At 34.5% G+C, this 56475-nt stretch overlaps 1 protein-coding gene across 3 annotated transcripts; it reads right to left on the bottom strand.

Moving 5' to 3' along the window:
* Nucleotides 1-7508: 7508 nt before the first annotated feature.
* On the bottom strand, nucleotides 7509-51686 carry LOC110113623 (probable inactive protein kinase At3g63330). 3 transcript variants are annotated; one of them, XR_003700634.1, is made up of 12 exons: nucleotides 51177-51686; nucleotides 47215-47272; nucleotides 40516-40606; nucleotides 35019-35090; nucleotides 33029-33112; nucleotides 32661-32804; nucleotides 26866-26947; nucleotides 21500-21582; nucleotides 21354-21408; nucleotides 20434-20490; nucleotides 19948-20051; nucleotides 7509-7654 (listed from the first exon to the last, which is right to left on the bottom strand). XR_003700634.1 is itself a non-coding variant. In XM_020846277.2 (11 exons), exons 1-10 carry the CDS (start codon nucleotides 51585-51587, stop codon nucleotides 19992-19994), a joined length of 1140 nt encoding a protein of 379 aa, XP_020701936.1. In that variant the 5' UTR covers nucleotides 51588-51686; the 3' UTR covers nucleotides 7619-7654; nucleotides 19948-19991. The 3 variants fall into 3 exon arrangements, 1 of the variants encoding a protein (XP_020701936.1); XR_003700633.1 differs by lacking the exon at nucleotides 20434-20490 and adding an exon at nucleotides 12354-12478; XM_020846277.2 differs by lacking the exon at nucleotides 20434-20490 and having other exon boundaries at nucleotides 7619-7654.
* Between the last annotated feature and the right edge of the window lie 4789 nt (nucleotides 51687-56475).

The following is a 56475-nucleotide window of genomic DNA, read 5'->3' as shown; positions in this document are numbered from 1 at the left end:
GAATATTTAAAGGTTAAATAATATAAATAACATATATTATACTATAAATAAAATTAATTTTAAATTAATATTTAAAATAACTATTTTAAAATATTAATGAAAAATATTTTTTTTATAAAATATTAATTTAAATATTAATTAAATACTTAAACTAGGTTTAATTAAATAATTTAAAATATATATGATATTTAAGAATAATTTTAATTTTAAAATAAAGAGGGTAAAATCATGAAGGAAATAATATATTTTATGTATTTTTTTTATAGATTTGAAAATAATTTTAAATTTATTTTTAATCCTTAAAAAAAACAAAAAACAAAAGAAGAAGATATATTCTCTTGATCGAGACAACAAAACATGTTGAAATTTTAAACACAAGTAAAATGAATGAAGAGAGTTCGTAGGGAAGCGATTTCGCATTCTAAAATAAGGTCCATGAAAAATTATTTAGATCTATGTGTTGTGACCTAGATCTAAATTTTTTTTTTTGAGAAATTCTTACAGTTAGATCTTCAAGGTCTTCAAACGATTGAGCTTGTAGATTGTCCTCGTATATTTCTCTAGTTGAAATTATGAACAAACAAACTCTAGATCAACCAAATCGAGGCCTTGGATGGATCTAGCCTTGATCTCGCTAGAGGATCACTGCCGGCGGAGTTTGACAGGTGGATTTGAGCGGAAGAAGGTGGGGAGAAGTTGGAAGAGCTCTCATACCAAGAAGTTAGGGTTGAGAGCGACTAGGGAGAGAATCAAAGCAAGCCCCTTTCATGAAGCCTTAAAAGAGTATTTAAATGATCAAGGCTTTAGATCTAAGGCTAAGATTCATCATAATGATAATTAGGAGGGAATTGAGGTGATTTAGCCGCGAATTTGTTTGCTTGATTTAGGAATAAATTTAAGCTCATAAAAAAAATAAATTAAGCATATTTAATTAAAATCAAGCTCAAAATTAGATCCGATTCAATTTGGAATTTAATTTAATTTTCTCATATTAACCCAATTAAATTTAAATAAATGATGAGTCAAATCATAACAAACTCGATGTGACTAAGGCGGACTAATCAGGCTTAATCGAACCCGATCGAGGCTAATTCGACTCAATTCAAGCTGATTCGAGCTCGAATTGGATTTGACGGAGCTTAATTAAATCGATCAAAGGCTCTCAAGGGCACTCGAATGAAAATCGAGGTCAACACTTGGTTAGCTTTATGAAAAATATAATTAATGTCATAATTATGGTTAGCAAATTCCTAACTAAAATTACAATTTCTATTTAAAAAATAAAAGATAAAATTAAAAACACTTTATAAGATACCAAAGAGATTAATAAAAAAGTATGGTACCAAATAGATCCTTTTAAAGATGGAATAATTTGATAAATGCTTGTTTTCTTCTCTTAGAAACTCCATAACAACAACAACATGGAGCATTTATCCCACTCCTCCTAGAAACTCCATAAAGATAATAAAAAATATTTTCAATTCATTCAACCAATAGTTTTTCTCTTCAATTTAATATGATGTTTACCACCTTAATTTTCATTTCAAAAAATTTATCATAAAATAATCATAAAGTTCTCCCAAAATACTCATAAATATAAATATTAAATATCAAATATTACATCTAAAATATATGAAAAGAACTAATGTAATTAAAATTAAAATTGAATTCATTAAGTGTCACATAATTACATATTTAGTCATAACTAAAACCTAATTAATCCAATTAGACAAATTTGATGAATATACCAAACATATGAAATTAATGAATTTGCCAATATAAAAAGATTTAATTAAGGGATATCCATGATGCTATAACTAAGCTCATTTTTTAATCAAGATAATAAAAATATAATTAACATATAAGACCTTAATTAGCAAATTAATTGAAGACAATAGACAAAAATTTAGGATTACATCCTTTTGTTAACATAAAGTCATTAATATCATGATGATGAAATTGAAATTTTTATCACTAAATTAAATAATATTTAAAATGATTTGCATACATTAGCAAATGAAAAATCAATTAAATAATTTCAAAAAAAAAAAAAAAAAAAAAAAACTCTAACAGATTCCCATTCATTATTAAATAAGTTTTATTACCTAAAATAATTTTTAAACAAACCTATGTACAATCCAATCAAGTTTAATTATGAGTTCTTTATTCTTGAGATATTTGTTAAATCCACCCAATCAATTTACATTTGAATTACACTAAGACACAAATAATGCTAAATAAATCTAGATCTTAATTCTAATCGACTTAGCTTATCCTCCATGAGATTCAATTTCATGTTTACTAAAAAATGATTACTTGAAAGAAAATATTTAACAAATTATTAGATGATATTATATATGATTTGTAATCATAAAATCAATTGACAGTCACTAATTAATCACATGGGCTTATTGCGGTGGTGGAAGAAATGACGTAAGGAAGAATTGCGGGTGAAATTGTGGAGAAGAGGGCGGAAAGGAGGTTGTTGTCGACGAGGCACCTACGTTGTGATTCGGTGGTGGTTGCGTCGGTGGGGCAAGAAGCCGTGCCATTGAGGTGGCCGGCATACCCGTTGGTGGTGAACTGCTGAAGAAGTTGAATGCGCCAGATGGCGTAATTGTCGACGGTGAGAGCGTGGGGGACAAGGTTCTTGATACTGGAAATGATAAATTTGAGCGTCGCTAGGATGTGAAGGTCGGTGTTTTTGTCGCCGAAGAAGGCAGCGGATGAGGGAGGGTGGGAATTCGCAGATTCTTGATATGCCATGGTCTCGTTCTGGCTCAAGATACCATGAAAGAAACCGAACAGGGAGAGAGAGGAGAGGAACATAGAACTCAGAGGATAGAAAAAATGTAAAATCTATTATTGGAAAAGATAACATTACAGGATTGTTGCACAGTTTATATAGAACTATTAACGGTAAAGCTGTAAATACAAAGCTCTGTGTGTACTCGTTCACACTTATAAGGTCAACAATCTTCTTCAATTTAATGGCAAATTGATGTTAATATAAAGAGAACAAAATAATAAATAATTAAAATTAATCTCCTTATTAAATGCATAAAAGAAATTTTTAAAATTTTAAATCTCCCCAAACTTCAAGTATCATCCATTTTTAACATTCTCTAAAGGGTTCACTATTAATTTTAAATTGGAGCAACAACTAAAGAATCTCCTCCTAAATGCAATATTTCTAATATATAAATTGCATGTAAAATAATATAAATTTAATAAAGACATGCAAAACAAGGGAATCTTAAATTCAATACTTAAATCATCAATTACCATTTGTAAATTAAATGCATTTAGAACTTAATTTTAATTGACTAAAGGAAAAAAGCATGCATTGCATGATACATAAAAATAAATTATTTAATACTACATGCCAAAATAGACATGATGTGTAATTACCACTTCTATAGAAAACAAGTTACTGTAATAACCTAAACTAATATGGTAAAACTAACACATTTAAATTTTACATCTTTTGAAATTCTATGAATGTTTATGAAATTACTTTTTGCTTAAATTAATCTCAGGACCTAAATATTTAATATTGAAATAGAAAATTTGTGTGTAGGAAATCCTTTAGGAGCATTATGATATTGTAATATGGAGGCTACAGTAGTGAGTTCTTTATATTCATGTAGAATAAAATGTTTATTGGGAGTGATGCAACGCATGATTTTAGATGTTGTGATGTTTACCATTCATTTATTTGTAAAAATATGGGTTTATGAAAATTTTGGCTTATTAATTGAACAGATGACAAAAAAAATTGGATAAATTGATATATAATTTTTTTTAACTGTATAACTTTTGGTATATTGTTCTCATTATTTTACATATTTTGAAATATTTATTTTAAATTTTCACCTGTTATTTCTGACTGCATGATATTTTAAATATTTTGATGGGCTATGATATTGATAAAAGTTGTTATAGAAGGATAAAAGCTCTGAAATATTGGCATTAATATTATATATGGATAGTTTTAAGATTAATAACTATTGAAGTGTGTATAAATTTACCTTAAAATTCCGACAACTCTCCCATAAATGTTAAAGTATATTTATATAATGTGTTCGATACTATTTATACATTTTGAAAGTATTGATATTTCTATATTCTTGAGAATGAAATTTTGTGAAGAAGGAAATGGTGGTGGCTAGTTATTGATGCTCATATACATCCTAGTGGCCGGAGGTGATACTAAATGAATGAATGGTGTAACACATTGTGGATCATAAGAGCCTAATATTATTGTGCTATGCACTGGGAGTCATAAGGGCTAATTCTATATTTGTGAAATGTTTGGGAGGTATAAGGTCTTAAGCGAAGACTGATGTGAAGTGTTACAAGAGAATGATGCAATATGTTTACTTTTGTTATCTATAAATGTATGTTAATTCAACTATATGATTGAATTGTTATGTTGGCACATAACATAAAATAACTAAACATCTGATGTGTGAGACATTGTAGTTAGTAACACTATCTTCTATTAAAAAAATTTTATAGGGACAATATGTTTTACTATTTCTGTGATGATAGAATAATTTCTTTATTACTATGTTGTTTATCATGTTCCATGTAGCCTACTGAGTTCTTATTTGCTGATATATGCTCTTTTTACATGTGTTAATTTTAGGTTGGGAAAAGGGAAATCAATAGGTTGAATAAATAAAGATAATATATTTTAGGTTTTAGATATGTGTTTATGTTAGTAGTTTATTTTTGCAATCATGGTGTATTTCTTAAGATTATACAATAATTCTATATCATGATTATTATACATGAATATTTTGACTGTATAACTTTTTTTGAGACGAATGAAAAATATTAATGAGTTTATTTTTTATACTTTAATCTGATGTCTAGTAGCTCTAGATTTTTGTTAATAATTGAAGTGAAAAGAAATTATTTCCAAATATCACAAATCAATAGACAAGACTTGTGTTCAAGCCAAATTACATAAACTTGACTACACTGAATATATATCTCTCTTGGAACCAAAAAATAAATTAAACCTTGTGTCCTATGATTGAATTAAAAAATCTAAGCATCATGAGAACTAAACATGAAATAAAAAATTAGTAGACATGCTTGAATTAACAAATCTATAAATAGCTATTTGCATGCAAGTAAAATCCAAAATCATATTTATCATTGTCATGTCATATTTGTATTGTAAGTTTCCATTTTCACACTTGAAGTGTTTTGCTTGCAATAGGAGTAAGTTAGAAGCACACCGATTGAGTTCATTTTGCTCAATAGTTCACTAAATGCTTCCCAAGCCACTAGTTTGCCATGCTTTAGTTTGAATGCCATCAAGGGGCTCATAGTAACTCAACAAGTTATTATTCATTCTACCTTGTAGTGAGATACCATTTTCCTTCTATATGTTTAGTTTATGCTATTTGTCATTATGAGAGTTAGGAAAAAGTTTTTACCCTTTTTAACCGCATAATAATTAGTGACATGCTAACAAAAAATTGATGTTATTTCTTTTTAGAGAACTCCACACTCTCTCAAAATTTTGGCATGACCTTGCCATAGCCCTCAATTAAGGGGGCAACAAAAATTAATAACATGCTATCTTCAATGCACCTAAACAATGAGGCAAGTGGCATGCAACATTGAACTACTAGTAGATCCATACCAATCACATAAATAATAATAGTTCGAGGTGACGACATCCTTCCTCTCTAACAAGAGTTCATCATTCTCAAATTGTAGAGAACTCATCGAGTAGTTAGAAATTAAAAAAAAAAAACTTTAGATCAAGATCTCATCTCTAAATTTTGGGGTCATATATCAACATATATAACCACTCATTTGTTGGCCAAGTTGGATCTTAAGCTCATTTACATTTAGATCCACTATAGAAGCCCTTCACATAAACATTAGACATACTAGATGCTTGAGAGAGAGAAGGAATAATGGTAATAGTATATTTTAAAGAACCCCATTCACCTTCTCTTTGCACAAGCTTCCTCCAAAGACCGCGATGCATCGATATTTTAATCGAGCTTCACATATGTCCAGGTGAGTAATATCCAGTTGACGACTGAGATAAGATTCCAAATTAAGGCTTCATTTGGAAAGACTTTCTTACTGCTTCTTAAAACAACTTTTTGTACAAAAATTTTTGTATTAAAAGATTATTTTAAATAATAATAATAAAATCATCCCAAATAAAACCATAGTTAACTTATTTTACAACTTTATTTAAGTAAAAGAGTACAATGACTCCATATTAGAGAAGTAAGAAAAAGTAACCACCTTTTGTTTGAAGCATTTAGTGAAGATGACATTGATCGTACACCAACTTCTTCGCTTGCATGGCTTTCAACTAGAAGAGTTAAAGATGTAAGCTCGAATATAGAGATGAATAGGAGAATACTCATTATTTGTATATTACAATAATCCTGCAAGATGAATTTGATGGGCAACTTGTTGATGAGAAAACTATAATTTTATATACTCTCTCTCATTCATGAATGTGGTACATCTTTTATGACAATAACAAATGAAATAAAACTTATTTGTATAATTTTTTTTTTAATATATTCAAAATCATCCCAAGTCTTAAGAATTAATTTGATATAATTTTCTCCTTGCTTTCTAAAACAACTTTTTAATATAATTTTTTTAAACAACAAAAAATAGTAGCTAAAAAGACGACCTTCTAACGACCAAATTAGGATAGTAGGAATATTAGATTTGACTTTTATTAAGGTGGAGAGAGACCTAAAAAAACTTGACTAGAAAATATTAGAAATGAACTTTTTTTTATTAGATTTAAACGAAAATTTGACATTTAACTAAACACAATGAAAAAAAAAAAAGATTCATGTAGCTGATCTCACCTAGTGGGACAAATGATTGATATTATTGTTATAGCGAAAAAAATAATAGTTAAAAACTATCCCAAACGAAGCCTTACTAATATTACTTTTCAAGACATGTCATTGCCTTCAGGATGGGCTGAGCCTTGACTTCCCAACACAAGATTTCATGAGTAAGCTTCATTCACAAATATTTGCATCAAATATTTGAAGAGATATATTGGGATTAGAATATATCAAAAAGCACATAATTGCCCTTTTATAAAAAGGAAAAAGTAATAAAAATCAGAGATAATACAAAGAAATTAAAGAATGGCTCCCTTTCCTCATTTCCTTCTTGCTCTATTGAGTTTCCATCATAGCAAGCTAGACAATTAGATCTGCTTGGATGGAGCTTCAGTTGGGGGACTGGGTTTTTGAGAAATTATTACGTGCGAAGTCCGGATATGTCCGGACTCCAATAAAAATACGACACGTGTCCTTGTACAGAGTGTATACAACTGTACACACTATGCACAAATTACAAAATTATGTAAATAGTATGTACAAACTTATATACATAATTGTACACAATCTATACAAATTTATACAAACTGTGTATAAGGACACGTATCACATTTTTATTGGAGTCTGGACGTAACTCAAAAATGTGAGTCTGGACGTAACTCTACGTCCGGACTCCGCACATAATAATTTCTCGGGTTTTTTGGGGTGTAGGACTTGAACCAGCAACCACTTTGCATGCTCCTAATTCAACTTTGATCTTATACATTCTTGGTAGTGTAATTAGCATATTGTTTCACCTGCAGATAAATGACTCATGTGTTAGCCAAAACAGATACACAAATCATCAATCAATTGTTCATTTAAAATTTTACATCATGAACTAGTTCTCTACATGAAAGTTATACTCTTCAAACATGATTATTCAATATATGAATTATTGGCTATTGCATTGGTAATGCTTACCAAAAAACTATTCCACCCTCTCTCAAACTTCTCAAGACCAGCGTCAAAGCCATTGCCAATACTCCACTCTTCACCAAAAACTATCCCATGTGGTGGTCTCAGCTCATCAGATTATTCAAAGAAAATGGCCTCTACTGCTTTCTCAACGGCACAACACTATGTTGGCATTGGAAGGGATGGCAAAACACTCCACAGATAGCGCTAGATAAATCAGTCCCAATCCCAACTACTACACTTGGCAGCTACTCTATTCTCTTATATTCCCTTCTACTCTTCCTAGTGTCCTAAACCATGAATCTACACATTTTACTTAGGCCTCGTTTGTTTTAGCATTATTTTTCCTTCTTCGTTTAGAAACGGAGAAATTATTTTTTAATTGTTGTTTGGATGTGATGCTTCTATAGAAATACTTTTTAGGAAACTTTATTTTTCTACTGTTTTGAAAAGTTTTTTGATATTTGTTTCTCCGTTAGAAAACTCTATTTCCTTGACTATTGTTTCTAAAACTACCTTTTACAAAAGAAGAGGAAAAACCAAACGAAGCCTTACTCTTGCCAAAATACTTCAATCCACAAACCGTTCCCGTGTCATATAACTAAAAAGTGAATAGCATCACATCTAAAAAAAAAACCAAAATATTTCAAGATATCTCTTGGAGATCAAAGTGCTCCAATATCATCAGCCATCAGCTCAGACATGGATAACAAATACATTATTCTCAACACTCTAAATGGCCTATCACCTGCCTACCAAGTTTTCAAAACCGCCATTCGCACAAATCTAGAACCAATTAGCCTAGAGAACCTCTACTACGTGATATGCAAAAAAAAAAAAAAAAAAAAAAAAAAAAAAAAAAAAAAATGCAGCTAAAAACATCAAAGAAAAATCTGTCTCATAGGTTGCCCTTCACATTTACCACAACAGAGGCATGCACAATGTTGACTTCCACATATCCGCCAAATTAGTGCGAACGAATGCGACGTGTGCGATAACCAAGCAGTGTGATGCATTACTAAAGTGCTCAAACGATCTCTGATCACCAAACGGACTAGGCCGTTGCGATCAGAACGTCAACTTTACTTAAGCGGGAGCCCTCGCAGTCAAATTGAGCGAGAACGATCAAAATCGACGACTAACAAGCGAAAATGATGTGCAACGCTACCTAAACGATATCTGATTGCAGAACAGACTTTGCCATTACGTTCAGAACGACTGCATCGTCTAAGAATGACTATAATTTTGCTTAACTAAACTCACACGAGAAAATCAGGATGGATTCCGAGGCGATGATGACATGTATTTCGAGGCGACAATGATACGAATTATGAGAAATCACCTAGAGGATTGATCTATTACTCTCACTAGCATTTAAATTATATATATATATATATATCATTTTCTTTATTTTTTTAATCCAAAATTTACTCAAATCCTCTGTCAATCGGCTGCCCATTCCCTATAGACCAGTGTCGAACTGTCCCGTCTCCCAACCGGATATCCTGCTAAAATCACGCAACGACAGCTCGATTCAATCGTCGTCTGCTCACATTAAAATACGAACAAAGCGAGACTGACTTCGTTTGCTTTTTCCACGCATGAAATCCTCCAGCCCATCTATACCCCATGCCAATCTCTTTACTCCACAAACAGCCCTTCTAGCCAATCAAATGAATAGGCCGTCGAACCCCTTCCACTCGTTCAAGCCTTCAGATCCCGTCTCCTTCCGTCCAGCAATCCCGTTCAATTCTTCCACCACTCTCGTATTCCCCAAGGTGATCTCTTCCCTGTTTTCACGCAAGCCTCCTCTCGATTTCTCTACTGGTCACCTGCAACTGAGAACCACATTTCGACCTCACCATCAAACTCCAACTCCCTTTACTGTGCTCGTCAATCTCACAACCATGCTAATCTCCCTACCACAAGCAGATCGATCAAGCTCTCTACGCAGCCGTAGTTCTCGATCCCGCCGGATATCCGATCTGAACTAGCTGTAGCGGCCCGTAAGCGGCCGATCCAGTCAATCCTCTGACCTCCATCATTTAGCTGTTTGAACTGATTGATCGTGTACCTCCTCACCCACGAGATCCAATTACTCACCAGCCACGCATTCCTAAGGAAAATCTCGATCTTCCAGCCTCACGCAAGCCAGCCCGACTTCAACCTACCAATCTTCCCTCTCTACCGACCAACTTCAAACCGGTCAACCCAAAGCCCAGTCTGATCTCCCTCTATAACCGATCCCGCAAACAGTACCAAACATCCCTTGTAACGGAATCTCCAACCGAAAATCTCATTTTTCACTCCAAAATGCCGTGAAAGTGCCTTGATTCATCTCCAATCGAACGTCATTTTACCAGTAACGGTTCTTCGCGCGTTTCTTCGGCAAGTTCGGTAGAGAGAAAAAAATGTCGAAGAAGAACAGTGCAACGCCAATATTGACGTCGCACTGTTCTATCTCCAATCAAATTGCGTCAAAAATGACGGTCGGTTGGGACAAAGCAAGAACGGCAAACACTATTGGAGTTGCCCTAAGCTGCACGTCTGCCCAAATCCCTTCACCACACCCTCTTCTATCTACAACCTTTACAAACCATACTCGTACATTAATCTCCCCACTACAAACAAAAACCACTCTTCCAGCAACTCATTCCCAAGGCCCTTACACTACACAACAACCTTTTTTTTAATATTTTTATTATTAATTAGTATTATTAACTAAAATTATTAGTTATTAATATTATTACTCTTATTATTATCATTATATTTAAAAAAAGAGAAAAAGAAGAGAAGAAAAAAGAAAACATGTTTTTTGTGTTTTCGTCATCATCATCGCCTCAACAACACCGTCGCCGTTGCATCCATCGTGCAAGGTATAATGCCCTTTGAACTTAAAATCCTTCAAAATCCCACTTTCAGTGCTCTCAACATGCCAGAGGACCACCGATGCAAGGGTAAGACCTAACTACCAGTGTATGAGCGTCTATGCCTGCGGGGAAAAATTATGTTTCCAACATGCATCCCTAAAGACTCATGCACGTTTTTCTTGGCATTGTGTGATTGAAGACCATGGCCACAGTGTCATCTGACACCGACCCACCAATCATGCACATTTTTTTTGACGTGTTGGGCAAGCAAATACTCCCTAAAATTCTCAGAAATAGAGCTGAAATTTGAATAGACGATGAACAAAACTTCAACAGATAACAGGGAACCAAATTTATAATTATAGGGAACATAACTTAATATCTAAAAAAATGAAGAGAGAGAAGAAACCTATAATTTACAAAATAACTAAAATTAAGCATGCAAATGAAAGGCTTCTGATGGACAACAGTTCAAAATTTGACTGTAAGCATTGATTAGCAAGAATCAGATGGAATGTAATAATCTACGTGCATGAAACTATACAAAATTCCTAATAGATAAACAACATAAAAACTCATAGTGCTCATGTCAATCAGCCTATGAGCAAGAAAAGGGACCTACATTACAATAGCTCGTATGCGAGGGAAGACCAAAATTTGTAATGAACTCACCAGCTCACCCACAATCAGTACCAATCAACTTGCAGACGAACACACTAATTCGCCTATAGACAACAACACTGGCTACAATCCTACAAGCATATACTAAAAGATTGTAAAGAATGCAATAATATGCTTATGAGTAAAGCATGGATGATATGTGATGACTGTAAACACTGACCTACGAGTGTATGCAAGAGACTCATAATGAAAAGAATGGGTTGCCAACGGGCATGAGCATAAACTTATGACGCACACAATAGCTCGTTTACAAGGAGCTACAAGAAGCTCGTGAGTCCTTATGGGTAGCAGCGCAAGATATGCAAGAGTCATGGTAACTTGCCAACCAACAAGCAATAGGTTGTGAATGTAGTAGTCTTCTTGTGATTGATGACAACCAGCTTGCAAATAAGCGCAACAATCCCCTACGAACATTGAAAGTCAATACACAATGAATGTGGTAAGTTGCCAACAAATGAATATGGAGAAATTGGCGGTGAATGCAGCCTAATCGGTAGTCAACATCAACATGCAAGCAAACATACCAATTTCTCATAAACACAAGAAAGCTAGCATGCAAAGTGAATATAGCAATTTACCAATCAATGTGCATATAGAGATTGGCAATGTATATAGCTCACCTGGCAGCCTACATCAACATACAAATGAGCACATTAACTTACCTGCAAACAACAAAGCCTCTAGCAAATACACACAATGCAACACATGATGAATGTGAACCCCTACTATCGATGACAGAAGATTCTCCATATGCACAACAATATACATATGGGGTTATGATCAGTGACAGGCAGCAAATGCTACGACAGTCAACACCCTTACAATCAACAACTATTCAATGTCAAAGAAATACATTGATCCCCTACAAGCAAAGACGGTTGATATGTAGCAAATGTAAGCACCTACTAGCAGCTGTAGAAAACCCGTTATGCACACAACGTACCATCTTCGAGCAAATACAGAAGATGTAGTACATGCAAATGCTTACGAGCTAAGATGGTGACTTTTGAATACCCGCTGATGACCTACGAACAAATCCAATAAAGTTTGCAATTCACAAGAGATCGCTCGCAAGAGGCAATGAGCGGCCCGTAACACAACGTTACAATTCACCTGTAAGCAAAAGCAAAGGATTTGTAGTAAAAACTGCGGGCCATTAGTAGACTGAGGCAACAAATTTGTGACGCTATGCTATCACACCAGATAAACCAGCTCAATTACAAACAATAGGTGGAAGGCTCCTGATGTCACGACCCGGCTCGTGTAAACGAGACGGGAACGGATGTCAGACATAAACGATATAACAAAACATGTAATTATCATAAAACATGCATTGAAGAAGAATCTAAAACACTTCAAAAGGAAAATAAAAGCACCTCTAAACAACTTTCCAATTTAAACTAAGCATTTCATATAATTGCATATAAAGTTGCATATATATAGAGGTTGCTAAAATATCTCTTTCATTCATGACAAACCACCCAAAAAATTTAAACTACAACTTAAAGAAACACAATAGGAACCTGTCATCTGGTCCTCTACGACTATAAGTGAACCAAGGTCAGTCAGTCATTCATAGCAGAGAGTTCTCCTAAAAAAATATCCCAAAATGAGGGAATGAGCTAAAGCTCAATAGGTAATACTAACTCTAACAAATTCATATACCAATAAATAAAATTCAACATGTATGCTAAAAGTGAATTTACTCATCTTTATGATTATGAAAAGTTATGATTGTTTTGCTAAGTGTCACATGCTATAGTTCATAGGCATATCATTTCAACTATTTCATATGTTATTTGTGCCATAAATGTTCTAATATGATTGCTTATTCTTTAACTTATACAACCGTACCAGAGTACCAGAAGTGTATTGATCAAGTACACAAACATAGTTTTGGCCATATAATCTTTCTTTCCTCTTTTCATCGAAGAGCCATATTGCTCATAAGAGCCGTATTATGCTATTGCACCATATTTAATACTCCGCCTTCAACATGCACATTCATTCAAATATTCTTTTCATAGAAATTTAGTGTAGCAATCTCATATCAATCATATGCATTGAGTATTAGGCAAGTTTACATGAAAGATTGCATTTCAAAGAACATCTAATGTGCCTTGCAATTAAAGAAAGAGACTTCTATGCATTGCTTGCTATTAAATAATGAGAACATTTAATATGCATTGCTATTAAATAATGAGAACATTTAATATGAATTTCTAAGTGTTAAACATTTCAAAACATAATATAAATGAATATGAGTTTGAAGAGTAAAGTGTTACTGCCTCAAATGTCACTTCTTGAACCATCGCCTCACCGGTCTCTCCTTAACACCTCTTTTGAAGACCTAATGAAAAGACGTTACAACACAACATAAGTCTTTTTATACCATTACATGTCATTTAGACATCACTATTCCTACACATTCCATTATTTAATTACATATTAATCTTAACATAAAATTCTCTCATTAAGATCATTAATACTCATTAATCTACCCACAACCTAAAGCATTTTTTTAATCAAATATTTATTAATGTTCATACATAACCACAATCTAATGCATTCTTATCAAATAATTTTCCTTAATTAAAAGTAATTCAAAAGCTAATTTTCAGATTTATCTAAATTTCAATTTTTTTGAAACATAATTCCTCACTAAATTCATTAAACTAGCATACTAAAACATCCCTCTTACCTAATTATAAATTTAGGGTATTAAATTTTCGAATTATTAAATGTAATAATTAGGAAAAAATAATATTTTTTGAAAAATTCTCAATTTTCACCATTAGAGCCCTCCTAAGGTTATTTGGAAACACATTAGTTAAGCACTCTTAAAAAATTTTCCAATATATGAAAAACCTTAAGATTTGAACCTAAAATTCTTAATGAAAACTTTGCATTTTAATGACTAAAAATCGTTCCTAAGTATTCCCAAACCTTCTCTCCAAAAGATTTTAAAGTTTGATCAAACCCTAATTTCTAGACTCAAAATTTTTCCCATCAAATTTTGATTTTAATTCATAAAAACGTTCATAATTGCAAGGGTAATTATTCTTGTAAAGAGATTTTGGAGGAAAAGAATTTTGTGAGAAATCCTAAAAATCTCCTTCAAAGAAAATCACATGAAAAACTTAAAATTTCCTTCAAGAGATCATACCTTAAACTTTCCCTAGCCTTCCTCTTGATATTTCCCAAAGAACTCGCCGGAAACCGCCGCCGGTTGCCGGTTTTCACAAGCTCCGCCGCCCTTCCTCCCCTCTCTCACGCGCCTTCTCTTTCGGTTCGGCCGAAACAACACAAGGGACCGAAATAATAGGTCCCTTAAGGCTTTAAGGGGTTTTAAGGAAAAAGACGCATGTGCCCTTCAAGCTTAAAATTTCCTTAAGGTTCATGATGTAACACCTCACAATACCCCTTAACAGTAAGGTAGAGTGTTACAAGAATAAACATAACATTTTCATCGCGTAACATCTCATTCATATCATTTGCATTAAGACTTCGTATAAAAGATCATATAAACTTCATATAATACAATAAAGGAAGCATGTACCAATTCTCAAGTTTCATCCAAAGGCTAGTACAGAGCCACTAAGGAAAACTAAACAATTTCAAAGTAAATACATGTCTAATTTGCTTTCACATCTTGAAAATTTAACTTACTAACAAAAGGTAACCTATCATGAAAAGAAGAAACACTTGCATAAACTAGTCTGCATCAATCTTCTCTTTTCCCTTTCCTGTAACAGCAGCCAGAAGAAAGTTCTGGTGAGCTGTGAGGCTCAGCAAGTAATGCAGAATTTATTTGCATTTAAAATAGTATAACATGAATGAATTATAACTTTGAAAAGTATTATTGAAACATTACTACAAGTCTTGATCAATATTATGCTTTGCTATCTTCTGAATATTTGTTGAATATAAATTTTATGTGAAAGATTTGGCTATATTTTCATAACATTATTCAATGGAGCCCAGGTAAACCTGGCATTATCACCATTGAATTACTTAGAGGTCCCTTTTGCCTCTTTGGGGTCCCTTTTTCCCCACCTACTATGCAGGTTTCATAATTTTCTGGGGTCCCTTTTGCCCCACTTATCATGTAGTTCTGATATGGGAACCCTTTTGTCCCAACTATAATGATAAGGCATACATTATTCATAGTCAAACTTTACATTTATTTTTAGAGCAAATCTCTAAATATATCTTGATAACAATCTCTAATAAATTTCTTCAATTACCTGAAGTATTAACTTTGCTGATGCTTCACACGTTCATAAAAAAAACCTTATTCAATTTCTCTTCTTGATTCCAATCTCCACGGCTGCTATGCTTACCCGATTCCTCCTGTATTGAACCGATTACTTCTTTGCTCCTTGCACTATACCGAGAATTCTACTCAGCCTTCACTATGCCGCCCTTTGCAAATCACTGTGCCGAACTCCTTCACTGGCTTTGCGTGAAACAGAACAGAGAAATCTCTGTTGGCTTGCAAACTTCGAACATAAGAATAAATGAGAATGGGCCCACACGCTTACGTAACTGTTATTATCCTCACATCCTTTAATAACACCTTTTCAGGAATAGAGAAATATCTATTTTTTATTTAATACTTATCCATTGGAAAATTTTATTTCCAAATCATATGGTTGCCGTGAACTGCTATCTCATTTACACTTTTAGAGAAAGCATTTCTTTAGAATTATGATAGACTTATGGCTTACCAAAGTAAATTACTTGACAATACATCTTGTACTATTATTTACTTAACTATTATACTTCTATTAATTACAATTAATCTTAATTTAACAACTGGCGGTTAGTAAATTTTAAATGAAATTTTAAAAGTATAATTAAATAAATTTATATTTTTCATACCTGAGTTTTGGGTATTACACATGAGGGGTAAAATGAGTATAAAGGGCTAAAGTTTACTTAAACATCTTCGACGAATTTTAATTTATATTCGTGCAACATTTGATATAGGTTCTTTATATCATTTCGAATGAAATTTTGCGTAGAATTTAAAAAACTTATTGCGTCAAATTCTGACTTTGAAATTTTGCCTAATTTTGTTGTGGCACATCGAAATGCGTGCGATGCATCCGATTGAAAGTTTTCGGGTTTTACACCTGATGCGACGCACATGGTATTTGCAGGCTGAAGAACACTCTTGTGGGCCGAGTACTGAAGAAAATAATAGCTTGCAGAAGATGAAATGAGCTAAACAATGTCATTGAATCCACAACATCCGTACAAGCGGACAGAAGGTGTTCACCGACTCTTCAAGGAAGCTCATACATCTTTCAAATGATCACTACTTGCCAACAAGAGTTTAGTGTTGCGCGGCAACCAACCTATAATAAGCAACAGGCAACCCATAGCGCAGCGCCACGCCACCAGATCCACAACAATCATACACGCGAACAAAAGGCATCTGTATATTCCAAAATGAGACATTGCATGCTTGTTAGTGATGGTCATTTGCATAGCTATCTATAACTAAATATTGCACAACACCCCCATGCATTGAAATGCACACTGATGCATTCAAATCGTGCACATACAAGTTGCAAAATATAAAGCACGTGACACAAGCATGCTATCCCACATGTAAAATACATTTTATAGTGATAGCCTTCTACGTTGACTTGCAAATACATCATGCACTACATGAAAGTAATGGAGTATTATGCAAATGCATTATGCAGACAAATGGACAACGCATAGATACATTATACATGCATACAACACAAATACATTATACGCTACGTTAGTGCACCAAACCATTGCATTGTATATTAAGCATATCATGCAAGATGCAAATGCATATGCCAACATACATGTATATATGAAAAACACATAAGTGCATACATAAGTATGTTAACATGTAGATGAAAATTTAAGTGCATATGTGAGCATACAAATACGTCGAGTACACCCATTGCACTGCATAGATACAAACGCCATACAAATACATCATAAATAATGCATTCAATGGCATATATCCGCATGGGCCCCAACAAGCATGACGTATGCATACATGTGATGTCTAATGATATTGCACGGGTCACGAAATTAACTTTAATTCAAGCCCGATCCTCTGTCGGCAGAGAGACAAAGTTGATACGGCTTGAATCATTAAACAAATACATGATCGTGGTGCCAATAAGAGTATTTGTTTTACATGTTCATATTAAGCATTCAAGGTCTCTCACAAAAAAATAAACTCACACAACAAAATGAATATCCCGAATTTTGATATCCACACAATAATTCCATTAATTAGGAGCCCGATGATGATTGTATGCATAAAATTCTGATGATGATTGTATTGACAGAAGATCTCAACCGGTGGGGACCCCAAACATTCAAAATGCATCTAAACTCCTATAAAATATATTCAATTGACTTTAATGTATTTATGAATGATGTCAATATTTAAAATTGAAATAAAACACCTAAATATGTAAAGCAAAATACTTATCCACCCTCCGTAATAGTTTGTTGAGTTGGACAAGCTTGAAAATTACATTAACTCACAAAGAGAGAATGTCAAGTCAAGAATATCATTAAGATTCATTCTCAAATCATCTCTTGCAAGTAAGGACGTGGCACATATCGTCTAACCGGTGGTTTCACCACCAAATGACATCACATATAAATGATTATAACTGGGACCCTCTGATAAGGCGATTTTAACGCCAAATGCAGGGGCGGAACCTGCTTCAATTTTGAGGGGGGCAAATACAACACAAAAATAATTAAATATTAAAAAATACTATTATATATCTATATATCACGACAAGTTTTTTTAAAAAATTTAAGCAAAAAAAATAAAGAAAAAAAGTGTAATTAAACTGTCATGAAAAGCATGAGATAGAAGATTAGAACTAAATGTGAAGAAATATATAGATATTTTAGGGCAAGTTAGGACAAACAAGTTTTTTAGGGGGGGCAAAAAAAATTTTTTAGGAGGGGCAACATTTTTTTTTTTACTCTCCTATAATTTTTTTTACTCCTATAAAAAAAAATCTTTTTTTTTATCCGCCCCTGGCCAAATGACACCATTAAATTACATTCATGGTCAGAGCCCGTATGTTCCACAACAGTGCTAAATATTTGAGCATTGAATCAATAGGATATGATCGATAGGGCACAAAGCCCTATGCTAGCTAAGGTGGATTCAAATATATCCACTTAGACAAATATTCGCCACATGTCTACAAGGTACCCTTCGACGAAGAAACCCATGTCTGCCAACAAGTATCCTTCAATCAGGTTGGGTCGACTACCTCATCTGACTAAGTAGGATAAGGACCATGATGACCCGGAATGACGGAACCACGGGATATTGATTGAGTCTATTATCATTCCCCCCGCCATCTATTTTAAGTGCAAGGTGGTGAATTTTTAATTTTAAATACCTAAACATGCTATACTATGTGTCGAATACTATGCATCTATTTGACGACTAGCCATAATCGAAAGTTTTCTCGCTACTGAGAGGGGTAATTAACTATAAGGGTTTGCGCATATAAAAACATGAACTAAGATCATAAAGACCTCGCAAAATAAGGGCTAAATCTTTGGATAATGTTTTATCTAAAACCCAACTGCCTTCTAAAACTTTGACTCAGAACTTGTTATAACTCTCCCCGACGACTCGAAAAAAGAGCCGCGGAGAGACTAGGACCCAAATTTTCGGAGCCCACACACAACTTATGTTAAGTCGAGGCAGAACTAGTGAAATACAAGGGAATGCCGCAACACACCTCCTAGCAAGCGTGGCCTAAACACAACCAACCTAGTGATACGTCAAATATGTAAAAAACGAGGATACTCATTATGATGTGTTGGCACCAATCCAATCCACAAAATTTTCCACCAAACAATGCATAAATAAATTGTACTCTAATTATGCTCAACAAAAACCAACTTTGAACCCATGCGTTAAGTAACTAACTACATTTATGTATGTGCAACACTGTAGCTTCTCATTATATATGTGCAACTGTAGCTTCTCATTTACGCATGCGTTAAGTAATGTAACTCAGCTATTCTCCTTCTCACCATATACTCTAATGAATTTAATCTTTATGTATCCCTCCTTTACCCTTCTGAATTTTCCTCTCAGCATCTCATTCTGTTTATCAAATTAATCCAGCATTCACTTCAGATAGCTTTAAACTCTAAGAATTTTGAAGATTGCTTTTGGAGCAGCCATTTTTGATGTTCAGTCAACCGGAAGGCAATGCTCTTCTTCAAAAGCAAATAAGTTTAGATTAAGCTTAAAGCTTTGAGCTTGTGCCATATCGATTGATGTTGAGCTGCATATTCAACTTGATTAAGATCAATGCCAAATCAAATGGGATTTGTATCTATTACCAATTTTCTGCAACTGAAAAGATTTGTTTCGGCTTCTTGGTCTAGAGATGAAGCCACTACACCCATTTACACCTTTGCTGGATTAACTATGATTTGGAGCATTAAAAATAATTAAATGATATGAGGAATATCAATCACAGTTTCGTCCACGGAAAACTAGAAAGTTATGCAAAATTGTTCATTCATACCATGAAATGATATGAATGCAAATCTTCTCGACCATTGTATATCATCAATGACGTGAATCAAAATAAGGATGTTGCAGGGCTTCATCAACACTAAAACGGTCCTCCTGAAAAGTAATACAGTTAAAAACACGTAAAGTATTAGAAGAGCATCAATTTAAAAAGCAACGGTTGAAATGGAAAGCATTAAAAATGACAAGCTTTAGCTAATTCACGGAAGCATTAAGCTATCAACATAAATGATGACGCCCATTTATTTTTGTTAGTCCCCTTAATCCCATTTTTCTACCATGTCTAAAAAACTAACTGTTTAAACTGACTATGAAGTTATTTTGTAGAGAAATATGCATATCAAAATTTTTTAGCAAGGATTGGAAGAGTGAAAGATTTATAATCTCTCTCCATATGAAAGATAGGGGAACTCAGACCAAATTCCAAAAAATTAGTAAATGGGTTTACGGAAGATATTTGTAATTTGGAGCAGCTAACCTTTCAATCATAAGATTTCCGGTCATCCACAAATTTCTTCACAACAACAGCTAACAACTGCTAGGCATATTAAAGGAAAATAGTAAGATGGCAGTTTTCTAAAAGTTCCTTCACAATAACTCCACTATTTGACCATTTCTTTCATCACTCAACATAAAATCCGCAAAAAAAAGCAACATTAGAGGAGATTGTGACCGCTATTGAGGGTGTTTAATAGATGAACCTAGTCACATAGAAGGCAAAGTTTCTTATAATGATTAGTGGGTCTTGAAATAGTTATTGGAAATCTTTCAAGGAGTTCCAATGCTCGCGCCCAAATTATTGATGAGATATTGAACATCAAATAGGAGTGTACCCATGGAGAAGAAACCATTTTTGTTCCAGTGAGATGCCTGAAGAAGAGCTCATAAATTGTGCCAACCTCAAAGATCAAATTCTTAATATTTCTTTTCTTCCACTCTTCCATCTTCCATACTTTACCATGTTTTGAATTGGAAGTTCGGTTATTTCATATGTTCCACATATTTTGGGGTTCAAATCATTGTGCAAATTCTCAATAGCAGTTAATCCTCATATCTCATGGTTAAAAAATTATGGTATAACAAATCTACCACATGATTCATAAGGATATGGATTTCTTTTACTTTCTCATCACCAACAGTAACTAGTTTGATTATATAAAATAGCTATCTTACGAAGTGACTTCAAGCATCCACTTGGAAAAAAAGAAAATAGGGAGCAACCTATTTCAGAGGGCCATCTTCATTTTGACACCAAAAAATGAGAGATTTATCAAAACTTGTAGGACGTAAATGGGTTACTATCACATTTAGTTTTCAATAATGTTTTAAAAAGTACGCAAGTAAAGACAAAGCATATAACAGGTAGATTAACTTGGATGCTGAAGAAAGCAAACTTACAGGATGCCATACTAGGAGCTGACGCACTAACCGCAATGCCCAAATATTAGGAAAACTGCATAGCATTAAGAAACAGATTTTGTACAAGCTTATGAAAAAACTGGACAAAAGCCCATACTAGGGATAAATAACGAAACAAGACTAACCCAAGTTTAAGAGGATCTCTATTCTTGACTTGATTTGAGAAGGACTCCTCAGAACATTTCCAGGAAGCTGGCCACACACCACCCTTGTTTGCATAAATCACTAACATTCATCAATATGTTCCATAAAAAATAAAAATTTAAAAAAGCACAAAAAATAACTGATGAAAATTGCCAAGGAGGAGAAACTAGGTAACAAAAACAACAAGCCACTCATAAATATCAAATAACAAAATCATATGCAAGAACAGTATTACGTAAATAGACAAAAAGATAATTTTAATAACTATGGATTCAACCGCTATAGGACATAGGACTGCAGAAGTCATACTATTCACATCATTTTATCCAACCAAATAGATTTGGCTATAGAATTAGATTTGATGTAGATTACAACTTGCTCCTTCCAGACTGGGACTCGTAAGACTAGGTGTCTCTATACTTTAAAAATCTACTAAACTGGTTATATTACTATCAAAATGATAGATGAAAAGTAGGCTTAACACCTTATGCAGCTAGCTAAGAAAAATAAGGATTGATTAAGATGACTCCAAATGACACCCATTGAAACAAGAAAGGAGGAACGATAGAACCTACAAATTAATGAGTACTCCAAGCCTCATAACAACCAATGACCAAAACTTTTAACCCAAATAAAGAACTAGAGATTTAAAAGAAGAAAAAACAAAAAATAAAATAGTAAATTCAGAATTACATCTGCTAGAGAAAATAAATGATCGAAGCTGCTATATCTTTGGAATTGCCAAGAGAATTCCTTGGCCGACTGTTTTATACAGCCCCTACTAAAATAGCTTCCCACCGATTCTGGATGAAGAAAGTAAGGGAAAAGACCGGTGCTGATGTGATGCATGGATGGAGTTACACAAGAGTTAAAATAGAATTAAATTCTAGCTCAACCAATTATATAATCATGTATCAAAGTTAATTCGATTACAAGAAATTCATGATGTTCAACTCGCTAGGCATAGAAATTTCAACAAGATAGACAAACTATTTAAACAATTGCAAAGGAAAACATAAGGCTACGACTAGTAAATAAAAATCCCACAATTAATACGGAGTTGTTCACACCTTGAGACATTTATCTCTCTTTCCTACGGAGACTAGGTTGAGCGGCGGAAGATTGTCCAGACTAGCATCGAGGTTGCCACTAAGATGGAGGTGCCAAGGAACGTCGCCGTGGGAAAGGATCTCGGAGGCGGAGGGGGCACGGTAGATCGACCTTTGATAATCCACGTGTAGACGGAGAAGTGTTCGTCGATGGAATCCACTAGCGTCGGCAAGATCCGGTCCAAGTATTCTTCGACGGTGTCGTCGAAGTCAAAGCCAGACGTCGAAGAACTGTGATCGGAGGATGTTGACCCTTCCGTTGTTGTCTACTCAAAACCGAAGTTCCACTCGGGTACGTTCCATGCATGCTTGCAAGTGAAGCCGGGTGGTCGCCGCAAGAAAGGTCTCCAACGGAAGGGAGAGAGGGGGCGGCAGCTTGGAGAGGGAAAAGGAGGGCCGGCGGTAGAGCAAGGGTGAGGGGGCGGGCTGGTTGAGAACAAAACTGAAGTTTAATTTCAGTTTTGTGAAATTGGGAGGGAAGGATTAAGTTTTGAAATTCCAATTATGTAATCAATGCATTAATTGAAATTTCAATTGAGCCGGCGGTAGGAAGAGGGGATTAGGGGGATAAAACTGAAATTATTCAGTTTAAGATGAATGAGGAAAATTATTCAATCCTAATTTGAATTTCAAATTGGATTTGAGACTTAATTGAGCAATTAATGGGATTTCCCATAGGGGCCGGCGGCATAGTAGAGGGGAGGGAATTGGGGAGAGGAAAGGGGGTTTCCAAATAGAATTTGATGACTAGGAAGATTTGAAAATAAATCCACTATCATGTAAATTTTATTTTGAATTGATTTTCAAAAACTTTCCAAAAATAGAATTTCCCAATTTGGAAAGTAGTGAAATTTGAAAATCAAATTTCAATGAGTTGGGGGAGGAGAAGGGGAGAAGTGGTGAAGAGGGAGGGTGGCCGGCGGCAAGGTGATCGGCCGGCGGGCCTAGGGTGGCCGGCGGTTGGGCTCCAAGGATGCAAATTTGCTCACGAAAATTCGGCTCCTTCCCACGGTTGATTATTGCATGCGGGAGATGTAGATAGAGAAGATGAAGGTAGCAGGTAACGACCTCGAGAACTCACTAAGAGATCTCTAAAGGAACTCACAAAGAGATCCAAATGTTGGCACTCACAAAGAGAACACAAAAACACAATTTTCGTTCAATAAGCCAATCCACTCATACAAGATACAAGGGGCCATATAAATAGGCTCCAAATAAAAAGTAGATGCAAAAGTCTAAAATGCCCCTTGGGGCTACAAGAGCAACTAATACCCTCAGGGGTAAAATGGGAAAACTAAGAAAATAAATGCATAACATATAAACTGCTAATACAAATAAAATCAATAATAGAGGCTCTCCATCATGGCCGTCGATCTCCGTGGTCGTCTCTGATAGACGCGCCGAAATCTCCTATCGATGACCTCATCAGGTGGAGGCTGTAGATGGCCCGGTTTCCGGAAGAACATAAGGAAAAACTTGGACCGTAGTTGCTCAGGGCCAAGAAAAGGTGTTAGGATTGAGGAAATTGGACAACAGAGACATGATGTAGGCTTGGTGTAGTCCTAATGACCTTTCCCTACGTCCAGCTTAGCTGTGTTTGGAGTTCTTGATGCCTGGAATGTCTTCCTGTTTGTTGGCGTCAGCTATAGAAGAGGCGGCTCTTGCCAGAAATGGCCAAGACGACAACTACTGGAAGTTTTCTTGGACAAACAATACAAGAAATCTCACCTGGAATTGTTCCAGTGACCTGAGATGGAACATGATTCTTGCGCAAATCCACCAGAATGCAACTGCCAATGGCTGGAATCTATTTGGAGCATCTGGAACCAGTGGAAATGCACGTCGACCTCTTTATTGGGCCTGTAATCGCCGGACAGCAGCTCAAACAGAACAAAGAAGACTAGAAAAACGGCAAACCAATCTTGGCAAGATCTTGGACCAACCCACTATGATTCCCTTCTTCCTATCCTCTCATTGATATGGGAAAATCCACCCCGAAGTGAAGGGAACTCCTTCCCTATTTCAAAAAACCTGAAATGAAAGTTCTCAAACGCCCCCTAAAAAAAATCACCTCCCCACATAAGAATTAGGTATTTATAGGAAAGAGCCTAAGGACTAAAACATACTAACTACTAAACTAGCCCTAAAAAAAATAAGAGAAAAGTGAGTATAAAGTTATTTTTTCCTTAATAGAAATAACCCTCTATCTCTATCATTGGCGGAGGGAGGGGCACGTGCCTCCTCCCCTCTAAAAAATTTTTTTTGAAAGAAAAAGGATATTTTGTTGTAAAGAAGAAAATGATGGGATCAAAGCTAAAAATCCTTCTCTCATATTTTGTTTTTATTTCAAAGTGTGGGTTTCTACAAACTTCAATCTGATCGTTTTATGATGGAAGCGAGTAACGAGCCTCATAAACGATCTTAAAAGCATAAGTGACAATGAATGCCACACATAAGAGATGATATATACTTTCAGGATAGCAGAAAAAATTTCATGACCGGCAGATAAAATGTAGGTTGTGAAATAAAATTGGAGATCAATGGCTGAATGATAAGTTACTTGTTTATATTGAGAAAGATATTTTAGATAGTAATGATAATGAAGTAATCATTCAACTCTTTCAGAATATTAGGAGTAGGCGTTATAAACTGTAAGTTGCTTATTTTTTATATTTAATATTCTACCTTCTTAAAGAATAATTTGAAAAAAAAAAATTAGAATTGCCTATGTCGGTAACAAGATTGAATGTAAAAAGTTGAGGGAAAATAAAAAAAATAATAATTTAGGCCCTCCTACATAAATTTACTGGCTCCGCTACTGATCTCTATCTTTGTCATTCTCCCTGAGTTGAAGGAGACTCACCCTCGATATCTTGAACATATTCTTATTGACAGTCAGGTGAAAGTATTAAAATGTTGAGTGTTTTGGTAGGATAATCATATCATGCAAAATTCTTCTTTGTTGGTATAAGGTGCTTTTGATCATCTCAAGTTCAACTATGTTTTTAATATAGAGCACTAAAGTCAAGGTATCTTTGACAAAGGATATGAACGATTCTATTTCAAACACTTGATTTATGTTTCCATTTGCATTGTAATAAAGGATGAATTAATTCTAGGATAGGCTCTTCTTCTTTGCCACCTTCCATAAGTTAGGAAAAAAAATGAAGAGAGAGAAAAGACAAGGGTGTTTACAAAAAATGGAGACTTTAGAAAGAGAAAAAAAAATCATTATGAGGACCTAATTTATTCGGTGAGATATTCAACTTATAATACAATAGTCAAATAAATCCTGAAATTTAAGTTTGCGATTTTTTTATTTCATTGAGCAACAATCATCGCATATGAGTGTATTTGTAGAAATTCTTGGATGATGAGCATGTTAAAACATTCAAGAGCATTAAAGAGATTAATACATATTATGTATTTCTACATGTTATATGTTAATTAATTTATATGATTTCAAGTTAATCCACATTAATTGAAAATATAATACTACGAAATAACATATAATACATAAATGAATATTTTTTTACATGTGCCATCATTATGAAATGATTAAATATTTATGTCAATGCTAATAAATGAAAATGATTAAAATAATAAGAATAAAATTAAGAATTTATGAAAGGTCATACCATGTGAGTTAAGTGGATTGAATTTGATAACCCGCGCAAGAACAAATGATTCCTAATACCAGAGAATTGACCAGCCCAACTTTAATCAAGAAAAGATAAATGAAAATGAATTTCTGACTCTTGATACAGGAGAATTGGCTAGCTCAACCTTTTATTAAGAAAATTAAAGGCAAATTCCTAATCCTTGGCTAGCCAAACCTTTATCATGGAGAAGTTGATACAAATGGGGCAAAGCCTATAAGCATGATAATTCTAAAGCTATGATTATTAAGAATGAGTAAAATGATTAAAGTAAGAAAAAAAAGTGAGTTAGAGAGACGCAAGAGAAAGAGAGAGAGAGAGGGGGGGGAGAGAGAGAGAGAGAGGGAGAGGTAAGCAGACACATAATATTCTAAAGAAACTTAAAAGGCAGGAACATAAATAAGATAAGATAATCTCAAACCGTAGAAAGCTTAAAAAATTAACAATATTTTATGAGCTTATAAACCTGCAAATCTCCAAGTAACTTATCAACAAATAAAATATTGATAGTCAAAGAAATTACGAAAAGGGAACTTAAATTGAAAAAAGAAATAAACTCAAAAAAAAAAAAAGACTTACATGGTCTTTAATTCCATTTCTTTGGTGACTATGAGGGGAAATTCCAGGAACTAAAATGCACATCTCCATGTATGATCTCAATCTAGTATTACAATAGACAAACCAGAAGTTAATCAAGATTTTTATCTAGTAATAAACTAATAATAACAATTTACAGGTAATTTCAGGAATCGCAACTTTTACCACTAAATGATTAGAATATAGTATTAGGTTCAGCAGTCATCAGGTGAAAATGGAAGACAGAAAGTAAACTTGACACATTGTCTTTATGCCTATAAGTTACTTGGTAGTAGTCCAACATAAAGCCTTACTGTTTCAAAATACGCTCACATAAAAATTGAATGATGAATGTTTAAAACAAAACTGGAACATCACATTAACTTAGCAACAGTAAAACAGAATTCATGTAAAGAATAAGTATTCCTTGACTTTTTCTCATTTGTAAGTACTCAATGGAAGCATATAACAAAAAAGATAAAAAAAAATCTACAGCTTAACCTAATATCTTCAGTCATTCTTCTATCTTTTCTAACATAAAATTGGCTTTTTGAAAGGAAGATCTAGGATAGAAAGCAAGAAAGAATAATTGCAATCATATATATTTGATTACAAAGATGAAGAAAGTACAAATTGTGGGCTCCAAAAATTCGGCCCCGACCTCCCCCACTTACTTTCTTTGGGAGAGTTTTAACAGAATTAAGTTCCGGGATAAATTTTGGAAGGCATATGGGTTTGTAGATAAGACTACCCAGAGATTTCGCCATCATTTTGCAAGGACGTTATGATCTGAGTTCTGGTTTCCTATAGATGCAAGCCCCTATAGTTAATTACCCCTCCCGGTAACGAGAGAGAACTTTCGATTAAGGCTAGTCATCAATCAGATACGTAGGGATATGTATTATCTGGCATATAGTAGCAGCATATGTTGAATATTGGAGATTGAATATTTAAAATTGAAAATTTCACCATCTTACACTTTAAGCAGATGGTGGAGGAATGGATGATAAGCCCGATTAAGATACCACGATTTTGTCGTCCCAGGCCATTGTGGTCCCTGGTTTACTTAATCAGATGAGATAGTCGACCCAACCTAACAGAATGATCCTTGTGGGCAACCATGGGTTGCGTCATCCAAGGGCACCTTGTAAACCTAGGTGAGATGTTTGTTTAAGGGGGAAATTTTGAATCCAACTTAGCTAACAGAGGGCTTTGTGCCTTATCAATTATATCCTATTGATTCATATCTCAAGGATTTGATGTCACTAAGGAACGTATTGGCTATGGTCATAACCGTTATCTCATGATGTCATTTGACGGCAAAACCACTTGGTTCAGAGGGCCACGTGTCATAACTATTTATCCTGCGGTGTCATTTGGTGAAAAAATCGCTGGTTAGAGGACACATACCACGTCCTTACTAGTAAGAGATTGTTTGAGAATAAATCCTAGTGATATTTTCGACTAGGCATTAGCCCTATGTGAGCTGAAGTAAACTTTAATTTGTCCACCTCGGCAAACTGTTGTGGAGGATTGATGGATTTTGTGCTTTAAGCACTTGATGGGTTGAATTTTAATTTTAAACATTTTGGATTTTGGGAATTTGGGTGGAATTTTGGAATGTTCGGAATTGACCCCTCTGGTTGAGATAAGCATTCAACGCGACCATCATCGGGGTAAGTGGGGTCATTTGAAAATATTTATATTTTGTGAAAGTTTGAGGGCATTTGAATTGGTTGGAGTTAATCCCTTCGGTTGAGATATACATTCAACACGGTCATCATCGGGGTGTTATTTTGAGTATTTGAAATTAACCCCTCCGGTTAAGATCTACATTCAACACAACCATCATCGGGGTGGATGGGGTCATTTGCATTTGTAAATTAAACCTTATCGACTCTGTTTACTTTCCGACAAAAGATCGGATTTCGTAGGCTTTATGTTTTTGTTAATGAATTGTCTTTGTTGAAGGCCTTATATGAACATATAAAATAGATATTCTGGTCGACACATTGACCGTATATTTGTTTGATAATTTGAGCAGCGTCGACTTCTATCTATCCATATAGAAGGATTGGGTTCAAACTACGTTCATTTATTGACCCGCGCAGCATCCCTAGACGTCATGTGTGTATCTATAATACGCTCAACTGGGCCCATGCTGGTGGGGACATTTTATAATAATTATTTTCTAAACCTTGTCAACTCCTATTTATCTGCTTAGGAGGATCATATTAAAATTTATTGGCCCACATAGCATCCCTAAACGTTGTGTGTTCCAATAACACGCTCGTCGGGACCCATACGAGTTTATGGGGGCATTTTATAATTATTTGTTGAACATTGTCAACTCAGATTTATTTTGTTAGGAGGATCGAATTCAAATTTATTGGCCCGCACAACATCCTTAAACGTCACGTGTGTTCCAATAACACGCTCGTCCGGGCCCATGCGGGTTTTATGATTGCACTTGCCCTTCTTTGTACCTATGTGCATACATGTTATGGTGCATGTGCTAGGGCATTTTGGATATTTAACGGGTCTTCTACGATGACTTGTAGAAGTTTGCATTTATTGTAGTATTTCAATACTTGTACGTAGAAGGCATGTTGGATGCACGACCACTGTTTATCAAGAAACTTGCAAGCCTCAATAATCTTATCCAACTCAATGTTCAGAACCTAGTTGAATTGAGATTCACTCACTCCATAATGATTTGATCTAACTTTCTCTTGCCAGAACTCGTATAGGAATCAATAGGCAACTCCCTAATTATGCCATCGTCATCATTTTCTATTGTTGACTTAAATAAAGAATAAATCATTTCAAACTTAGATGACTGTGTTCTTACGTACGCCCTATTTGTCAAAATCAGGGGCCACCCCCCTGAGCTGATAACTACAACGGTTGGAAATACATCAGACCGTCTATGAAAGCTATGTGAGGCATTTGTTCCTAAAATAATTGTTGTTGTTCTCTTGCATTTTGCTTGTGGAGAGCATAACGGGTCTCCTGTAATGGCCTGTAGGAACTATATTTGATGCATATTATCTTTTCTTCTTGCGGCATATCAACGTATTTTGCTGGTTATTGTAATTGATTGTAGGGGCATTGTTACATCCATAACCTGTTGACCGTCACTTATATGTACATACTAAACATACTACCATGCATATGATATACCTTACATTGTCGTCAGTAAATGTTAACATTAATCATGTTTTGTACCATATACATATGTAAGAGATTTTGCCGCTTGCAGGCAAGTTGATATATTCATTTGTGTGCTGATGTAGATTGTAAGATAAGTTGCATCTGTTGTATTTTCCCGATAGTCACTACAAACTTTCCCTTCTATTTGTAGGCTAGATGTTGTATGTGAGGTCAATCTCCAGGTCAATCTCCTACAACGATTCGTAGGACTTCACATGTGTCATAGGTGTGTTGTCTTTTGCTTACATGTTGTGTGTTCATTGACTTGTAAGTTGAGGTCAACCATATGGACACCATTGCATTCATTGCATATCTCAGTTATCACTCACAAGCAACCTGTTATATACACCATATGCCTTTTATTATGCCGTTGTATGACTTGTAAGTGAAATTGTTATCGCTTTATGCAACTTGCATTGATTGTGAAAGGATCACACTACAACTTGCACTTGTTTGTGAATTGCTTGGAATTGTCCAAATGATGTGAGTTCATTGATCTTCGTTGTCGTTTAAAGTCGTCCACGAACATTCACAAGTTTCCTATAGTCGCTTGTAAGTGGAATGTTGTATGTGTAGTAGATCTTTTGTTGTCACTAAAAGAGACCATACTCCATAGTGTATAGGTAAAGCTCTTATTGATTCCTCTTTGCAAGCAAGTTGTGTTATCCATTAAGAGCATCATATCATGTCATAAGATTTGATTATGTTGTTTACAATTTCATTACCACTTGTAAGTAGTGTTTGCAAATCTCTTGTCCACCACAAACCTCATTTTTATTCATTTGCACTTAAGTTAGAGCTTGTCACTTTGCAAATCATAGCTTCATTATAATTTGTTTGAGTTTGAGTTGCATACTGTTCATTTTCAAGTTTTCTATATTTATTCAAATTAAGTTCTCATTTCAATTAGATGCAAATTTCAATTAGTCACTTGAGTTCTAAAGCATGTCCCTATTAATTTTTGCAAGTTCAAGTCTCAATTCCTTACATCTTAAGTCCAGATTTAGTCAGCCTACCGACACCGACGTCTCCCCTGTTTACGAGAAAAACGAAGAGGCGGCCTTCCCCTCCACGCTACATGAGTGCTTCAGGTAGATGTCGGGTGACAATACGGCTATGTTTTCTTCAATCCCCGCGACACTAAATGAGCGTTTAAGGTCTCGAGCACTTGTTAAAAAGAGCACAGTGATTTTCCCATGTATGGATACTTATTTTTCATCCCCCTCATGCTACATGAGCGCTCCGGGGATTACCCACCTCGTCGTAAGCGTCGCACTGGTTTCCCTCTTCCTATGCTACGTGAGCGCATAGGGAGGCTTACCGGCTCGCCGCAAGCGTCGAGAGTGAAATTTTTAAGTTAGAAATTTTATACCTATGTGGAAGGACGTCAATGGAGTTGACACATGGATAGAGGCAAGGGGAAGATGTTTGCATCTTTTTTTTACTATTAATTATATCTGATCATAATTTAAAAAAAATTAATTATACTTAAATAATTAATCATAATTAATTAGTTAATTATAATTAACTATAATTAATGATAATTAATTATAATTAACGATAATTTATTATAATCAACTATAATTAATTATTAATTATAATTAATGATATTTAAGTATAAATTATTATAATTAACTATAACTAATAATTAATTATAATTAAAGAAATCAATTATAATCAATAAATAAAAATAATAATAATAAAGCAAATCAATCCTCCATTTCCTCCTATTTGTCGTTCATAGGAATTGGCAACAAAAGCGCGTCGAATGGAGAAATTACCTTCATAGCAAGCGGGCTCCCGTCGTTATTTCCTATCAAAATGTCGTAACTTCCGGTCTAACAAGAAAGGGACACCATTGGAGGAGGCGAGAAAAGAAAGGGAAGAAGGGAGGTCAGGCAATGTAGCAGTTGAGAGGGATTTCAGCTAGGGCAAGAGATGAGGTTGGAGATTTCTGTTGGAGGTTTGGTGTGACCTGGATGTTTGGAGGAGGACGGGCCGGGTTCGGTGGAGGCTCTGTGGATTCGATCAGCACAGGTATGGGTTTGATTTGGCTAAGGCTTGCGGCTGCTTGATGAAGCTTGCGACAGAGGTGATGGGAGGAGGAAAAGGGAGCAGTGATTGAGTCTAGTCGGATGTGGGAGTTCCGATCGATGGAGACGTGGAAAAAAGAAAAGCAAGGCTTCATTCGCTTGTTATATAACAACATATGCGAACACTCGATCGAGGCAAGATACAGGTTTTGCGAAAGTTTTGACGCGAGCGGTGCCGAATGCACAGCGATTCGCCGGGATTTCTTGCGGGATTTGCGGATGACTCGATAAATTTGAGCAGGTATTTTCATTTCTCCCTTTTTTTGTTAATCTCCCTTTTTTGTTAATTTTATTCCGAGGTCAACACAAATGCTATGAGAAAATTCGGAAAAAAAATTCCATAATTTCTAGAAGTATAACGACCTGAAGAACAACAAAAATACATACAAAAATGAACGTTATTGTGTGGGCTATTAATATTTCACAGTTTCAGTACTGTGCCAAAATAACCATGTGTGCTTGCAAATGAATATGCCCTGGAGTTTTCTTTACTTGTAAGCTAGTTCCTTTGTTGGTTCACTCCAGCCTTCAAGATGCTGATCAAGTAAAGCACGGGTCCTATCAGAAATCTGGAAAACATGAGGGGATCCAAGTATCAGCTCCAGCATAATAACTCCCACACTCCACATATCATATCTGCCATAGAAAGGGCCTCATAATTACTCACGTGAGGAAACAGAAGTTTCATAATTGCAATACAAAAACAAGAATCATACGCTCCATTAATGTCATTTTATCATACAACTTTCCAGTTATGTTCATACAGCAGAATGCACTAATTTGGAAAGTGAACAATGCTGCCATTAAGAAAGTAAAACATAATTGGATGCAGAAACTCAGAGCAAAGATCAAGGACAAACTTCAATCTAACGCTGCTTGGTCCCTGAAACCAGCTAGCATTAAGAAGTGCTTCTGGAGGAGTGTACTCAAAAGTCTGCTCTGACCTGACATCACAAACAAATATCAGAGAATCCACATAAAAGGGGAACAAGGGACCATAAGAACCAGAATCACTAAATAAGCTATGAAGAGCAATATGAGCCTTTTTCGTTGTTATGTCATGAGAGTTTGGCATTTTTCAAGGCATGCAAATAGAAGAAAAATTTCAGGCTGGACTTTACCACTGGAAATCTGAAAGCTTGGAGATTAATCTTTCCCTCCAGGACTGGCAACTTCAGAAGAACCATCTAATGTAAATGTATAAGATGTCCATAGTTATAGAAGGCTTGAGAACAATATGAACATGTATTTTGATGTACAAGTAAGTTTCTCATTTATCGTGTCCTTTAAAAGCTCCATACGCGAAGTACCTTTCCGTGGAGAGACAAAAGCAGAAAGGGTTTGCCAAAAGCCTTACACTAGTGCATATTTTGAAAAGATACAATAAAAAAATATTGTTTATAGGTTAAGCTAACTAAAAATTGAGAATGAAGATGGTGTGAAGAATTCCAGGACTAACGATGCAGGACAAATTTTTGTGAAGATTATCTAAAAGACTTGTCCTTTTAATTTTGACTATATTTAAATATTTTATATTCATATGTAATAAAGACACATGATTCATTTCTTTGATACTTGATAAATTATCAGGGAAGCTTTATAAGGCAAGTCTATATAATAGGTTGCAGCTTCGTATTGAGAAAGCAAATTATTGAGTTTTACTGAATGAAATAGTCTATTTAAGCGGTGTCATAAAACATGTCCAAAATTACAAGTCTAAGAAATTAACTCGCCTCCAACAACAACTCACCTCCTACAACAACATGATCGTCCCTAATGCATTTTCTGCACCGTTTGTCTACCATCATTGGACTTAAACTTCTCGTGTTCATCATTGATATTGCCCAACTCCCATTGTCATAGCATGCCTCGCCCTCGTAGATAATGCTAGCAAATCACAACATGTGTGAGAATTGTCAAGACCCCAATTCTTAATTGCTACTCCTATAACAAACAATCACACCACATGTGATATTATTCACAGTTTCAACATGCATCTCGCAGGTCCCGACCAATGCATAAACCGTCATCTACTACCAGTGTCTACAATGCCTCCACACACTAAACAAATGCACATCGCAAACCACATTTTGTGCTCACACCTTGCTCCTCCACATCACCACCTACTCGCATCTACATGCCTTACAGGCTCCCTCACTTCACTGTGTCACAAACCCTGCCTCCTAATAAATCAACTTCATTTATAGTTGTTAGCATACTACTATTCAAAAGCTTAAATAAACATTATTGCAACTAGGATTGTAATTGAGTTATTCAATAAAAGCTTGGCAGACAAATGGCTCATATGTTGAGCTAGACACCAACAAGCCAAATTCGAGTTAGCATGGGCTCAACTCATTGGCTCATTCGAAAATTTTATAAAGAATATATTTAAAATATTAAAATTCATGAGTTCAATTTAAATAAAAAATCTTTAAAAACAATAGTTCCCATCCCTCTCCTAATTTCTCATTCTATCTCTTTAATAATTTATTGTTCTTTCTCATGTAATTTCTCTTTTTTTTTTCATGGTGCCATTGCTACAACTACTTGGATTTGTATTCATCTTCTCTCTTTCATTCATATTCTCTCTTTTAAAAGAAGATGAGCACTCGGCTCATGGACCAGCTAAAATATTCAACTAAGTTCAAGATTGATCAATTAGTTAAGCTTAAACCAAGGGTTAAGCAAGTTCAATTGGCTTATTTACACTCCTAATTGCAATTACTCATGCGTACATGGGACAAGAGTTTTAAAAAAAAAAAAACTAGATAAACTAGCCAAATAAAAGTAACTACAAGCACAGAGAAGGCTCTCAACTACACCACTCTTTTTAGAAATTAATAGCACCTTGTTGGTCCAGATCCATAAAGATGCTTCAAAGTAAAGTCGTCCATTGCACTTCCGAAGTCAATTATGCGCCTAATGAAAGCAAGGTACATAACAACAATCAGCAATGGGCCATCACACTAAATATATTAAATTAAAAAGCAATTGCAAATATTAATTTAAAAAAAAAAATAATGCCACATATTAAAAATAGTTTTAATGGCATTGGCTCATAAAAAATAAAAAATAAAAAATAAAAAAGTAAAAACGTCTTCATGAATTTAAGAGACACGGGATGAATATGGTTCTCTGGAACTGGTAATTGATATCTACTTGTCATGGAACCTTCATTTATATCGTGGTATTTGACTCAACAAATCATGCTGAACTCTAAGTTCAATAAGTTCTGATGAATTTATTCAAATTACAGTAACTTGTAATCATTCAAATTTTCCAAATAGGTCAAAGCCTTGCTGGCATTCTCGTTAGTAAAATAGGTTATGCAACAAAACCATCCCTTCTATAAAAGATTAAATCCCTCTCACAAACAAAATTAATAAAGAAAATCATTTATACATTTTACACTTAAAAAAATATTAATTAAATGAGGATTCACAAAACTTTGAATTTCACTAACTGAATCTATGGTAGCTTTGAGATGAATAGAGAAAGAGATTTGTGATGCCAACTAATTGGGTTAAGGCTAATGGTGATGAAGTAATATATATAGTAGATTGATAATGCTGCACTTTGATTTTTTTCTTCCTATGACGGGATTAAATGGCTAGAGGGTTCTACTAACTTGGGATGGTCTCAAAAATAACATTTTTAATATCGAATCAAAATAATACCTACTCCATCAATGAAATATCCCACGTACAAAGAAATTGCATGCCAATAAAATTTACAGGGAAACTCTCATAGGGCCAAGCTACTTAGTAAGTCATATCCTTTAAAAACTATAATGGGACTGGTTAAATGGGAATGGTTATAAAGGGTTGACCCAAACATGCACTTCAGGCAGCTCATAAGCCTATTTATAAATAAAAATTAGTTCATAATTTGATAGCCATCTCCAAAAACTCCGAATGGCCATCTCCAACCAACAATGTATTTTAGAGCACTAGGTGGCCAGGTGAGGACATCGCCAATGTATGCTTAGCTCATATTAAATCAAAGCTTTTTATCTATAAGGCATTGTGGGCTCCAAAAATTCGCACTAAAGACCCTCCGCGCCTCTTTAATTTAAAAAGGAGAGTTTTGACGAGTTTAAGCTCCAAGGTAAATTTTCAGAAGACAAATTAGATTTTAGATAAGATACTACCAAGAAATTTCGCCCTCATTTTGTGAGGACTTTATGAGTTGAGTTTTGGTTTCTCATAGGCGCAAGCCCCACTGATTAATTACCCCTCCCAATAAAAAGAGAGGACTTTCAACTAAGGTTAATCGTTAAATATGTCACAATAATAACCTAGCGTATAACAACAATGATTTTAAAGTTTGAATTTGATTTTGAATTTTAGAGTTTATGACTTGAAATCTATCACCATATACTTAAAGTGGGTGATGGGGAAATAATGATGGGCCCCGTCAAGATCCCATGGTTCTATCATCCCGGGCTGCCATGGTTCTTAGTCTACTTAGTCATAGTAGGTAGTCGACCCAACCTGACAATAAGATCTTTATTAACGGCCATGTGTTGCGTCATCCAAGGGTACCTTATTAACCTACAATAGATGTTTGTCTAAAAGAGTGAATTTAAGTCAATCTTAACTGACAAAGAGTTTATATCTTATCAAGTTCACCCTATAATTCATCACTCAATGGATTTTTAACCATTAGGGAACATATGAGCTTAGGCCGTGACCATAATATAGTTGTCATTTAGCAGCAAAACCATCCAGTCAGAGAGCACGTGTCACATCCCTATTAGTGAGAAATCAATTGAGAATGAATTGTGGTAATACATTCAACAAGACATCTGCTCTTCGTGAGCTGAAGTTATTCTTAAATTCATCATCCTCGCCAATCAGTTGCAGAGCATGGATGAATTTTGGTATTAAGTTTTTCGATGATCAAATTCATTTTAAGCATTTAAACTCCTAGTAGGAGTTGATTTTAGGTTTTGAATGAATGACTTTAGAATTTTAAGGGCATTTTAAAAATTAAATAGCTCTCCCCATTAAATTTCATGTCAACACAATTATCATAGGGGTGTTTAAACACGTTTAGCGAATCCGCGAAGTATTCTCATAGCTCATATTTAAAAGTTTAGCGTAAATATAAGAGCACATGCAAAAGTAGTTCCAAGTGTGATTAGGCATCCCTTGTTTTCATCAAATTTAGCAATTTAGATTTGATCTTCCAAATATGAATGGAAAAACAGAAGGCACATCCATTTAAAGTTATTAAAATTATTTGGTACTCTTTTATGAGATGAATCGATAAGGCACCCCTATTAATTATTTAAATTCTTCCTTGTTTGTGAAATCTTCTTAATGTCAATTACAAGTTTCATTCTACATAGCTCCAAGTGGTGTGTCCATAAGACCTAGATTACTTGATGTAATAAATCAAATCAATAAGTCATCCAATGGTACCAATTCACTATTTCATTGGTCTCATACTCTAATATTTTGGCATAACCCTTTCTACTATTCCAAAGCAAGCATCATCAATTATCCAAGGTCTTCCCATCAAAGAAACAATGATGTATTCTCTCAAAAAAAAAAAAAAAGCCATCAACCTGTCAGTTTGGTGTCTCTCTTCTAGTAGGATGAACCCTCTAGTACAAAACTCATGCGATATAGAAGGGAGATAATATCTAAGCATGGTATTCCAAGGTGCTCTTGTACAAAATTCTTAAGTGTGAAAGGTGATAGGCCTTTCTCCAAGTTGTCAATTTTACAGAAGTAGGTTATTTTCTTTTTAAAATTTTGACATTTTTCAAGTGACTGACCGTCCAAATCAAAATCATGTTCCAAGTTATCAATCATGCTTTCACTAGAAGATCGTCCTCTAGTAATATGGTTTGAAATCTCTTCAGCACTATATGCAACAAGGAGTGATAAAAATCTAGCTAAGGTTTCTTCGATTGTATAAGGTTTTAGAGCTAGGGATTTGACTGGTGCTTGTGGAATTTGTTATTGGAGAGAAACCAAGTCTAGTTTCTAATTTAGAGTTCTGTGTTATGTTCAAAATACATGAGCCAAGTTTAAACTCAATTGGTTCATCCTCAACCTTTAGTTTCCCTTTCACAATATCCAAAAAAAATTTCAATGTCAGGTTAACAACTAGCTCTAGAGATTTTATGAGGTACACATGTTCAATACCAAGAATAGTTTATTTTGCATTTATTTTTTCTTTTTATTTTTTATATATTTTTTAAATTAATTGAAACGACACATAATTTTTTTTGAATCATTTAAAATGACAAATTTGTTTGAAATTAATTATGGAGGGAATCTTTTGTCGTTAATTATTCTTGCATGTAGCTCCTTAGATGATTCTTGCATGCGGCTAGAGAAGTTAAGATGGAGCGGTCCTTCGGGTCGTTCTTACGTGCGGCAAATAGAGAACGAGAGGGAGAGAGTTCGGCTTTGTCTACTGCCATATGAGGGAGTTACGTGAGTGGGGGAGGTTACGAGATCGCAGGTAGTGGATTGGTGGTTAGTGGTCGACAGGGATTAAAAATATCATATGGTAAATGGGCCTAAAAAAGAATTGATAGGAAAATATTCAAAGCATTTTAAAAATCAGGTTTAGGACTAGCACAATGTAATGCCATTTGCAAGGCTCAATTAAATTGGTTTTAAATGGACTTGGGTATCCCATTTGATAGCCCTACTGTCTCCAATTGAAGATATTTCAAAGGTCTAAATAGATGATAACCAAAAGCTAAATATTATCCTCCACAAAAGCAGTGTAATTATTTTAGATGAAAATTCGATCCTCTTGTAAGATTATTTTACAATAAAATTATTGAGTAAATGATCAAAAAGATCCATACGCTTATTAGATTTGTCCATTATAATCCCAATTTTTTTAAGAAGATCAATTTAATTTCTCAACTCATTAAGTGTGAATCAATTTTATGTGGGGTCAGCTACATGAATCTTTTTTCTCCATTGTGTTTTGTTAAGAGTCAAATTCTCATCTAAATCTAATAAAAAAATATCATTTCTAATATTTTCTAACCAGGACTTTTGAGCTCTACCTCTACCTTTCTTAATATAAGTCAAATCTAATACATCTACTTTCCTAACCAGGTCATCGGAAGGCCGCCATTTTATGTGACCAAACCATCTAGGTAACTCTCTCTAATCTTATCTTCCACTAGAGCTACTCCAACGTTTTCACGTATTTGCTCATTTCGTATCCTGTCTTTAAGAGTAAAGCCACTCATCCACCTGAGCATCCTCATCTCCGCAACAATTAACTTAATATTATGCTTCTCTTTAAATGGCCAACATTCTGCACCATAAAGCATTATAGGTCTCACTACCATCTTATAGAATTTTCCCTTAAGTTTGAGAGGAACTTTTCTATCACATAACAAGCTCGATGCATTTTTCCACTTCAACCATCCAAATTGAATTCCACTAATAATATCCCCATCTATTTCACCATCATTCTGAACAATAGACCTAAGATATGTATAACGTGTGCTCTTATCAATTACTTGATCGCCCAAAATCAAAAATCCCCCACTAGATCTATTATTACTAAAATTACAATCCATATATTTAGTTTTAGATCTACTCAAACGAAAGCCTTTAGACTCTAAGGTTGACCACCGTAATTCAAGTTTACCTTCAACTCCCTCTCTAGTCTTATCAACAAGAAGAATATAAACAGCAAAAAGCATACACTAGGGTACAAGCTCTTGCAAATGTCTAGTGAAAACATCCACGACTAAAGCAAAAAGATATGAGCTTAAGGCTGATCCATGATGTAATCCAATTGAAATAGGAAAATACTTGGTCAAACCACCTTGTGTTTAAACACAAGTAACAGCTCATGCATTCATATCCTTAATGGCTTGAATATAAGAATTATTAACCCCTTTCTTATGTAGAACTCTCCATAGCACTTCTCTTGAAACTTTATCATATGCTTTTTCTAAATCAATAAAAATCATATGTAAATCTTTCTTATTCTATCTATACTTCTCCATCAAACCTCTCAATAAATGAATAGCTTCCATAGTAGACCTACCTGGCATGAATCCAAATTGATTTTGAGAAACATTAGTGTCACGCCGCAACCTACATTCCATAACTCTCTCTCATAGTTTTAAAGTATGACACATTAACTTAATTCCTCTACAATTTGCACAATTTTGTGTGTCACCTTTATTCCATAGTAAGACTCAAATGGACATACCTAAAAAATATATGGTCCATTTTAATTATTTACTGAATATTTTTTTTCTATTTTAAATGGGGATAAAAGGATCACAATATTAATACTTAGCATAATTAAGAAGGGGAAAAAACATCCACATAAGAGCACATACATTTTGAGATGAAATTGAGTACTCCCAATAGGTGGAACCTCTCTCAAGCAATTTCCTTTATTCGCTTCTTCAAAACAAATTACCATGTTCTCTTGAGCAAAACAAAAACAAGGGAATCAGTAGTGCAATTGAACTGAAGAAGCAGATGTATCAGAAATCAGCAATTTGAAAATATGAAACTATTCAATGAGATGTTTAGACTTGCATTTGATCATGAAGAACACTAAGCTAATAAAGATCTTCATGTAAAAATTATGGATAAAAATAAGGACAAGACATCGAGATAGAGAGAAGCAAGAGGGGAGAGAGATGTGATGCTAAATGTGAACAAACTGTAAATAGAGCAAAAAAAAAAAACAGTTATCCTATACAAGCATTGCCATAATTTTATTAGTGATATAGACAGAGAGGAGAGAGAGAGAGAGATGTGACTGAAAGAATTCTGGTATTAACAACCAAAACATAAATGATCCATATTACAGTATGAATAATTTTAGACTTCATTTACATTCTAGTGATAGTATTAAAAAATGCGCAAAAAAATTGGGATGTTGGCACTTTCAACATGCATATTTATGTTGTTTCAAACTCTATTGTTGCTCTTCATCTTCATCATTACATCGCCTGCCAAATTGATGGCATTGCATAAGAGATAATTCAAAATATAATTTAATGGGCTGCTAAACCCCCTTTTTTTCTAAACAAAGATTTACTTATTGACTTTAAATTTTAACAATGCCTGAATTTAGCAGTACAACCACGAAATTCATAGGCAATCCCAAAGATGCGTAGACATGTAACCAGTAACTTAAGAACATCACCAGATGTTATCCATATTTGCATCCAATTTTCCATAACTAAAGTAGAAATATCTACAATAAGTGAATTATCATTTAATTAAACGTATCTAACACCTTATCATTTGGCTGTTACCATGCTGAAGGTGCCTCACTAATAGTAAGGGTATATATATGTATTGAAGTTAATAAAAGAAACGAAGTTATTTTGGGCAAAAAACGTAAAGTACTCAAGTCATCAGCATAACCCACAACATAACAGTAATCAATTTGCTAAAAAAAAGGGACTAATAAAAGGAGGCAGAAACCAACACAAGCTAAAGGTCTGTTAGCCTCCCCCATAACTGAGAGAAAATGGCACATCACACTCCTGGAAGTAGAGATGAGGAAGGCCACATCTTCAAAAGCGGTTTGGTTGTCCAGCAAGGTTGAATGTACAAACACAAGCAACTATATACTTACGTACACAATATAATTATAGAAATAAATAGGGCTTGTGATATAATATATTTTGTATATAATAATAACATATGAATATATTCTATTCTGAAATAAAACACACAACATACATAATGCTAATAAACAAACAAAAGGCGCCGCTCCAAATGGTAAATATTGTCAGGTACATACATCAAAACTCCACGGTAAAAATACAGACGTGGCAAATTGCATTATTTATATATTATATTGTTGAGTATCTGATCATTCGGTACATCAATTTTAAAAAAAAAAATACTAATGCTAATAATAAATTTCATCATAGTTATCTGAGCACTATAAGTTATATTACTTCCAATGATCATTTTTGAATCAATAGAATATTGCATGTTATTGAAAAATAAGAAAAAGAAACGTAAATCATTTTATACCATTTATATTTTTATATTGAGATTTATTTCAATATAACAAAGTAATTTGAATGTTATTTTAGAGGAATAAAATGTGAAGTTTCATCGAAGTTTCATAAATTCATGGAATAGATAAATAATTGATTATTACTTTCATGGAATAGATAAATAATTGATTATTACTTTCTTGTCATCATTTTTGTTATATTATTATCAGGAACCAATGCATGTATGACCAAGGAAAATAGGAGTTTTAAGGTTGAAATTGTTAAATGTGGTTGGTAGTTTTACAACATAGTGAATATTAATAGTTAAGCATTAATCAAGAGAAAGTTCTCTAAATTCTGGCATGTAATGAAGTCAATCGCATCTCCACTTAAACAGGTGATCCTTTTTTTTGTTTTACTTCCTACATGCTTCCACGCCCTATAAACGTATTATTAGCGCTCCCAGTTAATGTTGAGATTGTTTGTTCGTGGCTAGGATTATGTATTTACTGAGAGAAAAATTATCTTCATGATGCAAGTTCTCCAAAGGGCTTTTTGAATCAATAGAAACCAAAATGAGAAAAGAAAAGTCAAATGAAAGATGCACAATGAAAAGACACCAAAATAAGAAATCCTCAAGATATCAAGTTATGGAATCATCAAGGAAAGAGAACTATGAAAATCAAAACATGAACTATAGGAATTCTTCATTGAATTCATCAAAACTTCAAAATTCAAATCAATCGTGAAATCCATACAAAGAGGTCCTACATAAAAATTAAAAAAAAAAAACTAAAACTCAAATTAAGAATAAAACAATCTTGTGGCCCCAAGGGTTTTTTATCTTGTTAGTGTCTTTTGTTATGAGTTCTATTTATCTAGCAATGCTTTGCTATTGCTTCATGTTGTGCTTTTTCATTACATGATAATAAATCTTGTTATTCTTCAAAAAATATTAAATTCTAAATAATTTAATGAAAATAGGAGTAAATAGAACATGAAAGCAAATTTGTTTAAAATGTTTGGTTCGACTTCTCAAGGTTGGCATATAAGAAATGGAGGCTGTCAGAAATTAACTAAATGGTAACCAAAACGATGACACTACATCACTTTATTTAGCTAATGTAATGAAGAAAAACCTTCACACCACTTGCCTCCATAACTTTAAATCAAATGTCCTTAAAATAGATTACGATTTTATTAGGATTTTTCCCTCACCATTGCTTCCACAAACTGTGAGTGTGTGATATCACTATTATCAATTAGTTGGGGTAATTTAAAAAATTTTGGGTATATATATATATATATATATATATGTATATATATATATAAGACGAAGAATTGAGATATGACATTTTGAGTGGCCTCCCCTTGGAAATTCTCCCTTTTTTGCAACTTTATATCTACCTGCAACTTCATCTCTACCGCTTACCTCTATCCTCTTGAGATGCATCTAAGCTCTTTATCACTTTCTTCTCTTTACCTCACATATTCTCCTTATATATTGAATTTTTCTAATTTTCATTGTCTCGTTCACTAAAATTTTGGTATTAGAATCTTATCAGTTCCATGACTTTTCCACAATTAGTCAACCATTTCTGCCTCACATTGCTATAACAACACATTATCAGGACTTGAATGCATCACATGCCCTATCTATCCTGCTTGCACTAGCTCATATACACTCATGCATACCTTTAACTGCGCATCAATCGCCTTTCATCTTTCTTGCATGATCATCATCACATGCCTCATTTCATGCATTTTTAAAACATTTACCTTTTCTTTTCCATGTTGCACTTGACCCTTTGCCCCATCTATAGTTCCACTAGCTAGTACATCACACTCATTGTCACAAAAATTACTCAGATTGCATTAAGCTCTCAATCGTGAGTCATGTGCTTGTTGAATCGCCTTGCATTGCTCGCCCTCATGTTGTTGTTCCCCGCCATATGCCATTAGCTCGATTACCAACCCTCCATATTCGAATGTGTCAACTTTTGCACCCTCAATACACAAACAAACCCTATCATAACCCACAATTTCCACCCATATAGCCCGCACCAATCACGCCCTCTCACATTCTATGGTTCTCCATCTACAAATTTTACCTGCATGTTTTCATCTTAGAACACGAATGCATGCCAATGGCTTATCAACCAACTTGAGCTACTACAAATATTATATGTATAAAAAAAAAAAAAAAAAAAAACAACTTCTGTCAATTAATCATTAGTCAAGTCAGGTCTGAGTCAAGTTAACTGAATACATGAAGGCCTTCCAGCTTTCAAAGATGTCTTTTGAGAGCTGGTCATATTCTTGAGAATGGATAAAGAGAATATTCAAGTAATACTATAGATAAAATGACACCCTTCCCCTTCGTCTCTCTTCTTTGGAATGGATTTCCCATCATTATCTTATCCTTAGGATAGAGTTTCTAATTATCTCTCCTCTGCAAGATAGATTTAGCTAGCAATAGTAAGGATCTCTAGTTCCCCTCAAGTAACATGTTGACTCTACAAAATAAGGTTCTTTTTATCCCTAGATAATTGTGGTAAGTCTTTGGTCATGAGCTTACTTTGAATCATCTTTAATTGTATTTTAAATTAACTATTTGCATAATTACTAGGGTTAGTTATGTTGATTTAGCTTTAAAATTATTTCCCATATATAATAAGGGCATTTTATAGTCTTCCATATTAATTTTAATTTGCTAGGAAAGCATTATAAATCTTGAGACTACATAAGCGGATCTAACATTGTATTAAGGATTATTGGATGATGAATTAACACTGAAAAATTGTTGTGCCCACTCCCCCCATCACCCAACTACGGGATTACTCATTCTAGACTTTCTACTTTATGCTTATACCACATGTCTCCCTTCTCTTGAGGCATGCATCTTTACCCCTTACTTCTCTCGACCTCACCAACTCTTCTCTCATAAATTCTTCCAGCATTCTTCGCATCATTTGTTTCCAAAATGTCTAACCAAATTAATAGCAATATAATTTGTTATCAATTCATTTTTTGTGAAAAAAAAAAAAAAGATGAATAGAATTCAAAGGGACATCGATTGGATTAGGAGTAAAACGAAAGACTTCATTGCATGAGGACAACTTCTTTAGAAGGAAATGAATGAATAGTTGTCACAATTAATGGGAACATCCTATTTATTTGGAATATAAATTTGTATCTTATTTTCTTTGGCAAGTTATAATATAAATTAAATGCGTAAGAATACCAAGTATCCTCTAAATTGAATTGTTGTTCTAGATTAAAAATATCTATAAAAAATTTATTTCTCTCAAAACTTACATGGTTTCAGAGCCAAGGGTTGGGCTTAAGAACCTAAAAAGTTGTAGGCATAAAACGAGTGCAGGATTAGAAGATAGCAACCTTTCTGACGAAATCTAATAGCATGGGTGATATTATTAGGATCTCTTATGACATAATAGCAATTCCCCTCTTTTTTGTTAGAATAATAAAAAAATAAATTGCCTAAAATGATCAGCAATGATCAAACCCTCTCCAATTCCACCCTCCAAATAACCATTCACAACTTGATTGATAAAAATTATATTGAGTAATATAAAAAAGCCAAAATTAGCCAACGATGGAAGGGAAAACTCATGCTAAGCCATCAATGAATGATCCAACATTCACAATATGGAAATCACATAAATCCTTAGTAATGGCTTGGCTCCTATATTTTATGGTGAAATTCAACATTCATTAGACAATAAGCAACTCACCTTCATTTGCATGCAACAAGTGCTTTCCATCTGGGTCTAGCATTGTTTCTTCGTCAAACCCTTTTCATGAGGCGCTTTTCAACAAGCAAAATGACTAAATATTGGGGAAATTTAAAGCGATGAGAGCCAGACCCCAAAGACTTGGATCATTCAATAAATTAAGATTTATGGTGGAAGTACTTGCCTTGTTACTATTTCCAGCAAGTGATCAATCAAATAGAACATTTGGAGTCGGTAAATTTGTCGCTTCACAAGATTCATTGCCAACATTGTGTGATTCTAGTATAAATCTAGGTAAGAAATTCTTGCAAGTTTGTTCCATCTTAGCACCTTTATTGCTAGCTTGGTGACATTAGAAAGAGACCACTATTAATGAAGTTGTGCCACACTGGGAATTATAGGCCATAAGTCACTCAAAAATCTTGTAATGGTATTCTCATTTGATTTCACACTTCACAATTCCTCATAAGATGTTTAAATTTAGCAATGTACTCGGATGACAACCCTTGTTGTAGTTTAAAGAAGGGTATCTTGATAAAAATGAAGGGAAATTCCTTCATAACAATTCTTTCAATCTTTTTCTCTAATTCTTAGTTTCTTTTAATGTCCTCTTACTAAATGAAGATATTCTTCTTCAACTTGATGGTCACCAACTTGACCATTGGATCGGTCGACATTCCTATGTAGTGAAAGAAACACTCCATGGTGCAACAAATCTATGAAATCATCCTGATTCAAGCAGCCTTCATCATCTAAAATATCCAGCTTGATTGTATTGGAGTACAATCCCAAGAACATGGAATCCCCCCTTTGACATATAACATTTAAAATATTATCCCAAAAGTTATGAAAACTGCAGAAGGGGTTGACTTTAAATAAAAACCAAGTCCCCTCAAAACAAAACAACAATGCAACATTACAAAACTAACCTACAAAAGGTGTATATTGGACCAAATAAATTTTAAATTTGCAATAGCAAACATCTCACTTCAAGCCGAAAGAAAAATATTATTAATAACATGAATACTTGAAGAAAATTTAAATGTACCTCAATAAATCCTTCAGTAAAAATACTCACATATTCGTTATCACATTTGCTAATAGGCAATCCAACACTTTAATGCAGCCTTTTACAAAGAAAAAAAGGCAGAAAACCGACTCATATCACACGCTAAAATCAGGTGAAATAAACCATGAAGCCTTAGCTAATGATGGTGCTAAAATTGTGGCATGGGGAAAGAATCAGAATTGTTTGTCAAAAATAGATCACTATTTGTTCATTCTAGAATAAAATGCTTTGAAATATACCTACCTGGTTTTATGTCCCTATGAGTAATATTACGATCATGACAAGATTTGATAGCCATCAGCTGCATAAGAGGGAGAAAAAAACAATCAACACGACCACTAAAATCAATATTAAAATTTGAACGTTAAAATTAGAATGCAAATGTTGGACATGTCAACATGGAAGAGTCACGCAAAACAAAAAGTAAACTAGAAAAATGAAAAAAAAAAATTGCAAAAATACGAAGTTCAAAGAAAACAACTTCATGCAGTGACTGCCAATTCAAATAATAGAGCATAGAGCCATTTATTTGATTGTAACAATTCCAAGCTCTTCCCTAGCGTATGTTCAGTCTGATAAGGTTAATTTTTTGTCATTTTAGTAAAATGCTGCCATATTCCACCATTCACTCACGAAATTGCTTTAATTTGACAATGGTTTGAAGCAGAAAAATCAAGCATATGATCTCCTTCCAGGTCTTGTTTCAGTTTAATATTTATTAGAAGCATTGACATCTTACTTTCCACATCTTTCAACTATTAGTCTACTGGGGTAACTTATGCCAGACATTTGAGTTCACGTTTACTTTTATTTTCACTTTCAGATCTAAAGTAATGCCACCCCAATGCTCAGGCCAGATGAATCTCTAGGTCGCCTTCCTAAAAACCTTTTCTGCATTCTAGAAGATTATAACCACTCCTCTCCCCTTTCCTTTCGACATTAACTATTCATCAGTTTTAAAAAAATCAAACCAGCTAGCTTGCATTAATAATAGCATAGAAATGTCACAAGCTCGCTGATTACCACGAATGGCTTTAGGCCTTGCTTGCATCTTTTATCCGTTTAAGTCTGTTTTAATAAATTCGTGGCATAAATTTGATTAAAAAAGGTAGAAGTTTTTTCAGATTCATGTGATAAGAATCCCAACAATTACACTAGCTACTGCTTGATACATAGCTTAATTGGAATTTTGAGCATAATATTAACTTGATTTAAAAATCTCCTAACATACATAATGTAGCGGCCACAACTATAGATGACTGAAGGAATCGGTACTGTTAGATGCCTTGATCCTATGATTATTCGTTATTGGACTATAATTGTACCCTTAAAAGCATGTTTAATTTCAAACATGTAATGCAAATCCGCATAACCTATCTAAAATGGCATCAGAACAATTAATTTATTTATACATAAATGTCAGAAACTTAGAAGGACCCTAGGATCACATTCACAATTCTAAGTGGCATACATTGTTAAATTAATTTTCTCGGAATCATTAGCCCTTTAAAAACAACTTCAATGTTGACATTAAAATCAATAACACTATAGAACGATCAAACAATATAAATGCTTCCATGAAACTTTACCTAATCTGATAACAATGAACATTCAAAAATTAAATTAATTCTAACAGAAATCAAGCCTAGCACATGGATATGCAACAGTTGTCATCAAGCAAATGAACTATGCAATTATAACTACTCCAACTTGGGTTTAATAAACATTTTTTTATGGAAGGGTATCTTCCATAAAATTCTAAACAATTAGTCAATTTGTATTTATTATGACACACGTAGCATTTAACTTGAGGAATTCATAAAAACATGTGATTTCCAGTAGCAGGGAAAATAGAATAGAACTAAAAAAAAAAATCGAAGTAGAAATCATTTAATTCGAACTCCCAGAATGCATGAAATTAAACATAGGTGAATGGAACCAAAGAAGAAAGTAACAACCAAATTCGAGTGACTGAAATTAGAATTTCAAGATAATGTGTGAAAAATTAGGAAGGTACAGTACAAAATGATTATAATACAGAGCGTGAGTCACACCTTAGTAATTATGAGGTAAAAATAAGTAAACTTTAGTGGTTTACATACGTAAAACGTGAAGCAAATACACATACGTAAAACGTGAAGCAAATACGCATAAATAGGTTAAGCGTTAAAATAAAGTGAAAGTTATATGAAGAAAATAACGTGCAAAAACTTAATTCCGTAAAGCTAAATTAACGTGCAGCACTTGAAAGGAAAAAAGAAGTTGTGAAGGATTTATGGGGCCAATTCTCCACCCTGCTATCCACAAATCTTTCATCCACCCCTTCTTGACAAGGTTCCTTGGCCTTTCTTGACAATGGCATAGTAGCTAGTTGCAATCCCCTCTCTAGGGTGCAACTTTGCCACAGCCCATCCACTTTCAAACTCCACAACAATAGATCTCAGACAGCTTAAAGCCTTTCAAGCCCTTAGCATTCGGCCCCAACTCATGGTACCTGTGGATTGCACTTATGCATGGTGGAGGGTATCTGCTTCGAGAGAACCTAACAGGCTAACAGGATATCTGATTACCAGATCCAATAGCAAAATTACTCTTATTTGACGTATGAACAACAACCTGTTAGGTCACAAAATATGATTTGGTATTAGTAATATGGGGCTCCCGAGTAGCTTGATATTTTCCAATATTCTATGAAATTGGATTTATTGTTCAGTTGACTTTTGGTTGAAATTTAATTTTGTGTGCTGTTATTAGTGTTTAGAACATAAATCACACTTGTTAGGACTATGCTGATAAGAATTACACTTAATTTGTGTTCAAATGATTATTTTAAGGTTTTTAAATATTAAATTGCCACTTGCATGACACCTTTTATTTTTATAATATTTTTTCAGAGTAATAAAAGGAAAATTATTACTTCTAAATCTGATTTTATACTGTCATTCAAGGTTGTCAGGTATCAGGAATCCAGCACATGCCAGAAAGTAAATTTTACTAGCTAATTAGATTTGGATGTGAGTTTGTGTAGTAAGATTTTAACTGGATACAAATTTTGTAGGTCTTATTGAGGTGAGTTCGTGTGGTAAGATAATTATTTGGATACAAATATCATAGATCTTATAGGAGCGAGCCCACGCACACACCAACCTTCTCTTGAATCATACTGTTGTTCAACAATTCTAATTGTTCAGTAAAAAATTCAAGTTTCAAGTTTATTAAATTGGTTACTTGAACTTCAAGTTGAAACAAAGCATGACCCAATAACCCAATTTAACACAACTATTTACACGTTCATGGTAAAAGGAGCACCAAGAGTTTTAGATTTCTTTTTTTTTCTTCTGACAAGCAACAGAAGCATCCCCTCCCCACAATATCAAGTAATGCTCAAACAGCTAGGTCAAAATAAACCAAAAATGAATTTCTCCAATCAACTAGATAATCCAACACAGCCGAAAACCCTAAAAAAGTTGAAGTTCGGGCATTAAGCACTCTTCAACCAACCTAAAAGATTATTAAAACAAACTAGTTGTCTGTCTCGTACATAAATCCTGCTTCTAGACTCCTTGCTATTAGATCCAACATTAGGTATTTAGTATCATTTCTACTACAAATATTTTGCACAACTTCTAGTCATGCTTATTGTGGCCAACCAAATTTGTTGTAACATTAATACTATCTAATCACTTTATTGGTGCTTTTTTTGCCTCTTTTGTACCTATCAGAATCATCAAGTCTAATGTTCCCTAAATTATTTTAAGTTCTAATTATCTTTCTTCTACCTTTCTATTTTTAACAAAAGTTCACCTTAATATTCACATTCACAAACCCAACTTAATTATCAGTGACTTCCTAATACTCAATCAATGTTTCATAATGCATCCTCAACACGGAGAGGATTAATTAGAGTGGGTGATATTGATAAAATATGACCTGGTAAATTATTAATGACCACCATATAATTCCACATAATTACTAAAGTGCCATGCCCACTATGAGCTAGTATAAGGCTAATGATGATGACGAAGAAGATATCGATGTAATATTTCCAAAATGCGATGAACTTGATGTGCTGCTTCTATTTTGATAATAATATGCATCAGCTATGACATTCTTCACCAAAAGCCGTATGAATAACTAAAACAGAAGAAAATAACAGAGACATTAAGATTGGCTGTTGAAACTGGTAATGGTTAGCGTAATCTCACCAATTGCCATACAAGACCTTGCATTTCCTTCTTTCCTGCTTCTGTTGTTCGTAGCCAATGCCACCATTTTGATGGATGCACCATCTGGATTCTTTTCACATTTTCACCCGTTTCATCAGTGTTTACTGAGTTCATTTCCTCTGCAGTATATATCAGCTTTGACAGGGACAGACCTTCAGTGTGGAACACAAGCCATATCTCATTTGACTCAGATTCAAAAGATTCTACAAATCGAGCTATATGTTTTAAACCTTCTTCACACTTAGCTTTTGTCATTTTGAAATTCTCAAAATCTGTGCCCCTCATATCATACCCACATGTTTTTGCACCTACATCAGCTGTATCATTCCATATCAATTTGTCAGAATGGATTTCACCTTCCTTTGAAAAAGTGGTAGATAACCCTGTCATCGGTATATCCCTCAATGAAAAGGAAGCATTTAAAAAAATTTCACCGAAGTACTTTTCACGCAGGCCACTAAAGTAAGCGCCACTTCCTTGCTCCACCTGAATAGAAAAGACGCTTCTAAGCAAATATTACATAATAGAATTTTAAAATATCAGAATTTGCATAAAGATGTAGCAATGAACTCCATACTTAACAATCATCAGTAAAAAAGTGACCAAATCAACTAGACATTCATCAAAATAAAGCAGAAGTCCACACTGAATAACAAAGTTGTTAAGGAAAAAAAAGTAGAAGAGAAATAGAAAGAGACAAAGGTGGAATGATCCATATTTTTTTCGGCCCAAACATGTTTCTATTTATAGGATTTTACAATAGATAAAATCAAGAAGTAATAAATCACCGAGCCCAACAGTTCACCTTAATGTTCCATGGGATTATTACTTTCACCTCTTCAATCTTATGGCCTATTGTAACTATTTTGCAGTAATTTTTCTACCCATTCATCAATCCGCAAAGTATTTTCAGCAACTACCTAGCCATGGAGAGATAACTCATCCCCCTTATCCTACCGCATCCTCTTCTTCATCGTAGTGACAGATCACTAGTATATCACAGTTAATACAATGGATAAATCATTGTGCAGAGTGGATGGTGGAGCATTGACCCCCATTGAAGAGAGGCCTGCGCCGAAAGTTGTGCAAATTCTGAAGATAATGATGATTATTATTATGATAGTTCTAATGAGTTTTGATTGTGTCGTTGTTTGTTGACTTAGGTGTTTCTGTTTGGTTGCTTGTAGCTTTGATGTATTTTCCTTTCAATGAGATGGTTTTGCTTTTTTTCCCTAATTGTTGTAGTTGGTTGTGGTTTGCTTGTAGAACCACCACCCCCACCCCCAACACCCACACACACAAAAGTATAATCCAAAAATCTCAAAATTAAGCATTTGTGCGTTGTTTCAATGAGGTTTAAAAATTTGCAATTTCAATACTCATATGCATGTGGGCTCCAAAAATTCAAACCCTGATTTCCCATATAGAAGAGTTTTAGGAAATTTGTTGAGTCAAATTTTCAAAAGGCTGATTAAAATCATCTATATAACCTAGAGGACCCACAAGAAAAGCCCTCTCAATCTCCAAAAGAATCATGCTATATATCATCACCCATTACCGACTCAGAGAAAGAACTTCATTTCACGAAAAAGAGTGCAAAGATAGCCCAAGTATAATATCTAAAATAAAATGTCACTAGCTCAATAACAACTCTAATTACCATTGGCACAACCCAGCCCAGAGGCTCGACTTAATGTGATGAAAACATATGGTAGGATAGTTGATTACATTTTTGTTTACTAACAATCTATTTCCAATAAACAGAAAGAGCCACTTAAACCTCTAAATTTTAAAGTAAAAAACTATAAATATATTTCTCTCGGAGTGTCGCACCTATGATGTATATTTTCTCATCGTCAACTAATTTAAATTAATCGAATAATACATGTGAATGTTTTTGCAAATAGAAAGTGAGTCACCACTAAGTGAGTAGGTCATGCTTCTAAATTACAGTAATATAAGACCTTTGAAATAATATACATGCTCTTTTCAAAACATAAAATAATTCTATTTGAAATTTATTTTAAATATGACCATCTAAGTGATGCATATTTACATGTGTCACATATATCATATATTTATCATTTTTATAAATAATACAACCATCATAGGAGATAACAACTAAAATAGTACCACTTAAGATACTCCTTTTTCATTTTCATTTTCATAACATTTTTCATTCAAGCGCAAGTAAATTACAACCCTAGTCAATGTTATTGTCACAACTCAACCCGACCATGATAGGTCATATCATGTTGAGCTGTGATAGGCTAATCCTAAGATTTATTTTTAGAATGTTTCAGATTATCTTCCAATATTCATTTTAAATAAACTATTGACTATATAACTATTAAAATATACAAATACTAAAAATAAACTCATCCATAAGATTTATTTCATTTCCTCAAAATATATCTACACTACAGTACATGGCCACATGCAAAAGCTATAGAATTGAAATGAATAATAAACTAGCAATGACTGTATAAAAATCAAAATAGGGAATAATGCGTTACAATAGCTCAGCAGGCCACACAAACAAAATCTAAATTTCCAAATTCTTTTGTTAAATTTTGCTGAATATTTAAATAAGTTAAAAGAAGTCTAATAAATTATGATACTAAGAAATGTAATAGGAGCTTAGGAGTAATCAAATTATTTAAATAATAATATTGAACAGATAAATAAATTGCAATGCATATCATAAAACAATTCATATCACATTTTCCAATATCAGATAGAATATCAAAGGATTTTGGCTCCTCATGACTCATTTTCATGCTTATAGCACCAAAATATGCCCATAGGCACCATAATATAGCTTATAACTAGGGCTGTTAATATTTGACACGACACGAAAACCCGACCCGGACCCGACTCGAAAATTTCGGGTTCGGGTCAACCAGAACCCGAACCGGTTCGAGTTCGAGTTTTCGACCCGTTTGAAAAACCGGGTCGGGTTGACCCGGAAACCCGGAAATGACCCGAAATGACCCGCTGCCCGCCCTGACCGGGGCTGACCGAAGCTACCCGCGCAGAGTCCGAGTCTGCCCCGCGTCGCTTTGCGAGTCGCATCGCGTCAGGCGTCAGCCGCTGTCGCGCGGAGTCCGAGTCCGCTGTCGCTTCGAGTCGCGTCTGCCGCTGTCGCGCGCATCCGCGTCTCCACCACTTCCTTTACACCTCCTAAACCCTCTCATAGCAATTCTTATCCAAAATCCTCTTCTTTACCCTCTCTTTCTCTCTTTAGAAAGAGAGCTCTATCTCTTTTCTTCTCTCTAGCCTCTCTGTTTTAAGTAAAAATAAAGGCGTATATGCATTAACTTTATTGCACAAATAATAATAATAATAAATTTAAATTGTGCATCGCCAGGTTTTCCACCGATCGCCGTCCATTTCCGTCATCGCCCGATTACTGCCACACCTATGATGCACCGACACGGACACGACACACGGACAAGGACACGACACGGACACGGTAAATTTTTTAAAAATTATAGGACACGCGGGCCGCTATTGGCTGGACCGGCATACTTTTTTAATATAATATATAATAATTTTAAAAATATAAGACACGGAAATGGCGTGGACAGATGTCACTTGAACCTTCACCTAATCCCACCCCCGCTAGTAGCCATAGTCATTTTACTAACAAAACCATCATACATATGGTACACCAAATTTAATTGATATGAAGTAATCAAAAATATCCCAATTAAAAGACACTGAATAAACCATATAGTCTGCCGGGGTCAAAGGGGTTCGACCTGCCCAATAAAATCAGATACCAGGGGTCAAGGAGGCAGCGCCTTAAGCGAGAGTTTCGGGGGAAGTACCCCCGGAACTAAATTTTTGTAAGAGTATTTTGAAGTTCTACTTGCTTTTTAAAGTTATGTAAGTTGTTGTATGGGAAATAGATACCGAGTAGACCGAGCAATGTACTTAGCCAGTTACGAGGGCAGTCCTAGCAATACCGAGCAGTTACCTAGTGGTACCGAGCATGTACCTACAGATACAACAGCATGTACTGAGCGGTTTACGAGCATATTACTGAGCATACCGGCGCATGCACTGAGCAATCACCGAGATGCACTGAGCAGTACGAGCATTGTACTTGAGAATCCCGAGCATGTACTGAGCGGTACAAGCATGTACTGAAGCAGGTACCGAGCCATGCACTTAGCGGTATCGAGCATGTACCTAGCGATACCTCATTTATAACCAGACACGCGTTGTCAGGACACGTGTGTTCGATTTTAATTTTTCTTAATTGACGACCACTCCAATGCCGTGTCGGGGACACGATGTCCAGTCGATGTCCGACGCGTGTCCGTGTCCGACACTGCATCCCTCTCTAAGTGGCCGTGTCGGTGCATCATAGACTTGCACACCCAAGTAAAAAACCGGACCACATAGCATTTATATTTCTATGCATGAAATAATACTCGTTGACTGCTTTTGTTAGCGAGCGAGGAAACATAAGTACCTATTACCGCTCTTTCAGCGAGGCGGAAAATTTATATGCAATGAAATAAAGTACCGTGATTGTTTTTTTATGTGAGGCGCGAAAATTTTGTTATTTGATAAGATATTGTTTAATAAGTACCCGTCATTGCTTTAGGCGGGGAAAATGCTGTGCCTTTAGACATGTATTTAAAGAAACCCGTATCGCTTTTGTTAGCGAGGCAGAGAAACTAGCTGCGGCCGCCGACTTCCTCATAAGGGTGTCATTGACACCTACTGTTGACTGCTTTCTTGCAGCGGGAAGGGCTACACACCCGATGCAGCCCTCTAACGGGGACGGAGCGTTTGGGTGTGCAAAAATTCAAACTGGAACCTACGACTTAGAAAATTTTCAAAAAAATTTTAAATCCACCTACAAGCGTATACAAGAGTTTGTGGAGACAGTTAAATGAATAACTAAAATTTGACTAAATGAGAATTTAACTTGAGCTCATGGACAATTAATTGAACCTGCAAACATTGTGACTCAAACTTGAGATGAACATGAACTCTAAGAACCTGAATTGGACATGGTTCATACATGCCAACCTTGGATCGATGATAAACAATCAAGATCTAAGCGGAATCCTATTCATTCTTAGTGGACATAAAATGAGCACAAGCTTGTGTATGACCAAGGGACTCATGCAACCATACACATGAATCGGGCGTATGATGAATAAAGTTTTAGCCAATAACAAGAAGGTCGTAGCAATAATTTCAGAAGCGATGATAGTCTAACTACAAACAACTGTATTACACCCTATGAACACGATAT

Source organism: Dendrobium catenatum, unplaced genomic scaffold (assembly GCF_001605985.2).
Source record: "Dendrobium catenatum unplaced genomic scaffold, ASM160598v2 fragScaff_scaffold_522, whole genome shotgun sequence".
Lineage (NCBI taxonomy): Eukaryota > Viridiplantae > Streptophyta > Magnoliopsida > Asparagales > Orchidaceae > Dendrobium > Dendrobium catenatum.
Note: the sequence above shows the minus strand (reverse complement) of the source record. Positions and strands in the feature narration are given on the sequence as shown.

What these genes read in the sequence shown, in the direction of transcription:
- LOC110113623 (XM_020846277.2), bottom strand. Translation starts at nt 51,587, where the DNA reads ATGACAGGGTTATCTACCACTTTTTCAAAGGAAGGTGAAATCCATTCT. An exon ending in AAGGTCTTGTATGGCAATTG is followed by an intron (nt 47,273 to 51,176) that starts GTGAGATTACGC and finishes CCTCTTATGCAG; the next exon opens with CTGATGGCTATCAAATCTTG. An exon ending in GAAATGGAATTAAAGACCAT is followed by an intron (nt 21,583 to 26,865) that starts GTAAGTCTTTTT and finishes TATGCAAACAAG; the next exon opens with GGTGGTGTGTGGCCAGCTTC.